We start from the raw sequence: 72,089 nt of genomic DNA, 5'->3' as shown, positions 1-72,089 counted from the left end.
CATCAAGAACAAAGTACGGCGCTGCTACGGACCAGTTCCCATATCAAGTCTTTGTATGTCTTCAGTAGAGTTGTAACTTTGTATTAGTTCTTCAATTGTAATTTCTACTTAGCTTGTTTAGAAGTATTCTATAGGAAACTATTGTAAACCTCAAACCTTTGTGTTTGAGTCTTGGCTAGAGATAGTCGAGTTGTAAAGTCTTTGTAATAGAGTTATTACAAAGTGGCTTGTAATAGAGTATTACAGGTTAGTGAGGGATTAAGAGGTTAATTCCTAGTACATAGGTTGTGTCACGACCCTAAACCCAAACCCGATCGTGATGGCGCCTCTCGTGAAGACAAGGCCAACAGACACAACACCCATTCATTTCAACAATTAAAAGTAATAAAACTTAGGTCATTAACATGATAATAATCCCATAATAAAGGTGAATAATACAATTTGCGGAAACAACACAGTCCGACACCGGGGTGTCACTAGTCATGAGCATATAATTACCGATTAAAAGCAGGAAGAGTCTACATAGTCTATTACAGAACTAAACAAGAGAAAATGAGATAGGGGGAGAAGCACTAGGCTGCGAACGCCGAGCAGATAACTACTGAACTCCGAACTGCCTGAGCTGGAAGCAATCCACACTTGCTAGCGGGACCTGAGGCTCATGTATCTGCACACAAGGTGTAGGAAATAATGTGAGTACTCTGACTCAGTGAGTAATAACAATAAATGAAGACTGAGCGATAAGAAATCATGTAAGACACAATAATATGCTATAGAGAAGCAGTGTAAAACCAAAAAAGGGCAGCGAACAGTGAAATCTTATAAAACATCTTAGTTCAGAATAAGCTTCTTTAAAAAAACACCTTTTTAATAGTTAAACAAGTAAATGAAATGCAGGTAGAAAAGATAAACAGATAAAAATCGGCCCCTCGGGCACAATGTCAACAGAATCAGCCCCTTGGGCAATAACATGGAACAACACCAGCCCCTCGGGCTATATCTCATATAATAATGGGTACCTGCGCTCACTGGGGGTGTACAGACTCCGGGAGCGTCCCCTTACGGCCCAAGCGCAATATCAATCCATCTCGTGGCATAATCGATAGGCTCTCGGCCTCATATCAACAAGCCACCTCGTGGCGTACAATCTCAGGTCCTCGGCCTCATAATCATAAATTAGTGTATCACTGCTGCAACGTGCAACCCGACCCAAAAGTATCCTTACAACACAGGCTCTCGGCCTTACTCAGTCAAAAATCTCTAAAAGCCACTCGGCATAGAAAAATATGATGCTTAGCCCAAAATATCATTTAAAGTATTAAAACAGAGTAAACATGGCTGAGTTATGAAAACAGTAGAATATAGCATGACTGAGTACAGATATAAGAATCAAAACAGTGAGGAAATAGTAGTAAAAATCCCCTAAGGGTCCAAAACAGTTGGCACGAGGCCGAAATATGACATTCACCCCAAAACATGATAATAGCAAACAATTTTCAATCAAATACGCGGTAAACAGTCATTTGGGATGGACTAAGTCACAATCCCTAACAGTGCACGACCTCACGCTCATCATCTAGCATGTACGTCACCTCAATATAGCACAACAATGTGTAATCCGGGGTTTTATACCCTCAGGACAATATTTGCAATCATTACTCACCTCAATCCGGTCCAAACTCTAGCCCGCGACGCCTTTGCCCCTCGAATCGGCCTCAACTCGCGTCGAATCTATTCAAAATTAGAATCACAATGTCAAAATATGCAAAGGGCACGAAGCTCATGCGAAAATAATCAATTTACAACATAAAACCCGAAATTAACCAAAACCCGACCCCTAGGCCCACGTCTTAGAATTTGATAAAATTTACATAAATAGATTCCTTATCTCCCCATGAGTTCATACATATCAAAAGTCCCAAAATCCGACCATAAATGACCTCTCAAATCCTCAAGTCAAGGTATCCAATACCAAACCCTAATCCCTAATATTTTAACTCTTAATTTCCATTAGTCCCAATCCAAATAAGTGAAATAATGCCTTAGGATCAATTATTAGGTTCAAAAATCTTACCTTTAGACGTTATCCCATGAATCCCTCTTCAAAATCTTCCAAAAAGCTCCAAAACCGACTTGAAATGGTGAAGAACAACTCAAAAATCGCGAAGGAATTCTTTTATACCTTCTGGCCCAGGCTTTTCGCACCTACGACCCTTTTACCGCTTCTGCGGTCCCGCTTCTCGGTCTTGACCACCGCACCTGTGGTTTCCACTTAGACGCCCAAAATCTTATCTGCGATCAAATAACCGCACCTGCGCCATCGCAGGTGCGCTCAGCACTCCGCATCTGCGGGTCCTGCCCTTCGCATCTGCGGCGTCGCACCTGCGGTCCCCAATCCGCAGGTACGAAAACAACAAAAGCAGAAAAATTCTGCAGCTTCACCAAAACTCCAAACTCTCCGTCAACCATCCGAAATCACCCCGAGGCCCCGGGGACCTCAAACAAAAGTGCCAACAAGTCCTATACTACTATCCAAACTTATACCAATCTTCAAAACAACTCGAACAACATCGAATCAACCAAAACACATCGGATTCAAGCCTAAGGTTCCCAAAATCTTCCGAATTACGCTTTTGATAAAAAGTCTACCAAACCACGTCCAGATGACCTGAAATTTTGTACACACCTCCCAAATGACACAATGAACCTACTGCAACTTCCGAAATTCCATTCTGACCCCTATATCAAAATCTCACCTATCAACCGAAAAATGCCAAAATTCCAATTTCGCCAATTCAAGCCTAAATCTAATTCGGACCTCCAAAATACATTCCGATCACGCTCCTAAGGCCCAAATCACCTCTCGAAGCTATCCGAACTATCGGAACTCACATTCGAGCCATTTAACACATAATTTAATATCCGATTGACTTTTCTAACTTAAGCTTCTTCAAAAGATACTAAGTGTCTCAAACCTTACCAAAACCTCTCCGAACCTGATCCAACCAACCCGATCATAGATAGAATCGATAAACAAAGCAATAAGAAGTAGAAATGGGGGAAACATAGCGGTAACTCATGAGATGACTGGCTGGGTCATCACAGGTTGTAATCTAAAAGTTTCTCAATAGTGAAGTTGAAATGCTACAAGGGTAGATCGTGGTTTTAGATCCCGTTGAACTGGAAATTTTCCACGTAAAATTCCTCTTGTCATTACTTACTACTGTGTGCATACGTTCTGTTGAACCTGATAGAGAACATGATTTTCTATAGAGTTTGGTGGACCCATATATTCTATCAATTGGTATTAGAGCAGGTTCTTTCTATCAGGTTAACACCTAGAAAGGATCTTCATGGCTACTCCTCCAAACTTCGAAGAAGGCCAATCTACTTACAGACCACCTAGGTTCAACGAACAATATTATGGTTGGTGTAAGACTAGGATGCACGACTTCATCATGGATGAAGATTCTGAGCTATGAGATATCACATGTGACAGACCCTTTGTTCCTACCAAGAGCCTTGGCGACCCAGCTATAGCCACCCCTAAGACGAGGAAGGAATACAATAGCGCTGATCGAAATGCCATAGAAAAGAATATTTGTGCAAAGAAAATTCTTGTTTGTGGCATTGGTCCTGATGAATATAACAGGATATCAGCATGTCCATCAACAAAAGAAATCAGGGAGGCTCTTCAGGTAGCTCAAGAGGGAACAACACATGTGTAGCAATCCAAGATTGATATGCCTACCACTGAATATGAGCTCTTCAGAATGAAAGATGATGAATCCATCCAAGATATGCATACTCGATTCACCTCCATCATCAATGAGCTTCACTCTCTTGGTGAAATTATTCCGAGAAACAAGCTTGTCATGAAAATTCTTAGTGTACTGCCTAGTTCTTGGGAAAGAAAAGTAAACGCCATTGCAGAGGTGAAGGACTTGCAGACACTGACCATGGATGAACCTGTTGGAAACTTGAAAACTTATGAAATGAAGAAGAACAAGGACAATGAAAGAAGAGAGACCAAGAGGGAAAAGAACCTGGTCCTCAAGACGAACATCAATGATTCAACTACTGAGGATGGTGATATGGCTTACTTGACAAGAAGATTCTAGAAGATGGTTCGCATGAATGGAGGTATTCCAAAAAGGGAAGTTCTAGCAAGCCAAAAAATTATGATCTCTGTCATAAATATGGAAAGCCAGGACACTTCATCAAGGATTGCCCTCTCCTAAAGCAAGATTTGTACAATAACAACTTTGACAAAGCAGCCAAGAGGAACCCGATTCCTGATAAACGCTTCAAGAGAAAGTATGACGCTAACAGTGTTGTAAAGCAAACTCTTGCTGCACGGGGAGACTCCTCTAGTGAATCTGAAGAATAAAATGATCATGGTGGTAGTTAAATGATGGCAATGGAAAATGAAGCAATTGAGTATGATTCAATCTTTGCTTTGATGGCTCAATCTGATGACGATGAAGATGACGACAATGTTGAGGTAAATTTTCTGGATGTTCAGAGAAATCTGAAATCTTACTCTCCTAAAAAGCTCATGTCATTAGCAAATGTATTAATTGATGCGTACCATAGTCTTATAAATGATAAAGATGCATTAACTATGGAATTAGGAGAAGCTGAACAAATCAGAGATGACCTAGTAGTCGTTGTAGTTAATTTGAATGAAATAATAGAGAACCTGAAAAATTAAAAGGATGCCTTAGATGAGAAAATTGCCAGTATAGAACATGAAAGAGATGATCTAATGGTTGTTGTGGTTGACTTACAAGAAACCATTGAGTGTGTATGTAAAAAAAAGGAACTTTTACTGAGAGTGTTGCTATCATTGTGTATGAGAGAGATGATCTAGTAGTGGTGGTAGTAGACTTGAAGGAGACAATTGAAGAACTTAAAATGGAAAGTAGGCCTATAAAATTTGAAATCAGAAAGAAAGTTGTGAGTGAGGCACATATTAAGCTTGAAAATGAGTTAAATTTGGTGAAGACCAGTTTGTGTGCTGAGCTTGAGAAAAACAAACAACTTCAGGAAGAACCAGGGAAAATGAAGAGTGATCTTGTAAAATCTCTTAAGTGGAGCTGGTCCACTGATGCTATTACTGCCGTGTATGTTAACAATGGGGGAAACATGCAGGGAATTGGGTTTCAAATGGAGAAGACTCCCTACAACCTTCATAGCAAGTATGTTACTGTACCTGACAATTGGTTGTGTACCCACTGTGGAAACAATGGTTACCTCAAGGAAAACTACAAGGCCACGATATAGTTTCATCAAAAAAATAAAGTCTTTGCTGAGAGAGTAACTACTGCTAGAGGACCTGGTCCCTCATATAAAAAATGCATAATGCCTGCATGGACCAAAATATCCCTCATTCACCCCTTTCCTCATTACAAGGGACCTAAACTAGTTTGGGTTCCTAAGTCTAACTCCTGATTTTCTTGTGCAGGGAACAGTGAAAGGAAGCAGCCTACAAATGGTACATGGATAGTGGCTGCTCAAAGCACATAACTAGAAATACAATTGATTTCCTTTCACTAAAAGCCATGCAATGAGGGAGTGTATCCTTTGGGAATGGAAAAAAGGGATACATTCTAGGAGTTTGAAGGATTGAGAAGTCACTCACTCACTCAATTAAGAACGTGTACTATGTCAATGGCCCGGAGTGCAGTCTTTTGAGTGTTTCTCAAATATGTGACAAGGGAAATAAAGTTGAATTTTTATCGAAGAGAAGCACAGTCACAAATCTTGTGATTGGTAAGGCGGTGCTTGTGACTAAAAGATACAAGAATAATTATGTTGCTGTGTTTTAGTCTCTGCAAAGTGGTGATCTAAGTTGTTTGAAAGTTGTTGATGATAATGCTGAACTATGGAATAGATGGCTGGGATATGCAAGACTTTCATTACTGAATAAACTGGTCCAGAAGGACCTGGTCCTCGGTCTACCCAAATTGGGCTTCAAGGAACATAAAATGTGCGATGCTTGTGCAAAAGGAAAGCATGTCATATCTTCATTCAAGCCCAAAAAGGTAGTCAGCACCTCAAGGCCACTTGATCTTCTTCATATGGATCTATGTGGACCAATGAGGGAGCCAAACAGAAGAGGAAGAAGATATATCATTGTGATTTTGAATGACTACTCTATGTTCACTTGGACTCTATTCCTCAGAACCAAGAATGAGATCTTTCAAGTATTTGTGCAGAACCAAGAATGAGATCTTTCAAGTATTTGTGGCTTTTATCAAGAAGATCCAAGTGAAGATGGAAACAAATGTGGGTTGCATCAGATCAGATCATATGACAGAGTTTGATAATGCTAGATTCGATGAATTCTGTATTGAAAGTGGGATTACTCACCACATCTCAGCTCCAAGAACACCGCAGCAAAATGGAGTTGTGGAAAAGAAGAACATGACTCTTGAAGATATGGCGCCATCAATATTAATTGATAGAGGGATTGCAAATATCTTTACCAAAGTTGCTGAATCATTTGAGGACATTTGGCTGCAAATGTTATGTTCTCAACAATGGCAAGGATCAACTTGGAAAATTTGATGATAAAAGAGATGAAGAAATCTTTCTGGTTTACTCGTCTAAAAAAGGGACATGAATGCTGATCAAGATAGAGAATCCTTATTGATTCTAGGTGATGTTATTAACATAGCAAATGGGAAGGCAGACATGATGAGTCATGTCAAGGAATCCAGTAAAGATAATACAACTACTTCTCTATCCATCAGCGAGAAACCTGGTCCTACGATTAAAACAATAGAAGTTGAAAATAGAGTCGTTGATGCAGACAAGGTATGACACCTGGTTCCTCAACCTGTAGATCGAGCTGTTATAGGAACCAAGTGGGTATCCTAGAACATTGATAAGTCAACAGAAGAACAGTAACGAGTTGCTGAAAAAAGTTTGACATAGAAGCATCAAAAGTCATCGACACTCTCATTGCCACAGCTTCACATCTAGACATGGATGAACCTGGATCTCCTGTAAATCAAACCATGCATAGAGGGATCACTGGATCGCTCCTGTGTCTGACTGCAAGTAGACCATACATTATGTTTAGAGTGGGTTTCTGTGCAAGGTTTCAGTCAAATCCAAAGGAGTCTCATTTGAAAGCTGTTGAAAGAATTTTGAGATATCTTAAAGGAATACAGAGCCTGGTTTTCTACTATCCTTCAGGTGATAATTTGATCTTATTGGGTATGCTGATGCTTATTATGCAGGTTATCTGGTGGATAGGAAAAACAAGTCTGAAATGGCATATTCTCTGGGTTCCTGTCTTATTTCATGGGGTACAAGGAAACAAAATTCAATGGCACTCTCAACAGCTGAAGCAGAATATTTAGCAGTCGCCTCCTGCTGTGCTTAATTACTGTGGATCAAGTAGCAATTGGAAGACCTTGGGGTATACGCTGATTGTGTACCACTCTTGTGCGACAATACAAGTGCACTCAATATGTCCAAAAATCCAATCCAACAAAAGATGGCCAAGTACGTTGATCACTGCATCTTCACCAAAGCCCTGAGAAAAAAACATTCTGAGAAAAATCGCCTAGCACTGGGGTTGATAAAACCCAACTGAGGACCTGGTTCACAATGATTGGTTATGAAAGTCATATACAGGTAAAATTAGCTAAAGTGTTTTCTGTCCAAGTCTAACTCATTTCTATACCATTACAGGTAGACAACATGATGAATACAGAGCAGCTGATACAGTACATACTGGTAAAAAGGGTTAAACTCACTTTCAAGACCTGTTAGGGAACCTGGTTCTCTTGACATAGGTTAGCAGCTTCTTTGTTCTCTCATACACAATTTAAAATGGAAAAAATTAATGCCACATAATCAGCGTGTCAGTCTCTTTTCATTGTGTCTTTTCATCCAAAGTGTCTCACCGTTTCTGAACGATCCAACTCTCTAAGCAAAATTGCCGCTGTTTTAGAATTGGTCCCTTTTCATAAATACGTCTATCAACATCACATCCCTTCACTTCCAAATTCAAAACCTTCTCTTTGTCTTCTCTCTTCTCAATCCACAAATTCTTCAAGTAAAACTTCACCATGTCTGAAAATCAAGTAACCCCTAGTGTACCCGACAGTACTCTCATTTAGTCCATACTAGTTAGAACTCCAGCGATAGACTCCTTCCCCAACACAACCACCAATCCAAACCTTAAAGCAGAGTCTCATCCACACTCTACTCCTCACCTAACCACTCAGATTCTGTTCCTTATCAAAGTCACGAGAAGATGACTCCGAGCAAGTCTGAAAATGCCTGTCCTGCTCCCGTCTCATTGTCATGACCCTAAACCCGGACCCGATTGTGATGGCTCCTCTCGTGAAGACAAGGCCAGCCGACACATTTCCAATTCCATTTTAAGCAATTAAATAATAAGCGTTTAGTCTTAAACATGAGATAAATCCAAAAGTAAGCAGTGACAATACAAACCAACACAGCCCGATACCAAGGTGTCACTAGTCATGAGCATCTATCAATCCTAACACAAGTCTGAAAAGCCTACTAAACTATTATAGAATAACTGATAAAGAGATATAAATGAGATAAAAGGGGAGAAACACGGGACTGCAGACGCCAAACAACTACCTCGTGGACTCCAAAGTCTGCCAGGAGCTCTCAACTCGCGCTAGCAGGATTAGCAACGCCTGAATCTGTACACCGGGTGCAGAGAGTAAAGTGAGTACTCCAACTCAGTGAGTAATAATCATATATAAAAGACTGAGAGATATGAAAACACGTAAGGCACATTACATGCTATAATGAAACAGTAAAAGATGTAACAATAGTGATTCAGTAAAGATATGTAAAATCATATAAGTTCAGTTTAACTTCATGAAATGCCTATTCAACAATTAAACAGGTAAACAACAAATAAATAAGAAAGATACACACATAAAGGTTCACCCCTGAGGCACAATATCAACAAATCCGCCCCTCAGGCAATATCTCAGAACAATACCAGCTCCTCGAGCTATATCTCACATCACAATGGGTACCCACGCTCACTGGGGGTGTGCAGACTCCTGGAGGGGCCCCTTACGGCCCAAACGCAATATCAAGCGATCTCGTGGTATCATCACTAGGCTCTCGGCCTCATATCAACAAGCCATCTCGTGGCGTATAAATCTCAGGCCCTCGGCCTCATAATCCTAATCAGTGTTTCCTAACAATATAGGCCCTCGGCCTTACTCAGTCAGAACCTCACAGCCACTCGGGCAATAGTAAAATATAATGCTCAGCCCAAAATATCATTTAAAACATCATTTAAGTGTTAAAGCAGAGTAAACATGGCTGAGTTATGAAAAACAGTAGAGTATAGCATGACTGAGTTCAAGTATAAAGTCAAAACAGTGAGGAAATATCAATAAAATCCCCTAAGGGTGCAGATAGTTGGCACTAGGCCCAAATATGACAGTCAGCCCAAAATATGACGATAGCAAATAGTTTTCAGTCAAATACGTGGCAAAATAGTCATTCAGGACGGACTAAGTCACAATCCCCAACAGTGCACGACCCCACACTCGTCATCAAGTGTGTGCGTCACCTCAACATAGCACAACAATGTGCAAATCCGGGGTTTCATACCCTCAGGACATCATTTACAATCATTAGTCACCTCAATCCGGTCCAAATCTAGCCCGCAACGCCTTTGCCCCTCGAATCAGCCTCTACTCGCATCGAATCTAACCAAAATTAGAATCATAACGTCAAAATATGCTAAGGGAACGAAGCCCAAGCGAAAATAATTAATTTACAACTTAAATCCCAAAATTACCAAAACCCGACCCCCGGGCCCATATATCGAAATTCAATAAAATTCACATCAATAGATTCCTCATCTCCCTACTAGTTCATACATATCGAAAGTACCAAAATTCGACCACGAATGGTCCCTCAAATCCTCAAGTCTAGGTCTCCAGTACCAGGCCCTAGTTTCCCCAATTTTAACCATTAAGTTCTATTAATTATAGCTCTAATCCATGAAATAATACCATAGGAACGAGTTTTAGGTCCAAAATAGAAGTTCCCTTGAAACCCTTCTTCAAAATCGTCCAAAAAGCTCCAAAGCCGACTTAGAAATGGTGGAATAGCTCAAAAATCGTGAAGGAAACAATTTATATGTTCTAGCCCAGGCATTTTTGCATCTGCAGTCAATCCACCGCATCTGCGGTACCGCTTTTGCGGTCCAAGAGCCGCTTCTTCGGTTTTCACTTATCCTCTAGCTTTCTGCATCTGCAATGCACCAGCCGCACCTGCGCCATCGCAAGTGCGGTTCACCAACCGCTTCTGCGGTTTCTACCTCCCTCACTTTCTTCTGCTTCTGCAGCCTTCCCCTTCGCATCTGCGGTATCGTACCTGCGGTCCCCAATCCGTAGGTGCGGAAATATCAGAAGCAGAAAATTTGCAGCTTCTACAAAAATTCCAAACTCTCCGTCAACCATCCGAAACCACCCCGAGGCCCCCGGGACTTCAAGCAAAAGCACAAACATATCCCATAACCTTATTCAAACTTATACCAATCTTCAAAACACCTCAAACAACATCAGATTAACCAAAACACATCGTATTCAAGTCTAACTTTCCAAATTCTTTCGAATTACGCTTTTGATCAAAAACCCAACCAAACCACGTCCGAATGACCTGAAAGTTTTGCACACACATCCCAAATGACACAACGGAACTACTGTAACTCTCGAAATTCCATTCCAACCCCTATATCAAAATCTCACCTATCAATCGAAAAATGCCAAAAATCCATTTTCGCCAATTCAAGTCTAAATCTACTCCAGACTCTAAAACTCATTCCGATCACGCTCTTAAGTCCCAAATCACCTTCCAAAGCTATCCGAATCCTCGGAACTCACATCCGAGCCCTCTAACACATAAGTCAACATCCAGTTCACTTTTTTTTCCAAAAGAGACTAAGTGTGTCAAACCTTACCAAATCCTTTTCGAACCCGAGCCAACCAACCCGATCACATCTAAAACCGATAGACAAAGCAATAAGAAGCAGAAATGGGGAAAACAGAGCGGTAACTCATGAGACGACTGGCCGGGTCGTCACATCCTCCCCAACTTAAACAAACATTTGTCCTCAAACGAGTTAAGAAACATACTTGAAGCCTCAAATAGGTGAGGATATCTGCTCCGCATCTCCCATTCGGTCTCCCAGGTAGCCTCCTCTATGGGCCGACCCCTCCACTACACTTTCACTGAAGCTATATCCTTTGATCTCAACTTTCGAACCTGATGACCCAAAATAGCTATTGGCTCAACATCATAGGTCAAATCATCATCTAACTGAACCGTGCTGAAATCCAGAAATGAGACGGATCCAGAATATACTTTCGGAGCATAGAAACATGAAATACCGGATGCACACTAGACAAGCTGGGTGGCAAAGCAAGCTCATAAGCCACCTCCCCAATCCTCCGAAGCACCTCAAAAGGTCCAATGAACCGAGGACTCAATTTACCTTTATTTCCAAACCTCATAACACCTTTCATGGGTGAAACCTTCAACAAAACCTTCTCACCAACCATGTAGGACACATCCCAAACCTTCCTGTCAGCATAACTCTTTTGCCTTGACTGCGCTGTGTGAAGCCTCTCCTAAATTACCTTCACCTTTTCTAAAGCATCCTGCACTAAGTCTGTACCCAATAGCCTAGTCTCATCGGGCTCGAACCAACCAATTGGAGACCTATATAGCCTCCCATACAAAGCCTCATATGGAGCCATCTGAATAATCGACTGGTAGCTGTTGCTATAAGCAAACTCTGTAAGCTGTAGAAACTGATCCCTTGATCCTCTGAAATTAATGACACAAGCACACAACATGTCCTCAAATATCTGAATAGTGTGCTCGGATTGCCCGTCTGTCTGAGGGTGAAAAACTGTGCTCAACTCAACCTGTGTACCCAACTCTCACTGCATAGACCTCCAAAACTGCGAAGTAAACTGAGTGCCCCTATCTGAAATGATGGAAACTGGGACACCATGCAAACGAACAATCTCCCAGATATAGATCTGTGCCAACCGCTCTGAAGAATAGGTAGTACACACAGGAATGAAGTGCGCGGACTTGGTAAGATGATCCACAACCACCCAAATAGCATTGAACTTCTTCAAAGTCCGTGGAAGTCCAACTACAAAGTCCATAGGGATCCGCTCCCACTTCCACTCTAGAATATCCATCCGTTATAGCAAGCCACCCGGTCTCTCGTGCTCATATTTTACCTGCTAATAATTGAGACACCGAGCTACAAATCCCACTATATACTTCTTCATTCTTCTCCATCAATAATGCTGTCTCAGATCCTGATACATTTTTACAGCACCCGGATGAATGGAATACCGCGAGCTATGGGCCTCTTCCAGAATCAACTCCTAAAGCCCATCTACATTGGGCACACATATCCGGCCCTGCATCCTCAACACCCCATCATCACCAATGGTCACATTTCTGTCATTATCGTGCTGAACGCTATCCTTGAGGACAAGGAAATGCAGATCATCATACTGACACTCTCTGATGCAATCATATAAGGAAGATCGAGAAACCACACAAGCCAATACCCGACTAGGCTCCGAAATATCCAACCCCATGAACTGATTGGCCAAGGCCTGAACATCAATTGTAAGAGGTCTCTCCTCAACTGGAATATATGCCAAACTCCCTATACTCACCGTCTTTCGGCTCAAGGCATCAACCACCACATTGGCCTTTCCTGGATGTTACAATATAGTAATATCATAATCTTTTAGCAACTCCAACCATCTCCGCTACCTTAAATTAAGATCCTTCTGCTTGAACAAGTGCTGGAGACTACGATGATCAGTAAACACCTCACAAGATACACCATACAAGTAATGCCTCCAAATCTTCAACGCGTGAACTATGGCAGCCAACTTCAAATCATGAACATGGTAGTTCTTCTCATGGGGCTTCAACTGATGAGAAACATAAGCAATAACTCTACCCTTCTACATCAATACACAACCAATACCAACTCTCGAAGCATCACAATACATGGTATATGAACCTGAAGCTGATGGCAAAACTAACACTAGAGTTGTGGTCAAGGCTGTCTTGAGTTTCTGAAAGCTCTCCTCACACTCATCTGACCATACAAATGAAGCACCCTTCTGAGTAAACTTGGTTAAGGGCGACGCGATAGACAAGAATACCTGAACAAACCGGCAGTAATAACCAGCCAGACCAAGAAACTGCGAATCTCTGTGGCTGAGAACGGCCTGGGCCAACTTTGAACCGCCTCTATCTTCTTTGGGTTAACCTGAATACCCTCGCTAGACACCACGTGCCCTAAGAAAGCCACTGAACTGAGCCAAAACTCACACTTGGAGAATTTTGCATAAAGCTTCTCCTCCCTCAATCTCTGCAACACAACTCTCAAATGCTTCCCGTGCTCCTCCTGACTATGCGAATACACTAGAATATCATCAATGAAGACTATGACAAAAGAGTCTAGATAAGGCCGGAACACACTGTTCATCAAATGCATGAATGCTGCTGGGGCATTGGTCAGACCAAAAGACATCACCAAGAACTCATGATGACCATATCGGGTCCTGAAAGCCGTCTTAAGAATATCCGAGTCCCTGATCTTCAATTGGTGATAACCTGGACGGAGATCAATTTTGGAGAACACACTCTCTCTCTGAAGCTGGTCGAATAAATCATCAATGCGAGGCAAAGGATACTTGTTCTTAACTGTTACTTTGTTCAATTGCCTATAATCAATGCACATCCTCATAGTGCCATCCTTCTTCTTCACAAATAGAACCGGCGCACCCCAAGGTGACACACTAGGCCGAATGAACCCCTTATCAAGGAGTTCCTAAGCTACCCCTTTAACTCCTTTAACTCAGCTGGTGCCATACGATACGGCGGAATAGAAATGAGCTGAGTGCCCGACACCTAGTCAATACTAAAATCAATACCCCTGTCCGGTGGCATGCCCGGTAGGTCTGCAGGAAACACATCAGGAAAATCACTCACAATTGGAACAGAATCAATACTAGGAGTCTCTGTACCGACATCCCTCACAAAGGCTAGATACGAAAGACAACCCTTCCCAACCATACGCTGCGCTTTCAAGAATGAGATTACTCTACTGGGAACACTATCATTGAAACCTCGCCTCTCAATCCGTGGCACACCCGGTATAGCCAATGTCACTATCTTAGTATGACAGTCCAAAATAGCACGACATGGAGATAACCAATCCACGACCAAAATAACATCGAAATCCACCATACATAATAGTAAAAGATCCACTCGGGTCTCCAATCCCACAATAGTTACCACACACGACCGATACACATGGTCTACAACAACAGTATCACCCACCGAGGTAGATACATGAACAAGTGAAATAAGATACTCACGGGGTGTACCCAAATAACAAGCAAAATATGATGACACATAAGAAAAGATGGAATCGGGATCAAATAATACAGAGGCATCTCTGTGGCAGACTGAAACAATACCTGTAATGATAGCATCAGAAGCAATAGCATCGGGTCTAGCTGGAAGTGCATAGAAACGGGCCTGACGCCACCTGATCGACCTCCCCCTCTAGGGCGACCCCTAGCTGACTAGCACCCCTAGTTGGCTGGGCGGGTGGTGGTGAAGTAACTAGCGCTGACGCTGATGACTGACCCCTCTGCTAAGATGGACCCGCGAGACAATGAGAACACTGCCTCCACATATGACCCATCTCTCCATACTCATAGCAACTCCCGGGTGCTGGAGAAGGGGTCTGAAGGGAACCCCTAGCACCGGAATGACTAGATGATACACTTGGCATGGAAGAGTCCTGAACTGATGGAGCACGGGACGAACTCTAAGCTGGAAGAGCACTAAGTGATGACTTGCCCTGATGAGAACTGTGAGAACCATGACCCGATGACGCCCAACGATAATCTGGGCGAGCTGGCTGAGCATGCCTGAATGGATGAAAGAGTGTAATGCGACACCCTTCACCAGTGTTACGGTTGAAAATAATATTACGAAATTGCACAAATGGGGATACCAAAGGTTCGGCGTCGAGACCATGTGCAATGGTCACACGAGCTGACAACTAGTAGAGAAAATTTTTCTCGTGCCTACATATTTTTAGAAAATGAAGCAGATAGTGGATGATATCGTTCATTCTTGTGAGAGAGGCCACGAGGAAATGCTTACTAGGCAACCTGTCAAGGGTCGGTCTCGTTCGGGTGAGCAAAGAATCGGAGAAATGGAGCAAGACTTGCTTAATTGCTCATGGTGCTGCTCATTGAGAATGTGAGCAAAGTGACCCATTTCATTATTTTCTTTGTAAAAGAGGCGGGTTGGCTGGCATTATGCAGCTTTGTTACAATAAGTTCGAATGTAAGTGGTGTAGAAACATAATTGATTATGTTCAGGTAATTGTTTTTTCTATAACCTTTTTCTTTTTCTAGAAGTCTTTTGTTTTTATGTACTTATATGGTGTTGAAATTGGTTTGTTTGGTGTAGGTGGAGACTCCATATGCTTGGAAATTGCTAGTGCCGGAGTTGACCGCAATGGGCATTGCACCAAGGATGTTGCCAACTAAGGAACTAAATGAAGAAAGTAGGGCATAAGGTGAAGGAATAGAGAAAAAAATACATGTTCTTATCAGAAATGCCAATTCACAATTTCAGGCATGAGGTGAAGGAATACATAGCATGAGACTAAGGGTAGGCAAAAGTGTTATGTATTTCTCCACCTCATACCTGAAGTGATTTGGCATTTCTGACAAAAACATGCAATTTTTCTCTATTTCTTCACCTCATGCCCTACTTTCTTCATTTAGTTCCTTAGTTGGCAACATACTTGGTGCAATGCCCATTGCGCTCAACTCCTGTACTAGCAATTTTCAGGTATATAGAGTCTCCACCTACACCAAACAAACCAATTTCAACAACATATAACTACATAAAAAGGAAAGAGTTCAAGTAAAAGAAAAGTTACAGATAACACAATTACCTGAACGTACTCAATTCTGTTTCAACACCCCTTACATTTGAACTTATTGTAACGGAGCTGCATAATGCCAACCGGCCCGCATCTTTTACAAAGAAAATAACAGAATGGGTCACTTTGCTCAAACATCGCTCCTCGAGAAAATGAGCAGCACCATGAGCAATTAAGCAGTCCTGTTCCATTTCTCCGATTCTTTGCCTACCCGAATGAGACCCACCCTTGACAGGTTGCCTAGTAAGCATTTCCACGGGGCCTCTCTCACAGAATGAACAATATCATCCACCATCTTCTTCATTTTCTGAAAATATGTAGGCTCGAGAAAAATTTTCTCTACTAGTTGTCGGCCCGTGTGACCATTGCACATGGTCTCCATGCCGAACCTTTGGTATCCCCATTTGTGCAATTCCGTAATAATATTTTCAACCGTTACACTCTTTTGCCTCCCGTGCAGCAACTTTGCCCATTATACACTCCATTAGCTGATCAACAGTCATTCGAGATGGAATAGAATAAGAATTCACAATAACATCAGGAGTGATGCCTTCCAGAGTCCATGGCATATCCTCTTGCGTAAATGTCATGCCAACCACTCCCTTCTGACCATGCCTACGACTAAACTTATTCCCAATATGGGGAATTCGAACTGATCTCACTCTCACTTTTACAAGTCTATGCCCACTAGCACTTTCACTAACCTGATCTACCATTCTAATTTCATCGTGCCGTACTTTGGTACTGCAATCACACCTAGTAAAATGGGTTGTTTGCCCTTGATCTCCAATGATCACATTTGCACCAGAAACTCTAGTTCTATTACCATTTACCATTTCTAGAATCTCATGGCGTACACTGGTACTGCATTCAGGCCTATTAGAAGGGGTAGCTTGCCCTTGATAATCATCGTGAGGGATGGAAATTGTCTTACTAATGATCACCAGAAACTCTAGTTCCAGGAGAGGCAAAACCATCATCATCTAATTTATCATAACCATGACTCATACCAGCGTGTTAGATCTATCAGGACGTCCAAACTCCTCCCTCACTAATCTCCCCATCTTCTTTTCCATATCCTTATAACAATGGTACGATGGCGACTAGAAGAGTCCACAGTCGATTGAGGGTTGATTCAGAATGAAAGGATCACCTTGGTTGAATCCTGAATAGCATGTAATGGCCACAATTGCATTTACGCCCGCAGGTAGTTGCTTGGAATGCAAGTGTTCCATGCATCTAGTGGTGACAAGAGGCTTCTGAGGATAATAGAGCACATGCGATAGTGTCTCCTGTCAACAAAAAAGGAAAGAAATGTCACCTTTATGAATAATACATATATAAACTCAAAAGTAACCGAAACACTACCATCCCTAATGTTACACCATATGCGTCTTAAGGTGATGTATAATGAATATGAGACATTTTAATCATGATTTAAATGAGTTTAAAGTCATAATATGACTATATATGATGTTTGGATAGAAAATATAAAGTTTGGGAAAAATCGAATTTAAGTTGCGGAAAAACCGACTAAGAATTTGCCTTGTAACAGAGCATTTTGAGCAATAAATTTTGTGTTCTATATGGGGTCTTTTTGGGATATATTATATATCAAATTATAGGTCTTGGAATTAGTTTCCAATGCTCTTAGCTGTTAATTGATACGACATCCGAATAAAAAGATATAAATGTTGGAAGATGGGCTCATGCTAGGGTGCCAAACTAAAACCTCTTTGACTTTTCAAGTTGATATATAAAGGTCTTAGGCCATTTTATATTCATTTTTCCATAGAATATGACTTGAGAACATCCATAAACATATCCATCAGCTCTCTTCTAGGGTTTCAAAGGATAATAACATTCCAGGTATGAAATCAAGAAGCGACAATATTAGAATGATCCCTACAACGTAAGTAAGTATCGCTATATCGCCTCTCTTTTCTTTGTTGTTTGAGTTTTGGAAGGTACTTCATAGTTAAGAAAATATTTGCTTTATGTATTTAAGCTTTAAATATCAATGAAGGTTGATAAAGTTTTTCTAATAATTAGAACTCACGTGACGTTGATCGGAAGTTGTGAGTTAGATTTATTTACTTTTAATGGTCTGTTTTATAGTCCACTCGTGCTGGCCTTTTTGCTGATAGTTTATGGAGTTTGTAAGGATAAAAGGGCGTGGAGAAACTCCACATGTGGTAGGGTAATAGGCTCGTCGCTCGTCGGTGCAATTTCTGGCTAATTGATAACTTGTTGATTGCGTGTGTTATGGTATATTTGGGGCTTTTGTTGTATTGAAGGTCCCGAATTGTAGTTGGATTGTTTTTGAGTTGTTTATTGTATTGTGTTTGTATATCGCCTATAATATGCTTGGGGGAGCAATAAAATCAGGTGATATGCTGCCCGTTTTATTTAGAATCGAGTTATCGTTTCAGATACGTGATATACTAGCCCCCTCTAAGTTGTACATGTATTTCTTTGTTATAGGGTTGACGAGCTAGTTGTCATAAGCTTGTTGTTGAGTTGCATTGACAGCTTGAGGTATGTTAAGGTTATCACTTCTTTCCTTTTGGCATGATCCATATGATACAACGAAACAACTTTCATAAATGATTCTGATCTTAGAAGTACTAGAGTTGACTATGTTCTTGATTCCCCATATGTCCTAATATTATATCATCTGTTCATGGGTCTCATGACATTTTGAGAGATCTTATTGACCTACTTCATTATGCATTGCATTCATTTGTACATGTATATTGACCGATAACCAGATGACGTTATATACACGTATATTATATATATGGGGTATGGGGAAAGGTTATGGTGTTATATACGCACCACCACCTGATCAGCTGGTATACGTTTATGATTATTCCCATAGAGGCTGAGATGATATGATGGGATGCCCTCAGGGTCTTGATGATGTCATCTACACATATATCCATGCATGACATGACATTTCTATGCAACATTATAAATGTTTCATGATTCACAAAGCTATTCGGGCTTACAAGTTGAGTCCGTTACTCCATGTTTCATTCATGTCTTTTATATACTGATTTTTATGCCTTACATACTCGGTAAATTATTCGTACTGACGCCCCTATTACCTGGGGGCCGTGTTTCATGCTCGCAGGTGCAGGTAGACAAGCTGACGGTCCCCCTTCTTAGGATCCTTGCTCAGCGAGAGTTGGTGTGCTCCATTTGATCCGGAGCTGCTATTGAGTTTTGGTACGATATTTTTGTATATATATGGATATGACGGGGCCCAATCTCGTCCTTTATATAGTTGTACACTCTGTTAGAGGCTTGTAGATAGTCATATATATTTGGATAGTATGTGGCCTTGTCGGCTCGCCCTACTGTATTTCGTATGTGTGTGTGTGTCTGTATATATATCTGTGTGTGTGTGTGTGTAATATGTCTTTTGGGCATATTTTCCCACGTATGTTGTTCATATGAATCAGTAGTTTATTTTCAGATTTTATGCATGACCTACACTTATTTCATGATTATTGATAATAGGCGAAATCTAGGTGATTTAGCTATTGTTTATGCTTCAGCTTGATTATATTCCAATGACATATTATGGTTAATTGATGAAAAATAGGCTATAATTGTGATATGTATACATTGCAGGATGAGAAGCCTTTATAATGCTCTCAAGAGGATATTGGAATGATTTATGAGCAAGAACAACCCCTCGGAGTTGAGTGCGCGCAAGGACGAGACAAAAAAATGGACGAAATCAAGCTCCAGGTGCGCGAAGAAATGCACGAAGCCGTGCAGGAGTTCGCGCGTAAGAAAGGCCGAGGCAGAATCATGCGCGAAAAAATGCGCGAGCTCACGCGTGTCCGGTCCGAAAAAATGTTATTTAGGGGTAAAATTGGAAATCTGGAGAGAAACCCACTTAACCTATATAAAGTCAAGCTCGCCCAAGGTTAAAAAAAAACAAAAAAAGGTTTTCATAGTTTAGTGCAAAAAATTGAGAGGCAAGAGGCAAGAGGCAAGGAGGAGTTTTGACCATCAAGTTCTTCTTTTCTTCTCTTGTTTTTGCTATTTTGTGATGAAATTGAACTTATTTGTGATGAACACTAGTATGAGTGGCTAAGACCCATTGTTCTAGGGTCATGGGTAAAACATGAATGTTGTTGTTTGAAGTTTAATTCGACAAAGTCGATTTATCATATTGGGTTGTTTATTTAATTCTGTTCTTAATTATTTTGCTGAGTAGCTAACAGTGAATACTATCTACGAATCTTTAGTTGAACTCGAAAGTGGGAAATTTAGATTGCTTATAGAATTAAATAGAGTAAGTTCTTGAACCCGGGCCTCGGGGAATGGATTCGCAATTGGGATAGACATATACCCAATTGCCTTGCTTGGTTGAAATACAGGAATTGTAAATGCGTTCTTGTTAATCTTAATTCCATAGACATATAGGCATTGGGTTGACTTGAATAGGCGAGTAAGAACTCGACAGATTCTTATGAGTAATATCAACCCTGTCAATCATAACACAGATAAATTGATTAGTCATTTTAAGCCAAGAACACAACACGATTGTTAACTATGCCCGTGACTCTGGAATATCCTCTCCTACTGTTTGTTACTCGAAATTGCTATTCGTTTGGTTACTTGGTTTAGTTAGATTAATTCTTTTTAGTTCTTTATAGTTGAAGTAGTAAAACAATTACATCTCTCTTTTATGAACAATCTCTTGGGTAGATAAAGAAATTTGGTTTGAATCAGTCAATAGTTAATCATAAGTCTTCGTGGGAACGACACTCTACTCACTACTCTATTACTTGACGATCACGTGCACTTGCGTGAGTATTTTTGGTTGCAACAAGTTTATGGCACCGTTGCCGGGGACTTAGAAATTAGCTACTTGACTGAATTGAGGTTTTATTATTTATTTATTCGAGTTTTAACTTTCAGTTCTCTTTGTTTGTGCTAATACATGAGTTTCTATTGAATGCGAAGAAGTAGAAGCGCAAACAATCTCCTTCCTCTTGATCCCGAAATTGAACAAACACAGATTGAGGAGGGAGGTGGACGCTAGAACCAGAATTGAAAGAGAATTGGACATCATAGTTCAACCACATCCAATTGAGATGGCAGGTAATGAGGAACGCGTGGTGATTGAAGCCGCAAGGCCCAATCTGGCTAATATGACTCAGGCTATTGTGAAGCCTAACATCACTAGGCACTTTGAGCTGAAACAATACATGGTGCAGCTGATCCATTCCACAGGGCTGTTTGTGGGTTTACCTCATGAAGACCCGCAGAGGTACATTCAGAATTTCTTGGAAATTATAGATACCTACAACTATCCGAACGTTTCCAAGGACTTTGTCAGGCTGACACTTTTCCCCTTTTCACTGATTGGGGAAGTTAAGGAGTGGTTGAATAAAGAGCCAGCAAATTCAATCCGCACTTGGGATGATCTGGCGAGGAAATTCTTAATCAAGTTTTTCCCCACCAAGAAAACAAAGGTGTTGAGGAGTCAAATTCTTGGGTTCGAACAACGAGCTGGCGAGACACTTCGTCAAGCATGGGAAAGGTACAAGAAGATGCTCAGAGACTGTCCTCATCATTGTCATACAGACAAGGTATTGGGTCACACTTTTGTAGATGGGTTAGATGATGCTTCAAAGATGAATCTAGACTCAGCTTGTGGGGGTAGTTACATGGCCAGACCATATAGTGAAATCCAAATTTTGCTGAATAATTTCACTGCTAATGATAATAGCTGGCAAGGTGAGGGTGATTCACTGAAGGACATTAAGCAAAAATTAGCTGGGTTACTTGAACTTGACGAGGTTTCAACCATGAGAGCCGATATTGCAAAGCTACCCAATCAGATGACTAGAATGACAATGCAGCAACCACAACCGATGCAACATGTACACCAAATGGCTATTTGCTGCGAATTATGTGGTGACAATCATATGAGTGACATGTGCCCCACAAATCCACAATCCATCTATTATGTGGGGCAATAGAACAGAGGTCCACCGAATCAGCATGCACAATATGGGAATTCTTACAATCCGAATTGGAGGAATCATCCCAACTTCTCATGGGGTGGAAATCAGCAGAATCAGAATCAGCATAGACCCCAAAGGGGTTTCAATCAGCCTCAAAAGCCACCCCAACAAATGGAAGAGAGCACCGACGAATTGTTAAAAAAGTTGTTGATTGACAATCAGCAGATCAAGACTGACAATCAGCAGCTCAGGACTGACTTCAGAAATCTTGAGAGGCAGTTGGGGCAGTAAGCTACTAATCAAAACACTAGACCTGCAGGCGCTCTCCCCAGTGACATAGAGAAGAATCCACAAGTGAATGCCGTTACACGTAGAAACGGGAGAGAGCTTGAGGAAGTGCCAAAGAAAAGGAAAGATAAGCCTGTACTTGAGGGATACTTGATCCCTAAAGTGACAAACGAACCAAAGAAGACCGCTAAAATTCCAGAGCCAGTAGAGGCCCCAAGGCCACCACCACCTTTCCCCCAGAGATTGCAAAAGAAATGATGATTTCATGTTTAGCAAATTCCTCTCCATGTTGAGCCAGGTTCAATTGAATATTCCACTGGTTGATGTGCTTCGCGAAATTCCAAAATATGCTAAGTACATAAAAGACATAGTGGCTCATAAGAGGATATTGGCTGAGTTTGAGACAGTTGCACTTACTGAGGAGTGCACTTCTAGGGTCCAAAATAAGCTTCCTCAAAAGCTTAAGGATCCTGGAATCTTTACGATTCCTGTGCGTATTGGAAATGTTGATGTGGTTCGTGCTCTTTGAGATTTGGGGGCAAACATATATCTGATGCCCCTATCTTTGTTCAAACAATTGGGTCTGGGAGCTCCAAGGCCAACTGCTGTGATGTTGTAACTGGCTGACAGGTCAATAACACACCCTGAGGGGGTGATTGAAGATGTGTTGCTGCCGATTGGGAAATTTATCTTCCCTGCTGACTTCATTATCCTCGATTATGAGGCTGATGAACTGGTCCCAATCATATTGGGGCGACCTCTCTTGGATACTGGTGACGCAATTATCAAGGTGAGAGAGGGAAAGATGATCTTGAGGGTAGAAGATGATGAAGCGATTTTCAATGTCTACAAAGAAATCCAACTTCCCCGTCACTATGAGGAGCTTTCCATGATATCGGTTGTAGAGGCTGATGAACAAATTTATGATCCAAGTGTTTTTCTAGACGATTCTCTAGAGAAAGCACTTATGCTGTTTGATAGCCTGGGCAATGATGAGGAGGTCGAGGAGATGATGCACATCCTTGACACATCTTGTGCATACATGCAGGGGATACACCCCTTTGAACTCTTGAACAGGCCAGAGGGACCTCCTCCAAAGCCGTCAATTGAGAAAGCCCCAAAATTGGAGCTTAAACCTCTCCCATCTCACCTGCAATATGCTTATTTGGGTGACTCTGACACCCTACCTGTTATTATTTCTTCTGACTTGTATAAATTGCAGGAAGAAAAGTTGCTGAGAGTGCTACGGGAGCACAAGCGCGCACTGGGGTGGACGATGTATGATAGTAAGGGCATTAGTCCAGCCTTATGCATGCACAAAATCCTCATGGAGGATGGACATAAGCCCAATGTTGAGCAACATCGCCACCTCAATCCTATCATGAAAGAGGTGGTAAGAAAAGAAGTGATTAAGTGGCTTGATGCAGGTATTGTATTTCCTATCTCAGACAGCAAATGGGTAAGCCCAGTCCAATGTGTACCCAAGAAAGGGGGGATGACTGTGGTAGTTAATAAAAATAATGATCTAACCCCAACAAGAACTGTCACCAGGTGGAGAATTTGCATTGACTATAGAAAATTGAACAATGCCACCCAGAAGGACCACTTTCCCCTCCCCTTTATTGACAAAATGCTCGATAGATTAGCTGGCCAGGAGTACTACTGCTTCCTGGATGGTTACTCGGGGTATAATCAGATTGCTATAGCCCAACAGGACCAAGAAAAGACCACCTTTACGTGTCCTTATGGCACGTATGCGTTCAAGAGAATGCCCTTTGGTCTTTGTAATGCACTGCGACTTTTCAAAGGTGTATGATGGCCATCTTTACTGACATGGTTGAGAGGTTTGTGGAAGTATTCATGGACGACTTTTCTGTTTTCGGATGTTCTTTTGATAACTGCTTAATGAACCTCGATAAAGTACTTGCTAGGTGTGAAGAAACTAACTTGGTGCTAAACTGGGAAAAGTGCCATTTCATGGTACGTGAAGGTATAGTTTTAGGGCACAAGGTGTCCAAAGACGGTTTGCAGGTGGATAAGGCAAAGGTGGAAGCGATTAAAAAATTGCCTCCACCGATATCTGTCAAAGGCATCCGCAGTTTCTTGGACCATGCAGGTTTTTATCGTCGTTTTATTAAAGATTTCTCGAAAATTTCCTCTCCCTTGTGCAGGTTGCTTGAGAAGGATGTAGTCTTCAAATTCGATGATGTTTGTTTGAAGGCATTCGAAGAGCTGAAAGGAAGGTTGGTGACTGCACCTATCATAATTGCTCCAGACTGGGAGCAGCCATTTGAGTTGATGTGCAATGCTAGCGACTTGGCTGTTGGGGCTGTCTTGGGACAGAGGAGAAACAAGATCTTCCACTCCATCTACTATGCAAGCAAAACTATGAATCCAGCTTAGATGAACTACACCGTCACTGAAAAAGAGTTGCTTGTAGTAGTGTGGGCGTTTGACAAGTTCAAGTCATATCTTGTGGGGACCAAAGTCATCGTCTACACACATCATTCAGCCATCAGGTACTTGTTTGAGAAAAGGGACGCCAAGCCGAGACTGATTCGGTGGGTCCTACTGCTACAAGAGTTTGATTTAGAGATCCGAGACCGCAAAGGAATAGAGAATCAAGTGGCTGATCACTTGTCCAGATTAGAAAATCGGAATCATGTGGCTGAAGGGGATGCAATCAAAGAAACATTCCCTGATGAGCAGTTGTTGACAATCACCTCAAGCACAACCCCGTGGTATGCATATTATGTGAACTTCATTGCAAGTGGGGTGACACCACCAGAATTCACACCAGGCAATAGAAGAAGGTTCATGCATGATGTAAGGCTCTACATGTGGGATGAGCCATTCTTATACAGGCTCTGTGCAGATCAGTTGGTGCGGAGATGTGTTCCTGCGGAGGAGATGAGCGCCATACTTCATAGTTGTCACGCCTCATCATACGGAGGTCATCACGGTGGAGACCGGACAGCTCAGAAAGTGCTACAATCAGGTTTTTACTAGCCAAAATTGTTTACGGATGCACACGCCTTTGTTAAAATGTGTGATAGGTGCCAAAGAACCGGGACGATCACTAAGAAGCACGAGATGCCGCTGCAAAACATCCTGGTAGTGGAGCTTTTCGATGTTTAGGGAATTGACTTCATGGGACCTTTTCCATACTCGAACGGTTATAGATACATCTTGGTGGCAGTTGATTATGTGTCTAAGTGGGTGGAGGCCATTGCTCTTCCCTCTAATGATGCAAAGGTGGTGGTAAGCTTTGTCAAGAAGCATATCTTCACACACTTTGGAACTCCCAGAGTGTTGATCAGCGATGGAGGTACGCATTTCTGCAACAAACTGTTAAACAATGTCCTTGCAAAGTACGAGGTCAAGCATAAGGTCTCCACTGCCTATCACCCACAGACGAGTGGTCAAGTGGAGGTTTCAAACAAAGAGGTCAAGCAAATTCTTGAGAAAACAGTGAGTGCAAATAGAAATGATTGGGCCGGGAAGTTAGACAACGCATTGTGGGCGTATCGAACAATATACAAAACTCCCATAGGTGATTCTCCTTATAGATTGGTTTATGGGAAGGCATGTCACTTGTTTGTCGAACTTGAGCACAAGGCCTATTGGGCAATAAAGAAGCTGAACATGGATGGGGACTTAATTGGAGAGAAGAGGTTGCTGCAACTCGATGAGCTCGAGGAGTTTTGATTACATGCATGTGAGAATGCCAAATTGTATAAAGAGAAGACTAAGAGGTGGCATGACAAGCACATTCAACATCGAGAGTTCGAGCCAGGGCAAGAAGTTCTGTTGTTCAATTCGAGGTTGAAGCTTTTTCTCGGAAAGCTTAAATCTCGTTGGTCAGGGCCTTTAGTTGTGGTAAGCGTGAAGCCTCATGGAGCCGTGGAGTTGAGAGATATGAGTTCAACTGGCACTTTCTTGGTGAACGGTCAACGGATAAAACATTACTGGGGTGGTGACTTTGCACGACACAAGACCTCAGTGGACTTGAAGGATGCTTGAGAACATGTTGAGTCGTGCCGCGATGTTAAATCAGGCGCTGGATGGGAGGCAACCCATTGAAATGTTGTAACCGTCGTGCCACGACGTTAAATAAGGCGCTGGTTGGGTGACAACCCAACGATAGTAGTAGTGTTTGACTTTGAGCTTTAACTTACTAACAAATGCAGGCGACGAAGGGCGAGTGAAAGGACCATCAACCAAGAGCAAAACAGATGGAAAAAAATGCAAAAATAAATGCCCAGGAGCGCGACTTCGCGCACAAGTTCGAGCGACTTCGCGCACAAGTTCGCGCGAATTCGCGCACAAGTTCGCGCGACTTCGCGCACAAGTTCGCCCGACTTCACGCACAAGTTCGCGCGCCTGAGTGAACCATTCTGCCTGGAACAAAACAGCAACGCGCGAAGACTACGCGAGCTCGCGCACCTGACGGAACTCTTCCGGCGTTTTGTATTTTTTTTAGTTTTAGTTTTTCTTTTTCTTTTTTTCTTTTTTAGTTTAATTGGTTATTTTTTAGAAACAATTACCCCCCTTCTAATAAACAATACCCGTTCCTCTCCCCATTCTCACCCAAAAATGCCCAACTCCTTCACCAAATTGCAGCACCCCTGCCCCCATCCCCCTCTTACGATTTTCTTCCCAAACTCACTAGCATCTTCCCCATTCTCCTTCACAAGGTAAGAGCCCTAGTTGTAGTTTTCTTTCTTTTTCTCTTTCTATTTTCAGATTTTTTTTTTCTTTTTGTATGTTGTATCTTATGCCATTAGTGTAGATGTGTTTGGTGATTTGGTGTTCAAACTTGGTGAAATATGTTGTGGAGTTAGTTTGTTGCAAGTGTGCGGTGGGTAGTACTTGTTTTGGGTTATGGATAATATTTGTGGGAGGCCCTTGTTGCAAGACACTTAGAAAAGAGTTGTGAGAGCCTAATGCCCACAAGGTGTTTGTGGAAAGGCCTCAATAATCATGATTATGTAGTTGTGACCAATTTTGCGTGTGAAGTCTGAGTAACAACATTAAGTCACACTATTTTTGTTGGGCTGAGCTAATGTGTCCACGTTTTGCAGGTATTATGGCACCATCGAGAAAGCGCCAAGCCACGAGTCCATCCTCAAGCCACCAAAGGGCGGCCCCTGCACGTCCCTATGACAGGAACAAATTTGTCTCCCCTGAGGCTCAGACCCGTTTTACAGAGAAGGTTGCCAAGAAGCCAATTCCGGAGAGGGGCATTGACATCAAAAAGGTCAAGGAACGATGCCCCCACATATACAATGAGTTGATGGAGCAGGGTTTGCAGGCCTTCATTGACGAGCCAGGGGAGGCTAATGTAATGGTTGTATGCGAATTCTATGCTAATCTACCAGAGCATGTCAACCATGTAGTCACGGTGCGCCGCAAGGCGGTGGATGCCTCCATTGAGGCGATACGCATAGTATATCAATTGCCCGACCCTCTGCCTGGGAATACTGACTTTTATGAATATGGGCGAAATCCAACCGATGCCAAGTGGGAGTGCTTCTTTGATGAAATTTGCGTACCAGGAAAAATGGTAGAGTGGCTGGAACATGGAGAGAAGTTCCACTCCTCCGTCTTAACTCCAGAGGCGAAGAGCTGGCTGTATTTGATTAACAGTTGCCTTATTCCCTCAAAAATACTATGGAGGTGAATGGACCCAGGGCTACATTGATTTGGTGTTTCATCAAGGGTCTTCCCTTCGACATGGCCAAAGTGATCCACGATGAGATGTTTATCCGGTGCCCCCAATGCCTGTATGGGTTCTTTTTTCCATCTTTGGTGACTAAGCTTTGCAGGAAAGTGCAGGTGCATGAAAATACTCGTGTGGACGGGCTGGTAAGAAAAAGCCACAAGATCCGACCTGGCAAGAACGCGACGGGGTCAGCCCCAGCAGTAGCGGCAGGTGGAGAGGATGAGAGTGATTCTGATGCATCGGAGGAGGAAGAGGATGAGCAAATGGATGTGGAGGGCGAAGCGCAAGCCCATGCGCCCAGTGCAACAGCTGTAGCACTATCACGAGCAGCGTCCTCTTCAGGAACTGCCAAAGTGTCCCGACACACCACATTGGATAAGGAGGTGGCTGATCTACGCACCTCCATGACTGATTTAGGCACTCGTGTGGACGCGATAGCTGACCGACAAGTCAAGTCGGAAAAGAAGTTCATGGGTTGGATGCGAGCTTTGGGGCGTGCGTGCAACGTGAACCCCGAAACCGTTTCCGATCAAGAGTGAAGCTTCAGGGAAGTCTCTTTACCTCACTGCTCTTTTAAATTTTAAGCCATGGGGACATGTCTTCTTTTTTAAGTGTGGGGTGGGGATTCCTTTATGTTGTATGTAGTTGTACAAATTGCCGGGTTGTTTTGTTTGTTTCATGTTGACTTGATAGTTTTTGTTAAGCAGGAGTAGTTTTTTTTGTTAATTTAGATAAATGGCTCGGCCCGACGACGGATCCCTTTCGACGGGGTTCTTGAGGGACTGAGTTGAGAAAAAAAAACTGAAAAGATTGTAGGCTCTTCCTGATGACGAATCTTTTAAACGATTTTCTTGAGGGAAGTGAGTCTAGAGAAAACAACAAAAAGATTTTTTATTTTTTTCTTAGGTGGTGTAGCAATTCCCCCTTGGTTTTTCTTTAAACTGCAGTTCTTTTACAAGGGTTTAGCTTGAACCGGGCATAAGTAGTTTTTATTGTTGTTTTCTTTTTGATTTGTAGATTAGGGTAATGGGCTACGAGCTATAAAATTGAAAGAGAACCCATAACGTTGACACACCTGAACACAATAGATCTTAGAGTGTAACGCTTAGTCATAATTGTTGAATCTCACTGAAAGTGCCTTAATTTGTATGTTTGTTACTGAATTGAATGCTCGTAATGGAGCGTCTTGATGAGCTGATCTGAATGAGTCATATGCCATGTGTGGTGAGTATTTGTGTAGTCCATGTATTGTACTTGTGTCTAGAACTTGCTCGGTATGTGAGTTGAAGCGAAATTTTAGGTGATGCTCGGTTTGAAAAAATGATGTTAGGCTTTCTTTGACCTTTTTGAGCTTAATTGCTTATCACAAATAAACTTTGTCCCTAGTTAACCCTTTTGAGCCTTTAGACTTTTGTTTGGCACCCGCATTACAAGCTTATACCCTTTTGTTCTTAATTGATATTTTTTTGATCCTTTTACCTCTTAAAGCACTTTAATTGTGAGAGGAGCTCTAAAAGAAGTAAGAAGGAAATAAGTGTGGGGTGACTTTTGAGTGGAACCAATAAAAGGATGAAAGGTGCACTTATGTTGTAAACGAATGCACCACTAGCAGAAATTGAGTGACAAGAAGAATAAACTTTATCAAAAAAGAAGAAGAGATGATTACATTGTGTCTTGTTCCAACTAGTGGGAATGAATTAATAGAGTGCTTAAAGAAGAAGGGAGTATTTGTGGGATGATATTGTGTGTGAATGAGAAGTGGGTTGAAGAATGTGCGCTAAAAATTGCTCATGTGATGTGTTAAAGTGCTTAGGGGTTGATTCACTATTCCTAAATACATCCTACTCGTCCCTTAGCCCACATTACAACCATGAAAAAGTCCTAATTGATTTTGGATCGAGCTAGCTTACATTAGTAGAGATTTACATTAAGGGCAAGCTTATGGTACCAATTGCATGCATGTGACCTCTTTTGTGAGAGTGAGTGATTTCCTTGATATATGTGAGTATATGAATTGAATGTGGTGGATTGAACTCAGTTTTTCTTGATGTAATTGTGAGGGCATATGGTTCGTGACGGAAAAGCAAGTCTTGACTTCTATGTAGAGTACTTTGAGGAAGTGTGAATATTGCATGGCACTTGAGAGTCGACTTTGAGGCTAGGATTGTTCACTGCTAGGCATAATACATGTACATTGTTCTAGGTGTAATGCGTTAAGGGAAATGGTTGAGTGAAGGATTCTCTAGAGAGTATAGTTGATTGCTCGAGGACTAGCAATGAATTAAGTGTGAGGTGTTGATAATAGGCGAAATCTAGGTGATTTAGCTATTGTTTATGCTTCCGCTTGATTATATTCCAATGACATATTATGGTTAATTGATGAAAAATAGGCTCTAATTGTGATATGTATACATTGCAGGATGAGGAGCCTATATGATGCTCTCAAGAGGATATTGGAATGATTTATGAGCAAGAACAACCCCTCGGAGTTGAGTGCGCCCAAGGACGAGATGAAAAAATTGACAAAATCAAGCTCCTGGTGCGCGAAGAAACGCGCGAAGCCGCGCAAGAGTTCTTGCATAATAAAGGCCGAGGCAGAATCATGCGCGAAGAAACGCGCGAAGTTATGCGCGAGCTCGCGCGTGTCTGGTCTGGAAAATGTTATTTAGGGGTAAAATTGGAAATCTGGAGAGAATCCCACTTAACCTATATAAAGTCAAGCTCGCCCAAGGTTAAAAAAAACAAAAAAAAAAGGTTTTCATGGTTTAGTGCAAGAAATAGAGAGGCAAGAGGCAAGGAGGAGTTTTGACCATCAAGTTCTTCTTTTCTTCTCTTGTTTTTGCTATTTTGAGATGAAATTGAACTTATTTGTGATGAACACTAGTATGAGTGGCTAAAGACCCATTGTTCTAGGGTCATGGGTAAAACATGAATGTTGTAGTTTGAAGTTTAATTCAACAAAGTCGATTTATCATATTGGGTTGTTTATTTAATTCTGTTCTTAATTATTTTGTTGAGTAGCTAACAGTGAAATATTATCTACGAATCTTTAGTTGAACTCGAAAGTGGGAACTTTAGATTGCTTATAGAATTAAATAGAGCAAGTTCTTGAACCCGGGCCTCGGGGAACGAATTCGCAATTGGGATAGACATATACCTAATTGCCTTGCTTGGTTGAAATACAGGAATTGTAAATGCGTTCTTGTTAATTTTAATTCCATAGACATATAAGTATTGAGTTGACTTGAATAGGCGAGTAAGAACTCGATAGATTCTTATGAGTAATATCAACCCTGTCAATCAATAACCCAGATAAATTGATTAGTCATTTTAAGCCAAGAACACAACACGATTGTTAACTATGCCCGTGACTCTGGAATATCCTCTCCTACTGTTTGTTACTCGAAATTGCTATTCGTTTGGTTACTTGGTTTAGTTAGATTAATTCTTTATAGTTGAAGTAGTAAAACAATTACATCTCTCTTTTGTGAACAATCTCTTGGGTAGATAAAGAAATTGGGTTTGAATCAGTCAACAGTTAATCATAAGTCTTCGTGGGAACCACACTCTACTCACTACTCTATTACTTGACGATCACATGCACTTGCGTGAGTGTTTTTGGTCACAACAATTATATCTTAGACATATGCTTAGGGATGTTCGATAGATAGAACGCGGGCACTCGTCACGGCCCATCGGTTTGGGTTGCGACACGTGATTGGTAATTGACGGCGTAAATTTCCAAAGCTTGCTTACTCAGAGCACATGTTTTAGCTTTACGAGGAGACTAAAAGAAGAAGAAAAAACTAAAGCATCATAAAGTTAGAAGACTAACCAGTTGACTACAGAATTGACATTCAAAACATAATTCACTTGGTTATGATTAGGAAACAGAATAATTGATGCACAGACGCCCAATATGAGAGATGGGTGAATCTCCCAATGTGTATAAGGAGCATTTCCACGTGCCTTGCGTGCTTTTACAAGATCCTTAAGAACATTAATATAAGCATTCAACATTCGTGGAATCGTAAAGTGCATTAGAAAATGTTATTTACATTTATAAACATGCCAATCATCATGTTTTCTTTCTCTTCCGCGTCGAGCTCAATATAGCCTTTGTCTGCCAGACCCCCCAGCCACCTTCAGAGGATTCCTGGAAACAAATATTGATCACAAATAAGTAATTGAGGCAAGAAAAGTACAAAACTTCAAGTACAGAAAAAGTTGATATTCTTTTCTTGATAATCAAATAGAAAGTAATATCAGACAAGAACAAGAAGAGGGGTGGGGGTGGGGGTGGGGGACTATTAGCAAACCATTTGTTTCAATGCTTCAATATCTCTCTTCTTAATTAAAAGCCTCCGATTTTCCACAACGAACAACAGACGACTACAACGGCCAGAGTCTGTAGAAATCCGAATTTCTCTCTATCCGACATGATAAAATATCCCAAGCCTAATAGTTTGATCTTCCTGCATATGATAAAGAAACGGATGGAAAATATTCTCATAATAACAAACAAACAGTTACTATCACTTTTAGCATAATTTTCTTACCATCTTCTCGTAGTGAAAATGCTTATTTGACTGTTACATACTATTGGATAGATGATAACTTTTGTATGAAAAAATATATTATTGATTTTAAAAATGATAAAGATCAAAGTCATACTTGTGCATTTATAAGTAATACTATTTATGAAGTTGCTATGTTTTACAATCTTTCAGAAAAGATTTGTGTATGTCATTTGATAATGCTTCTAACAACAATGCTGCTATTATAATATTAAAATTTCATCTATACTCACCACTTCCTGAAATTTCATATTAAGTGTGCATGTCATATTTATAATTTAATTGTGAAGAGTGACCTTGAATTATTTAGAGATGAGATCACTTTAGTTAGAAGAGCTGTTAGTGTAATTAAAGGAAATAATAGAAGTGCTAGATTAAATGCATTTAAGGAAAAATATATACAATATGGACTAAAATCAAGACTCATGCTTGAAGAAATAGTTATTAGGTGGAATTATACTTATTTATTCTTAATATATTGTTAAAAATATAAAATGCCTATAATTGAAGTTGTGTTATGATGAATATCACATTATGGTGGATGTCTACTCTTCTTCCATGATCTTTAGCTAAAATGCTTAATGACATATTCAATGACATAATTTGTATGTTCAATGACATATTCCATGACATATTTTCTTCACTTTTTATGCCTATATAAAGGCCTTGTAATAGATAGGAAAAATACACAATTGAAGAAGAAATAAGAATCTCTCTTCCTCTCTTTCTCTCTATATCTCTTAGTTTGTTTTTGCTTGTTCTATATTGTTATTTTGGGTTATATTTCATAACACGTTATCAGCACGAAGCTCTAATTTTATTCTTAACTCCAGCTAAGTTGAGCCATATTTTATTGAGGTATGTATCATTATAATCATTTTATTTATGGCAGTACATATATCATATGCTTAATTCTTACAACCTAAATTTTTCTTTGCAATTTTTGATAATTTACATCATTCATGTTGTTGTTCCCTTTTTCATATTTTTGTTTATCATGTTGTTTTTCACACCTGACACAATACCATTAAAAAAAATGTATGCATATGTATGTAGTGTATACATTATCTAGTCACTGCAACTAATAAAACGTTAAATTCTATATATATATATATATATATATATATATATATATATATATATATATCAATAATATAAAGTGAAATGAAATAATATATAGTTTCTATTTTATGGCATGAATAAAATGAAATAGTAGATTGCTAACATGATATAGCTTTATTTTCATTTGTTTTACCTTAATCGATTTGTTTCATTAATTGTTTATTATTATAATTATTTCTCTAACTTATTCATCTTTTATGATAGTTTTCACTATGTCAAATTTATCAAAACTTGAATTTGTGGCACTTGACATCACCGGGAAGAACTATTTATCATGGGTCCTTGATGCTGAAATTCACCTCGACGCTAAAGGTCTTGGAAATACGATTATACAAGGAAATGAAGCATCAAATCAGGATAAAGCGAAAGCCATGATTTTCCTTCGCCATCATTTACATGAAGGGTTAAAAACTGAATATTTAACAGTAAAAGATCCACTTGAATTATGGATTAATTTGAAGGATCGATATGACCACCTAAAACTTACGGTATTACCAAAAGCTCGGTATGAGTGGATACATTTAAGGTTGCAAGACTTTAAAACTGTAAGTGAGTATAATTCTGCTATCTTTAAAGTAAGTTCTCTATTAAAATTATGTGGAGACACTATCACAGATGAGGACTTATTGGAAAAAACATTTTCTACTTTTCACGCTTCAAATGTGGTGCTACAACAACAATACCGTGAAAAAGGTTTTAAGAAATATTCTGAGTTAATCACATGCCTACTTGTGGCTGAGCAGAATAATACTCTATTAATGAAAAATCATGAAGCCCGTCCTACTGGGTCAGCTCCATTTCCGGAAGTGAATGCTATAGCAACATATGATAAGTTTGAAAGAAAACAAAATAATTACCGTGGTCGTGGACATGGTCATAAACGTGGACGTGGCAGGGGCGAAACAATTATCGTCATTATGGTGGAAATAAATTGGAGAACAATAAGGGTTCTCAAATTAATCATTCAAAAGGTAAAGCTAGTATGTGTCACCGATGTGGTATGAGAGGTCATTGGGCGCGCATTTGTCGTACGCCAGAACATTTTGTCAAACTTTATCAAGCCTCCCTCAAGAAAAAAGAAAATAATGTGGAGGCACACTTGACCTTTCAAAATAATAATGATGAAGCAGGTCCCTCAAATAAATATGATTCTAAGGCACATCCTGCATATAAAGATGATGATTTTGAAGGCCTAACAAATATTACTCATTTAGAAGTTGGAGACTTCTTTGAGGATATTGACTGAAGAATGAATCATCTTACTGGGGAATGAAGTTATAAAAGTTGTTATGTTTATGTTTGCAACTAGTTTATTTTTTCTTGAGTGTATTTTCCTAATGCATCATGTATTGCTAGTTTCTATATTTCTAATGTATTTCTTAATGTTTTTTTTGCTTGTCTTTCATATTTCTTATGATGTATTATTTGTCTTTTTTATGAAGAATATGAAAATTCCACAGTCTTCAGTTGGACTCAAGATTAATAAAGATGATATATGTCTTCTGGATAGTGCTACAACACACACTATTTTAAAAGATAAGAGATATTTCTCTTATTTGGTAATGAAAGAAGCGAATGTTAATACAATATCCGGTAGTACAAGATTAATTGAAGGTTCTGGAAGAGCCAATTTATTACTACCAGGAGGAACAAATTTGGCTATTGATGAAGCACTATATTGTAGTAAATCTCAAAGAAACTTATTAAGTTTCAAAGATATTCGCCAAAATGGCTATCATATTGAGACTACAAATGATGAAAAGATTGAATATCTTTATATTACTACAATAACGTCCGGTAAGAAATATGTGCTTGAAATGTTACCCGCTTTTTCCTCCGGCTTATACTACACAAGTATTAGCAGGATTGAAATACATGCCGTAGTAAACAAGAAGTTTACTAATCAAGATAATTTTATTATTTGGCATGACCGGTTGGGCCATCCTGGTTCTAATATGATGCGTAAAATAATTGAGAATTCACATGGACATGCAATGAAGAATCAGAAAATTCTTCAATTTAAGGAATTCTCTTGTGCTGCATGTTCTCAAGGAAAATTAATTATTAGACCATCAACTATTAAAGTTAGGATGAAATCCCCTGCATTTCTGGAACGTATACAAGGTGATATATGTGGGCCCATTCACCCTCCATGTGCACCATTAAAATATTATATGGTTTTGATAGATGCATCTACAAGATGGTCACATGTGTGCTTACTATCAACTCGCAATATGGCATTTGCGAGATTGTTGGCTCAAATAATAAAGCTAAGAGCACAGTTTCCAGATTATGCAATTAAGACAATCCGTCTTGATAATGCTGGTGAGTTTACATCCCAAGCCTTTAATGATTATTGTATTTCAACTGGGATAACCATTGAGCATCCGGTTGCTCATGTTCATACACAAAATGGTCTAGCAGAATCATTGATCAAACGCCTCCAATTAATTGCTAGACCAATGCTTATGAGAACAAAACTTCCCATTTCAGTATGGGGTCATGCTATTTTGCACGCAGCATCACTTGTGCGGATAAGGCCCACAAGTTATCATAAAGTCTCCCCATTGCAATTGGCTTTTGGTCAGGAGCCAAATATTTCCCATCTTAGGATCTTTGGTTGTGCGATATATGTTCCAATTGCTCCACCACAACGCACAAAGATGGGTCCTCAAAGAAGGTTGGGGATATATGTTGGATATGAATCTCCTTCAATTATAAAATATCTAGAGCCGATGACTGGAGATTTATTTACGGCAAGATTTTCTGATTGTCATTTTGATGAATCAGTATATCCAACATTAGGGGGAGAAAATAAGCAGCTGAAAAAGAATATAGATTGGAATGCATTATCACTGTCTCATTTAGATACTCGAACAAATCAATGTGAACAAGAGGTTCAAAAGATTATTCATTTGCAAAATATTGCAAATCAATTGCCAGATGCATTCACTGACCTACCAAGGGTGACCAAGTCACATATTCCAGCTGCTAATGCACCAATTCGAGTTGATATCCCGGCAGGACAATTAGTTACTGGTAGACCAATCGGTTCTAAAGATAAAAATCCTCGAAGAAGAAAAGGAGCAAATGATCAAAGTGAACATAACACGGAGGTAGTGGCTCAAGAAGAGCCCCAAGACGTAACAAATGATAAGACCTTAGGGGAGGTCCAGGTACCTGAAAATAATGAAAATGAAGAGATATCAATAAGTTACGTCTCAACCGGGAAAAGATGGAACCGAAATAATGTTGTTATCGATAACATTTTTGCTTATAATGTTGCTGTTGAAATAATGCAACAAGATGAGGATCTTGAACCAAAATCTGTCAATGAATGTAGACAGAGAAATGATTGGCCAAAATGGAAAGACGCTATCCAGGCAGAGTTAACTTCACTTGGAAAACGTGAAGTCTTCGGACCCATAGTTCGAACACCTGAAGGCATAAAGCCAGTAGGGTATAAATGGGTTTTTGTGCGAAAACGAAATGATAAAAATGAAGTCGTTAGATATAAAGCACGACTTGTGGCACAAGGGTTTTCCCAAAGGCCTGGAATTGATTATATGGAGACATATTCTCCTGTAGTGGATGCTATCACCTTCAGGTATCTCATAAATATGGCAGTGCAAGAAAAACTTGATATGCATCTAATGGATGTTGTTACAGCCTATTTGTATGGATCATTAGACAACGAAATTTTTATGAAAGTACCTGAGGGATTTAAAGTGCCAGAAGCATATAAAAGTTTTCGAGAAACTTGTTCAATAAAGCTTCAGAAATCTTTATACGGATTGAAACAATCAGGTCGTATGTGGTACAATCGCCTGAGTGAATACCTGTTGAAAGAAGGGTACAAGAATGATCCAATTTGTCCTTGTGTCTTTATAAAAAGGTCTGGATCTGAATTTGTTATAATCGCTGTGTATGTTGATGATTTAAATATCATTGGAACTCCTGAGGAGCTTCCAAAAACAGTAGACTGTTTGAAGAAAGAATTTGAAATGAAAGATCTTGGAAGGACAAAATTTTGTCTTGGTCTACAAATTGAGTATATGAAAGATGGAATATTTGTCCATCAATCAACATATACCGAAAAGATTTTAAAGCGATTCTATATGGATAAAGCACATCCATTGAGTACCCCAATGGTTGTGAGATCACTTGATATAAAGAAAGATCCATTCCGACCTCATGAAAATGATGAAGAGCTTCTTGGTGCCGAAGTACCATATCTTAGTGCAATTGGGGCATTAATGTATCTTGCCAATAATTCCCGACCAGATATAGCTTTCTCAGTAAGTTTATTGGCAAGATTTAGTACTTCGCCAACACAAAGACACTGGAATGGTATTAAACATATATTCAGATACCTCCAAGGGACCATTGATATGGGTTTATTTTATTCAAACGAATCCAAGCCATCATTGATTGGTTATGCAGATGCAGGATATTTGTCTGATCCACACAAAGGTCGATCTCAGACAGGCTATTTATTTACAAGTGGAGGTACAGCCATATCATGGCGTTCGACAAAACAAACTATGGTTGCTACTTCTTCAAATCATGCAGAGATAATAGCCATTCACGAAGCAAGTCGAGAATGCGTTTGGTTAAGATCTATAACTCAACACATTCAGCAAACATGTGGTTTTTCTTCGAAAGAGAATATTCCAACAATATTGTATGAAGACAATGCTGCATGCATAGCTCAATTGAAAGGAGGATATATCAAAGGAGATAGAACAAAACACATTTCACCAAAATTCTTTTTCACTCATGATCTTCAGAAGAATGGTGAAATAGATGTACAACAAGTTCGTTCAAGTGATAATTTGGCTGATCTGTTCACTAAGGCATTACCAACCTCAATATTTGAAAAGCTGATATATAAGATTGGAATGCGTCGTCTTCGAGACATTAAGTGATTTTTCATCAGGGGGAGTAACTACACGCTGCACTCTTTTCCTTAGCCAAGGTTTTGTCCCACTGGGTTTTCCTGGTAAGGTTTTTAATGAGGCAACAAGCAATGCATATCATAAATAATTATGTACATCCCAATATTTTTTAGAGAGTTTTTAACAAGGCACATTATCTATGGACATCCAAGGGGGAGTGTTATGATGAATATCACATTATGGTGGATGTCTACTCTTCTTCCATGATCTTTAGCTAAAATGCTTAATGACATATTCAATGACATAATTTGTATGTTCAATGACATATTCCATGACATATTTTCTTCACTTTTTATGCCTATATAAAGGCCTTGTAATAGATAGGAAAAATACACAATTGAAGAAGAAATAAGAATCTCTCTTCCTCTCTTTCTCTCTATATCTCTTAGTTTGTTTTTGCTTGTTCTATATTGTTATTTTGGGTTATATTTCATAACAAGTTGCTAATTTTCATTGTACCAATCTTAATCGTTTGTTAACATCTAGAACTTGGGATGCCATTAAAAATATTGTAAACTTTTATAATTTTTTTTATATAGCTACAGTTGAGTTTTTTGGAGCTTATTTTCCTACTATTGCAAATGGTTTAGTTCATATTGCTGAAATGTCTCTTTTACTCCATAATTTGAAGAAGAAAGAAGGATATACTTCTGTTGTTGAATCTATGCTAGATAAATTTAAGAAATATTTCTACCCAATTTCCCCTATTTACCTAACTGGTGCTATTTTAAACACTTCTATCAAAATGGCCACTTGTTGCCAATTAATCACTGCTTTATATGTTTATATGGATATTGGACCAACTGAAATCCCTGATATTGAAACTTATATTTCTGATCTACACAAACATTTACAAATTTAATATATTTATTATGCTAAAATTGTTGATGCTTTTACTCCTGTAGATGCAAATATTCCTTCAAGTTAGTTTCAACATCTGGGACCGGTGCTTTGGAGGATAATGATGGTGTTAAAGATTATTTGATTTGATCTACACTAGGAGAACATCAACAAACTAATAGCAATAATATTGATGAACTCCAATTCTACTTGCAAAAGTCACTGAGACTCACACAAAATAATTTTTACCGCTGGGTTGGTGGAGGAGCAACTCAAATCAATTTCCTGTTCTTTCGGCCATGGATCGAGACATGCTAAATATGCCGATTTCAACGGTCGAATTAGAGAGCGCCTTTAGTCAAGCAAGGCAGCAACTAGGAGATACCCGTCATTCATTGGGCAGCAACGCTTTGAAAATTTTAGTGTGCTTCAGAGATTAAATAAGATCAGAATGGCGAAATCAAGGGCGTGAAGAGGTAGATGATACGGAGGACCAAGAAATTGGAGATATAATGATTTATGGTTCTGATCAGGCAATGCCGGAAACCAAGAACCTCATGTTGACATGGATGAACTTACAAAAATGATGCAAATCATATGATTTACTCTTTCTTATTTTTTATAATTGTTGTAAAATTTTAATTTGCAAGTTTAAAAATAAAAAAATTTAAAACAGAACTTGCAAATTAATTTGAAATATTATTTATTATTCAATGAAAATATAAAACAAAAGCCTTCGGAGTTGATCCTTACATATTGCCTATTGATCTTATTAAATAATTTTTTGTGGACACTTACTTTAAAATTTTAAAATTCAAATTTCAAATTTAAAACATTAAAGTTTAATTCTAAGCCTTAAAAGTTTGCAAACATTTAAGTATCAATAACATTGAATAAGAAAAACAAAATATGCTAAAGAAAAAATAAGTAACCCGGCCCGATCCGGACCCGTTAAGCCCAAACCCAGACGGATCCCAACTAGATCGGAATTTCTCAGCCCATTTATCCATCCCACTAACCAGCTCGGAACAATAACCGAACGGGCTATTTTTTTCGCGCCCAGCCCAGACCAGCCCGTCAGGTTAACGCCTAAATTTGAAACTGATTTATCTATACGCTTTATCTAATAAGAGCAATTACAGTGAGAATATAATTATTTTCTTTTTTATCCCTAATTGAATTTAGCAAACCTAATTGTAAAAAAAATCATATCCCAGTGATAATCGAGGTTATATCATTTAAGGAAGCTCTACAATTATTGAATAAGAATGGTTAAGGTCTCATAACTTCAGTAAAAATATCCAAGATATGTGAAACTTAGTTTGAAAAAAAAGTAGAAGCATCATAGTGAGAGATTCTCTTATGTATTCCTAAGGATTTACCAAGACTACCTCTAATATGAGAAATAGACTTTAATATTGATTTGACACCTGACACGTAAACCATATCATATGGCACCAACAAAGTTGAGAGAGCTAACTTACTGGATACAGGTATTAAAATATCGAGGGTTGCACCATTGGGTACACCAATATTGTTTGAAAAAAATAAGGGGATAAGTCCTTCAGAATGTGCATCAACTACAAATAATTAAATCAGATAACAATGCATTACCAATATCCATTGTCTTGTATAGATAACTTGTTTAATCAGTTACAAAGAACCATTTTTTTGGTCTGGTAATCATCAGATTACGATAAGAAAGGAAGATATTTTGATGTTTGCCTCTAACACTTGGTACAAACATTATGAGTTACTTTTGATGTCCTTTAGATTGGCCAATGCTCCAACTGCATTAATGATGTATATAATTAATATGGTGTTCAAATTTATTTCTGGAAAAAAAAATCATAGTTTTTACTTGCTATATTTTGGTACATTCTCGTAGCCAGGAAGAGCACGAGAATCACTTGAAAAATATGTTAAAGATGCTGCAGGAAAATCAACTGTTTACCAAGTTCTTCAATTGTGAATTTTAGTTAGACTCGGTGGTATTCACAGGACACATGGTATCTAAGAATGAAAAGTTGGTAGATTCTAAGAAGATAGAAGCAATTTATAAATGGCCGAGACCCATTTCTCCTACAGATATTGACTTTTCTTTTGTTTGACATGCTACTGTAGGCATTTGTGTAGGATTTCTTAAGAATAGCAGCACCACTCACCAAGTTAACATACAAAATCACTAAACTTCAGCGGATGGAGGAATGTACAACGAGATTCCTGAAGCCAAGACACGTTTGACAATCATACCAATGTTAGCCTTGTTCCAGTAGGCTCTAGAGGATTCACGATGTTCTGTGATACTTCGAGGGTAGGATTAAGATGTTTTCTCATGCACAATAGTCATGTGAAATTGAAGAAGCTCAAGGAAATTGAAGAAGCTCAAGTCATATTATGCCACTTATGATTTGGAGATGGATATAATGGTATTTTCTTTTAAGATTTAGAGACACTATTTATACGAAGAAATCTAAGAGATTTATACATACCACAAGAGCATGAAATACATTTAAAACTAACAAAGATATAAATATTTAACAATGTTGATGGAGGGAACTAATGAAGATATAATTGTACTATGTTATATTGTTCGGGAAATATAAATATTATGGCTTATGCAAAAAAAAAAACATGGCTAATTTGGCACATATAGTTCCTGTAAAGATACTTCTGGACAAAGATATGCATAAACTAGAGGATACACGTATTAGATTTAATGTGAAAAAAATTCAAAGACATTATTGGCTATTGGTCAAGCCTGATGTAGAGTGCATAAAGGCTAGTCAATACGAGGATGAGCGATTGTTCAAGTACCGAGATTAATTTCTAGATGGTATTCTCCAATTAGGTAATCAATTATGTGTAGCAAACATATATGGGTTGAGACATGCTATTCATGATGGAGCTGATACACTGTATATATCATGTCTATAAGATGAACCATGACTAGAAAAAATTGGATTGATTGGAAAAGAAAGAAGGAAAAAAAATTCGTTAACTTTGTGTCTAACTATTTGACATGTCAGCATGTTAAGGCAAGAAATTGCGAGTCACAGGCCTAGAACAACAATTCAAGATTCTGAAATAGAAATAAAATTGAATTAATATATTATATGACTAAATTACCCAAACCATTAGAGGTATGATTATATGTGAAATATTTGTAAATTACCTTATAGAGTAGGCACATTTCTTCATAGTCTAAACCTCTTATAGTGAGGTAAAATATACACAGATCTACCTGAACAGAAAATTATCTGACTCAATAAAGCTTTATTGTCCACCATCTCATAGATGATTATAATTTACTTCACTATTTGAAAACCTTCTCAAGAAATGTTGGGTACACGAGTAGATCATAGTATCAATTTTTATCGCAGACAAACACAAAGTCCGAATATACTATACAAATCTTAAAGGATATGTTGAGAGATTGCATTATTGAGTTTGGAGGTTGTTGGAATGCCTATCTATCTTTAGCTGAATTTCCCTACAATAATAACATTAAGTCCAACATTCAGATGCCATGGCACCATACAAAGCATTGTATGGTAAGAGATGTTGTTCTCTTATCGGATGGTTTGAAGCTGTTGAGAATAACTTATGGGGACCTGGCCTAGTACAAGAAGCTATTGACAGTGTTTAATTAACCAGGATCACAGCTCAAAACAAACAAAAGTCTTACACAAATAAGAGAAGAAGAGATTTAGCATTCACAATTGGGGATAACGTGATCCTAGGGGTCTCCCCTATGAAAGGTGTGAGACAGTTTGGGAAAAGAGGTAAGTTGATGTCACGACCCAAATCTCCCTCCGTAAGAGGTCGTGATGGAACCTACTCTTAGGGACTAGGTAAGCCTAATATTCATTGAAATATTATACAGTATTTAACCAACATCTGATAATAAGGAATAGAAATATCTATGCAATTTACAAATCCCAAAACTGGTAGTACAAGTTATAAGCTCTACAGAGTTTGCTAGAATCTTTAAAGACAACTGTTTTGAAATAAGGATAAATAGCGTAAAAATAACATCAGAAGGTGATTCCGAAGCCTGCGAACACAGTAGCAGGTTTATCTTGAGTCTCCACAGTAAAATCTGCACAGCCAGTTATCGAGCGACTGACTTCGAAATACCTATATTTGCACAAAAATATGCAGAAGTGTAGTATGAGTACACCACAGCGGTACCCAACAAGTATCAAGACTAACCTCAGTGGAATAGTGATGAGGAACAGTCAAGACACCTACTGGACTAAATAGCCTGAGCAAGTATAAGTGCAAAACTAATAGAATACGTCATCTCTTTAAAGCTACGCATAATGACAACGATAATATAGTACTTGCAATAAGAAATAGAAACAACAATTTGCAGCAGAACACAACAAGTAATAACACAGTAGAGTAAGCTGAACACGGTCTAAATCCAATGAACACAATTAAAAGAAGGGCAGTTGCAACTAGATGAAAATAACCACTTTCACATCAGGTTTTATCCAATAATCTCAATGAGGTACTGAATCTCAAAATATTTATAATTCATGGGTCCCAATTTGCGAACCCTAAAGACTTGACATCTTGTACCTTCATTATAACCAATAATTGCACGGACGATGCACGTGCTAATAGAACCCTTCTCATGTAGAGGCAAATAGAAGAGGGTGTATAGAAACGATCAATAACATCAAAATCCATTTTCTTAAATAGTTAGGGGTGATTAACTACGTGTATGCTTGTGCCAGTGTTCTATCACAGTTCAGGCCAACTAATAAGAATAGAAACAATGAATGACACATAAGAAACGACCACTACGAAATAAACACAGTTTGACTCACACAGGGTAGGCACACCACAACAATGCCCCTAGGCCATCACACGTTATCGCAATCAATCCCTGACATAGCCCACCTTGTCTCGCCACGTGCGCCATAATAAAGTAAATTCCCACCTTGTCTCGTCATACATGCATAATAATATTCCCACCTTGTCTTGCCACATGCGCAACCCACATATATTGCCCGCCTTGTCACATCGCATGTGCAAATATCAATAATAACAATAGCACATCAGAAACCTCATGCAATACCATAACATCCGCATGGTAGAAACCTTGTGCATCACAATAACAACCGTACGACAGAAACCTCATGCATCACAATAACAACCACACGACAGAAATCTCGTGCATCACAATAATAAGTACAACAACAACAATGACAATAACACAAGAGTACGACAAATAAATAAACGCAAAAATTCTAGAACTCAAAGAAACGGAATAAAAGAACTCACAAGGAAAGACACAATAGAAAATAGCGATGCCACCTAGCAAAAGCTCAACAAGGAAGAGATACTGTGTAGCAATGACCTCCACATAAGTGAAATTCAACAACAAGGGAGATATCACGAGTCGATAATTCAAAACAAGGATAAAACAACTATGATAAAGGATAACTAACTTTATTTGAGACTTAGCACTCACGAAAGAGGCGCAACAATTACAATTAAAGATAAGCAACGAAAAGGATAATCATGGCCTCAATTAAGGATAAACAATTACAAAAGAGATAATAATAATTTTAAATAAAGATAAGCAGTTAGGATAGGATAGCATGGCAATTGAAGAGACAACAACTTCAGTTAAGGCACACAAGAGACAAATAGGCAATACGAGTGGAACATGAAGCAATTAATTCCTAATAAAATACGTAGAGGTGAAAATATTAGATGGGAAAGCTTTACATAATAAAATAACTTCATATCTAACGAACATAAGAACCTACAAGCCCTAAAGTGTCAATTTTTCACAAATAAGCCCGCGTACATATTCGTCACCTCACGTACACGGACTTTATATGGTCCAATTACCATACAAGACTTAAATCCTAAGGAGTAGTTCCCCCACACAAGGTTAGGCAAGATACTTACCTCAAAGAAGATAGACCGGTACTATAAAATAAACTTCTCGGGTGAAATAATCTCCGGACGATTCAACTCTATCCAAAATAACTTCAAAGCACAAATAAAACTCATAAGAAACTATTCCGGATAATAACACCTCAATCTTTATCAAAATCTAAAAATCAACCCAAAAGTAGACCCCCGGGTCCGCACCTCGGAACCCGATAAATTTCACAAAACCCAAACACCCATTCTGATACGAGTTCAACCATACCAAAATTATCAAATTCCGATACAAATTTATCCCTCAAATCATTGTTTTTTACATTTTGAAAGTTTCTTCAAAATCCCCATTTTTCCTCAACTAAAAACACTAATTTAATGATAAAATCATCGAATATAATAAATAGGTGAAGAACACTTATCCAATCGATTTGTTTGAAAAACCCACAAAAAATCGCTCAAAACCGAGCTCTAGAACTACAAAAATGTTTAAAATGGCTAACCCTCGGAATAGAATACTTTTATATTCTACCTAGGTATTTGTACATCGCGATCGCGGAAGAACCGATGTGATCACGAAGAAGATATCTTCAACTGCTAGAGAAAGCACTATGCGATCACAGACAAAGAAATGCGATCGCGTAAGGTGAAATAAAACTGCCTTAGGGAAAGGCACTATGCGGATGCGGAGAACAAAGAGGTACAAGTCCGTGATACGAAGAGGAAATGGTCACCAGCGCCCTGCTCCTAGTTTTTACTACGCGAACACGGAGAGGTAGCAGCGAACACGAAGAAGGGAAAAGGCAGACTTGCACAATCGTGGATGGAGTCATGCGAAAGCGAAGAACAAATAATTCATCCCCCAAAATTACACTACGCGATACACGGATGCGAACTCGATTAAGGAAACCAGACACCAGCAGTTGAGCAGTCCAAGCATAGAAGAAAATGGCCCATAGCCCATCCGAAATACACCCGAGGCCCCCGGGACCCCGTCTACACACACAACAAATTTCATAACCTAACACGGACTTGCTCGAGGTCTCAAATCACATTAAACATCAATGAAACTACGAATCACACCATGGATCGAACTTATGAACTTTCAAATCTTCAAACTTCTAAAATGCGCGCCAAAACCTATCAAATCGACCCGAAATACATCATATTTTTGCAGGCAAGTCCGAAATGACATAATGGAGTTGTTCCAACTCTCTGAATCGCATTACGACCACTGTTGGTCAAACCTCTCAATCTTCCAAACCTCAACTTTTCCAATTTTCGCCGAAATGCTTCGAATTACCCTACGAACCTCCAAATCCAAATCCGGATGCGCGCCTAAGTTCAAAATCACTATACAAAGCTATTGAAATCATCGAAACCCCATTCCGTACACAAAAGTCAAATTTCGGTGAACTCTTACCTCTTAAGCTTCCAAAACTAGAATCCTTCTTCCAACTTGACTCCGAATTATCCGGTAACTGAACTCGACCATGAACGCAAGTCATAACACATATTACGAAGCTGCTCAAGACCTTATGCTATCGAACGGGACTTTAATTCTCAAAACTATCGGTCAGGTCGTTACATCCTCCCCCTCTTAAACAAACGTTCATCCTTGAACGTGCCAAGAATTGTTTCGAAGTCATCAATTCACTGAATGCATTCATCCAACATACACCCGCAGGTGACCCCACATCACCCCAATCCACATAAGCATGACGACACCATCTCAACTGTAATTTATCCCTTCCACCAATACCAATAAGCCTTAGAGTCAAGCTTTTCACCATCCATTCACCTCCTAAAGGCCCGATTCTTTCATCCACACCCGATATCAATCTCAACTAGCCACAAAAACTTATGCCTACACCCACCAGGTACAACCACACAATGTGACACACCACACATAGGCCCATAATAACATTTCTGATCACAATAGCTGCCCGTAGTCAAATCTAGAACTGACAATTAACCTCATATCTGTTAGAACCGTATTTCAACCCTCCACAACACTAACAATGATACAAGAAACATGAAGACCTCATAACTATTCGCCCGAATCAGAAAGTCCCATCTAACGCCACAAACCACGCAAACTAAAACACAAATAAGCACAACACAAAAATGACTAAATAACTAAGGCGGAACACATAAGAGAAAAATATCAAACAAGCATGATAGGCACAACTCTCTATCAGTACCATTCTAAGTATCAATTTACAAGGAACAATCAAAGTATATGAACAAATTACAAGGATCTCATCCGATATAACTTCCAGCGCGGTACGCAACCCGACTCAAACATATCAAATCACATGAAATCGTGCGGGTCTCACCCTCAACTTTGAATAACAAGTAGAATGCACATCATACCAATTGAAACCTTCCACTAGTTCAATTCTATCATCAAAATTACAACAAGAACTGGCTCCAACACTGGTGGAGCATCTAAATCACAAATCATAACCCAATTACTCAGGAATAACATCAAAACCTACCATTAATAGATAACAGGAATTCACTTCTAGTCTCGTCATCTCTCAATAATGAATAAAAAAAATGATAGACACGGGATACCACTCATAGTATCTCCCATTAAGGGCAAACACATATGCAGAATACTAAATCAAAAAACTCACCTACATGTGAAGCAAAATAGGAGGACTCATCCTAATAAGAAGAACCGAAACAAAAATACGAATGGTGCTCCTCTGTAACAAATCAAAAGCATACCTGTATGACATCATCTGGCACATCGACCTCACACCTACCTTATGAAACACATCAACGTGCCAGGCCTCCCCCTTTTAGGAGCCCTCTACTCACCTAAATACCCTGCTGTGAAACATCTGTCCGGAGTTTGGGACAATCTCTTACCATATGGCTGGTATCTCCACATTCAAAGCAACCTCTCTGCTGATGTAGTTGTGCAAAGTGTGTGGTAAGGGTGCCCTGAGACCCATGAGTACCTAAAATATCGTGCGAAACCTAAAGTGCAACCATGCCGTACCCTGCCTCCAAAATAAAGACCAGTGGATCTCTCCGATCTGCGAGGCCTCCTAGTCTCCCTGTCCTCTCTCTCATGAGCTCATTTTCCATCTCTCTCCTTGCCCTGCCTGTCCCCTCTCTCCTGGTTCCACATGCCCTCCAATCGGCGAGTGATCCCTACCACTTGCTAAAACAAAATATCAGAATCTAACTCCCCGAGCTATGCTGAACCAAATGTCATGCCTGAGCCCCTCAATGAACCTAGGACTCGCTCCCTAATTGTAGCGACCAAAGCAGGTGCATGTCTAGCCAAATCACTAAATCTGATGGCATACTCTAATACTGACATACTGCCCTGGCACAGTTGTTCAAACTCTCTCAGGAACAACTCTAAAAATTGAGCCCATGTAAGTGAAGCTGCCTCGATCGGGCTACCCAACTCATACACCCACCACCACTGATAAGCCACTCTCCTAAACTGGAACGTAATAAAAGCAATCCCACTCACCTCCACAATACCCATAGTACGGAGAATGTGGTGGCATTCCTCTAGAAAACCTTGAGCACTCTCTGCAGCCAAACCATTGAAAGTAGAAGGGTCATACTTCTTGAACCTTGCAAGTCTAAGCTGTTCTTCCTCAGATGTTGCTGCCCTAGCCATGGGTTGAACCGGAACCACAGGCTATGTTGCCATGACACCTGGAACCTGGCCAACAGGAACTCGCTGCTCTAAAGTATGGACAACAAGAGTTTGAGCTCCTCCCCCGATTTGTGAAGTAAATGGTGCAACCGGAATCAATAACGCCCGAGCCAACGTACCAAACATGCTCAGGAACTGTGCTAATGTCTCCTAAAGTCCGGGGGTAATAGTAGGTGCCTCCGATACCTGTCCCCCAATTGGAGCTACCGGTGTCTCCTCAACTGCTGCTCTGGTAAGGGCCCTAGCTGTGGCATATGCTCATCTTCGGCCTCTGCCTCTGCCCCTAGCAACACTTGCTCTGAGGGCATCATCATCAGTAACTGCAACTCGTGTTCTCACTATCTGCGAGAGAATGAAATTATAAAAGCTCAAACTCCGAGACCAATAAGCTCGCACGATAGGAATGAAAGAAGTAAAACTATCTTAATAGTTCTGTAGCATCTCGAATATAAGTACATACGTCTCCGTACCGATCCACAAGACTCTATGAAACTCGCTTATGACTCGTAGCACCTAAGAACCTAGAGCTCTAGTACCAACTTGTCATGACCCAAATCTCCTTCGTAAGAGGTCGTGATGGCACCTAGTCTTAGGGACTAGGTAGGCCTAACATTCATAGAAATATTAATAGTATTTAACCAACATCTGACAATAAGGAATAGAAATCTCTATACAGGTTACAAATCCTAAAATCGATAGTACAAGGCATAAGTTCTACAGAGTTGTTAGAATTTCTTAATATAACTGTTTCAAAATAAGGATAAACAGTGTAAAAACAACATCACAAGGTGACTTCAAAGCCTGCAAACACAGTAGTAGGTTTACCTTGAGTCTCCACAACAAAATCCACATAACTAGCTAACAAGCGACTGACTTCGAAATACCCAGATCAGCACAAAAATGTGCAGAAGTGTAGTATAAGTACACCACAGAGTAGTGACGAGGAACAGTCAAGACGCCTACAAGACTAAATAACCTGAGCAAGTATAAGTGTAGAACTAACAAAATACATTATCTTTGCAACGCATAATGACAACGATAATATGGTACTTGCAATAAGAAATAGAAACAACAATTGGCAACATACCACAACAAGTAATAACACAGTAGAGTAAGCTGAACACAGTCCAAATCTGATGAACACAATTAAAAGAATAGAAGGTAGCAACCAGATGAAAATAACCACTTTCACATCAAGTTTTATCCAATAATCTCCATGAGGTACGAACCTCAAAATACTAATAATTCACAGGTCCCAATTTGTGAACCCTAAACACTTGGCATCTTGTGCCTTCATTATAACCAATAACTGCACGAATGACGCACGTGCTAATAGAACCTTTCTCACATAGAGGAAAATAGAAGAGGGTGTACAAAAATGATCAATAACATTAGGATCCATTTTCTTAAATCGTTAAGGGTGATTAACTACGTGTATGCTTGTGCCAGTGTTCTATCACAACTCAGGCCAACTAATAAGAATAAAAACTACGAATGACACATAAGAGATGACCAAAATGAAATGAACACGGTTTGACTCACACACTTTAGGCACACCACTACACAAATAACAAAAATAAAATAAATCTTCTCTTCCAGCCCAAGGGAGGATAATCTCTTTTGGCATCTCAATCCTCACGGTTTATGCCAATTCTGCCTAAAAATCTCTTCAGGTGATCAAGGGGGCTCCCTTTTTCAGTAGATGAGATTAGGAGATAAGGTATTGAAAAAGGGGGAGTGAGGGGGAGGGGGAAGGAAGAATGGAAAGCCCTCACTTTATTGATGGGACATTTTGATCCCCTTTTCCTCTCATCCTCCCCCGGTTCTGGTTCAGGAAAGGGTCAACGTAAGGATCTTAACAATGCCCTCAGGCCATCACAAGTTATCACAATCAATCCTCGACATTTCCTACCTTGTCTTTCCACATGCGCCATAATAAAGTAAATGCCTGCCTTGTCTTGCCACCATTGAATAATAATGTTTCTACCTTGTCTCGCTACATGCGCAACTCACATATATAGCCTGCCTTGTTACTCCGTATATGCAAATATCCATAATAACAATAGTACGATAGAAACCTCGTGCAACACCATAACATCTGCACAACAGAAACCTCATGCATCACAATAACAGCCGTACGACAGAAACTCATGCATCACAATAACAATCGTATGACAGAAACCTCGTGCATCACAAGAATAAGTACAATACCAATAATGACAATAACATAAGAGTACGGTAAATAAATCAATTCAGTAATTCCAGAACTCAAAGAAACGGAAGAAAAGAACTCATAAGGAAAGACACAACAGAAAATAACGATGCCACCTAGAAAAAGCTCAATGAGGAAGAGATACTATGTAGCAATGACCTCCACATAAGTGCAATTCAACAATAAGGGAGATATCACGAGTCGATAATTCCAAATAAGGATAAGGCAACTATGATAAAGGATAACTAACTTCATTTGAGACTTAGCACTCACGAAAGAGGCGCAACAATTACAATTAAGGATAAGCAACAAAAAGGATAATCATGGCCTCAATTAAGGATAAACAATTACAGAAGAGATAATAATAATTTCAAATAAAGATAAGCAGTTAGGAAAAGATAGAATGGCAATCAAAGAGGCAACAACTTCAGTTAAGGCGCACAAGAGTCAAATAGGCAATAAGAGTAGAACATGAAGCAATTAAGTCCAAATAAAATATGTAGAGGTGAAACTAGTAAATGGGAAAGGTTAACATAATAAAACAACTTCATATCTAACAAACATAAGAACCTACGAGCGCTAAAAGGTTAATTTTCCACAATTAAGCCCGTGTACATACTCGTCACATCACGTATACGGACATTTCATGGTACAACTAGCATATAACACTCAAATTCTAAGGGTAGTTCCCCTACACAAGGTTAGGCAAGTTACTTACCTCAATGAAGTGTAACGACCCCACCGGTCATTTTGCTTCATAGAACTCTGTTCCCCTAAATAATACTTTCCATATGTTCTTTTGCTATTTTATGAATTGCGGGGATGGTTAGTTCGGGATTTGAAAGGGTTCGGGTGGAAATCAGAATAATTGGTTCCTTAAGGTTGACTTAAAAGGTTAAGTTTGACTTCGATCAACATTTTTAGTATACAACCTCAGAATCGAGATTTGACGGTTCCAATAGCTTCATATGATGATTTTGGACTTGGGTGTATGTTCAGATTTGGTTTTGGACGACCCGAGAGCGTTTTGGCGCCTAATAGTGAAAGTTGGCATTTTAAGCAAATTCCATAAGTTTGGGTTGAAATGGTTTTTTATATTCTATACGTCTGTTTGGTATTCCGAGCCTGGGAATAGCTCCATATGGTGATTTTAGACTTAGGAGTGCGTCCAGAAATGAATTCAGAGGTCCGTAGGTCGTTTCGAGGTCATTTGGCAAAAGTTAGAAATTTGAAGTTTTTGGAATGTTTGACCGAGGGTGGACTTTTTGATGTTGGGTTTGGATTCCAGTTCTAAAAGTTGGAGTAGGTCAGTAATGTCATTTAAGGCTTGACACAAGATTTGGCATCATTCCGAGTTGATTTAATAGGAATCGGATGTGCGGAAGGTTTTTTAGAAGTTTTTGAGTTCATGAGTTAATCCATGCGTTTTGGCATATGATTTGTGATTTTTGATGTTATTTCAATGTTCTGATCGCACGAGTAAGTTTGTGTGATATTTTTAGACTTGTGTGGTTGGTTGGTGTGGAGCCCCGAGAGCTCGGGTGAGTTTCGGACGTTTGGAAGGATGAGAAAACACTCCAATTTTCTGGTGATTATTGCTTGTGTTGCAGGTCTCGCAAATGAGAGAAATTGTTCACATTTATGAGCCTTGCATTTGCGAAGAAGCTCGACCTGGGGCAGTGTTCGCATTTGCGATACTTGAGCCGCATTTGTGACCTTAGCAGTGTTCTCATTCACGACAGTTTTGTCGCATTTGCGACCTTAGCAGCTGAAGCCCAGGGTCTGCATTTGCGAGAGATTTGTCGCATTAGCGAACCTAGTGTTGCAAATGCGATATCAGAGACCTATGCCCAGCTCATTTAATGCGGGACTTAGACCATTTATCTCATTTTCCTTCATCCCTTGGCCATTTTTGGAGCTTTTGGAAGAGAGTTTTCACCTAGCACTTTGAGGTAAGTAACTTCTACACAACATAAGTTAAATACTTAGATTTTGGGTAGATTAACATGTAAAAATTAATGCAAATCAAGGGTTTAGATGAAAACCTAGGTTTTTGATAAAAAAAAAAGAGATTTGACCACAATATTGGTTATAGAATTTACTAAAAATCATATATTTGAGTTCATGGGGGATTTGGGTAAACATTTTCTTCAAAAATTTCCAGAATCTAGGCGCGTGGACTTGGAGAGTAAATTTTAAGAATCTTACATTTAGGGTTGGGTAACCTCTTAAATGGTCGAAATACAAATATTTGAGTATGTATTGATTAGTTTATATACTATTTGATTAGTTTTGGGTTGATTCAGCACCAAATTGAGGGTTTGGGCACTATCTTGAATGGGGAAGTAGGCTTTGAGGCGAGGTAAGTCTCTTTTCTAACCTTGTAAGAGGGAATTAACCTTGTAGGTGAATTATAACTAACATGTGCTCCTATGTGTGGGGGATACGTATGACGAGAGTCCGTACGTAGCAACTAATTATGCTATTGTCTGGGTAATCTAGGACCCATAACATGCTATACTTGAAATGTTTGTACCCCTACTTGTTGATTTAATTGCTTAAGTCATATTGGGAAGTTGATAAAAACATTGTAGAAGGTTAAATTCACTTACTTGAAGTTGTGAAATGGAACACTTGACTATAAATGAGAATTTGTGTTTTATTTGAATGTTTTCTATTTGTGGAGCTGGCCGAACGCCTCGGTAGTAGATAGATGCATCTATGGTTCGTGCCGTTTGACCCTTGGTAGTGCACAGTTTAAATATTATGTTGGATCGGGACGTAGGACCTCAACATAATTGTGCATGATAATATTTGAAACTATTCATGATTGATATTGCTTAAATGCCTTGAAATACAAGCTGTTAAGTAATAAAACTAAACTTGGGATTTAATATTTGTGAAAGAAGAATTTATTATATCTTGTTATTGAGCTTTCAGTATTATTCATGAAATCCATGCTTAGTATGTAATTTTAATTTATCATTGTTAGCCCATAGCAAGTGTCAAAGTCGACCTCTCGTTACTACTTCTTCAAGGTTAGACTAGATACTTACTAGGTACATATTGTTTATGTACTCATGCTACACTTCGACACTTAATTGTGCAAGATCTGAGGCAAGTACATCTGGTTATCGATATGGTACGCATATTTGATCCCCGCTACGAGACTACATAGTGAGCTGCCCTTCCGAGCCGTACTGCAGTAGTCAGAGTCTTCCTTTTATTATATTTTTCTGTCTATTTAATTTCAGACAGTAGACTACTATTCTTTTGTATATTCTACTAGAATGCTCATATATTTGTGACACCAGGTCTTGGCACACACTAGTAAATTTATGATTTTGGGTTGTATTTATATGGTTTTGATTTTATTTAGCTGCTTTCATTTTGGTTACTTTAAAAATCCGTTATTCATTAAATCCTTTAAATTAATGAAAGTTGGTTGTTTGAAAAACTTATTAAAAAATGAAAATCACTAGATTGTTCGCTGTTGGCTTGCCTAGCAATGGTGCTGGGCGCCATCACGACCTAAACTAGAATGGGTCATGACAACATTGTATCAGAGCACTAGGTTCACATAGGTCTCACAAGTTATGGGCAGACCTAATAGAGTCTTGAAGATCAGTGTAGAGACGTCTGTACTTATTTTCGAGAGGCTAAAGGGTGTTAAAAAACTACTCTTTATTCATCTTCTATCATGTAATTGATGGTATGCTAAGTTTCTTTCTCTCATTCTCTTAGAGATGGTGAGAACGCACACGACTTACGTTCCAGACACGGGAGAAGCTGCTCCCCCTATTGCTAGAGGTCGAGGACGGGGGAGGGCATCAGCCTGAGGTAGGGGACGAGGACATCCCAGAGTTGGCCCAGTTGCACCTCTAGAAGATCTTGTGGAGAATCACATTATTGAGGAACAGGGCGAGGTGCCCGCAGCAGAGCCAGCCTTGGTGGATTTCATGTCAGCCCCAGGCTTTCAGGAGGTCATGAGCCATATTCTGCATTTCATGGATACTATGACCCAGCCTGGTTTATTTCCAGCAGATCCAGCCACATCTCAAGAGGGAAGGGGAGCACAGAACCCTACTGCCCAGGCTCCAGGGCATGCAATTGTCGTATATCTGACCCTGGGTGCACTTCCCACGGGCGGAGCCCAGCTAGTTGCAGCAGCTGCACTTGAGCCTATACCAGCTGCACCGACGAGCCTTAGAAGCTATTGGATAGATGGACTAGGCTACACCCTCTTGTCTTTGGAGGTGAGAGACATGATGATCCCAAGACTTCATCGATGGGTGCAGGGACAGACTGCATAACATGAGGATACTGGAGTGCCATAGGGTGGATTTCACTATTTTCCAGTTGGAGAGCAGGGCCCGTAGGTGGTGGCAGTCTTATCTTCTTGGCAGACCAGTAGGTTCTCCTCCCATGACTTGGGACCAGCTCACACGCCTATTCTTGGACAAGTATATCCCACCCTCTTAGAGGGAAGAGTTGCAGTTTCATTTTGAGTAGCTCCAGCAGGGTCATATGTCTGTGACCAATTATAAGGCAAGATTCTCTTATTTTTCTATCCATGCACTTATGATACTTTCCTACTGATGCAGAGAGAGTGAAGAGATTTGTTGCGGGGTTGCACTTAGGTATTCAGGCAACTATGGCCTGGGAGGTTTAGATGGGGACCTCTTATTAGCTAGTAGTAGAGATAGCTTGGAGGATTGAGGGTTACCATTTGAGGGGTAGAGAACAGATGCAGAGGGACAAGAGGGTCCGTTATTCTGGGGAGTTTAGAGGTGCCCCGACTAGGGCCGAGGTTAGTTTGGGAGGGGTCAGCCTAGCAGGCCCATATATCCAGCACCACCACTTTTTCGGGGTGCTCCAGTGCGACCCTATTTTAGCGCCATTCCAGAGAGTTCATACAGCCCACCAGCCATTCAGGGCTCTTATAGCGGGTAGTCGAGTTATTAGGGTTCTTCCAATGCTTACTTCAGTGCCATGCTAGGGAGTTCGTACTGCCCACCAGCTATTCAGGGTTCTTCTAGTAGGTATTCAGGCCATCAGGGTTAGACTTTAGGGCAACCGATCACTGTACCGAGATGTTGTTTCGAGTGTGGAGATCTCAGTCATATGCGAATATTCTGCCCCAGGCTTAGGGCAAGGCAGTGTAGCAGGGCCAGCACCCCATGATTACAGCACTAGCTGTCTAGTCGCCTAGAGACGGAGGGCAGACATGTAGGGGCCTCCCTAGAGGTGGAGTCCAGGAAGGGGGAGTTCAGCCAGCTACTGTTCAGTTAGGCAGAGGCCAGCCAGCCGACGCTCCAGCCAGGTTCTATGCCTTTCTGGCTAGACCAGATTTAGTGGCCTCAGATAACGTGATCACAAGTATTATTTCTATTCGCGGTAGGGATGCTTCGATATTATTTGATCTAGGGTCTACCTATTCATACGTGTCACCTCTGTTTGCTTATTTCTTGGATATTCCTCGTGAGTCCTTGCGTACTCCAGTTTATGTGTCCACTTTTATGGGTGATTCTTTTATTGTGGATCAGATCTACTGGTCCTGTGTGGTCACATTATGTGGTTACAAGACTAGATCAAACCTTCTGTTGCTTGATATGACTGACTTTGAGGTTATCCTATGCATGTACTGGTTATCCCCATATCACGCCATCCTTGATTGCCATGCCAAGACTATTACTTTAGTGATGTCAGATTTGTCGAGAATAGAGTGGAAGGGTTCATCTGTCAATACATCTAGTCGGGTCATCTCTTTTCTAAAGGCTCGTCATATAGTTAAGAAGGGTTGTTTGGCTTACCTAGCTTATGCTCGGGATACTACCACAGAGTCTCCGACAATTGATTTAATGCCAATAGTCCGGGAGTTTGCCAATGTGTTTTTTTCCTAACCTTCCAGGTATATCTATCCTACCGTATCGTATGGCTCCGAAAGAGTTGAAGGATTAGCTTAAGGAGTTGTTAGAAAAGGGGTTCGTCAGACCAAATATATCACCTTAGGGTGCACCAATGTTATTTGTGAAGAAGAAAGATGGGATTATGTGGATATGCATTGATTACCTCCAGTTGAACAAGGTCACCATCAAGAACAAGTACCTGTTGCCGTGTATTGATGATTTGTTTGACCAGTTGCAGGGTGCTATGCTGTTCTATAATATTGACTTGACATTAGGGTACCATCAATTGAAGATGCGGGACTCAAATGTTCCGAAGACTGCTTTCCGTACTAGGTATGGCCATTATAAGTTTCTAGTGATGTCCTTTGGCTTGACTAATGCCCCGACGGCGTTTATGGATTTTATGAACAGGGTGTTCAGGCCTTATATTGATTTGTTTGTCATTGTCTTCATCAATGATATCTTGATCTACTCGCGTAGTATGGAGGAGCATGAGCAGCATTTGTGAGTGGTGCTTCAGACCTTGCGGGAACAGAAGTTATATGCTAAGTTCTCCAAGTGTGAATTTTGGCTAGATTCTGTGGCATTCTTGGGGCATGTTGTATCAGGAAAGGGTATTAAGGTGGATCCCAAGAAGATTGAGGCAATTCAGAGTTGGCCTCGTCCCACTTTGGCGATTGAGATCAGGAGTTTCCTGGGGTTAGCAGGTTATTATTGCCAGTTTGTGGAGGCTTCTCATCCATTGCAACTTTTTTATCTAGATTGACCCCGAAGGGTGCTTCATTTCGTTGGGCCGATGATCGTGAGGTGAGCTTTCAGAAGCTCAAGATAGCTTTGACTACAACACCGATTCTAGTATTGCCTTCCTATTCAGAGATGTATACGGTGTATTGCGATGCTTTACGCATCGGTTTGGGATGTGTATTGATGCAGGGGAGGTGAGTTATTGCATATGCTTCATGTCAGCTGAAGATCCATGAGAAGAATTACCATATGCATGATCTAGAGTTAGCCTCTATTGTTCATGCTCTTAAGATTTGGAGGCATTATCTTTATGGGGTGTCATATGAGGTTTACACTGATCATTGCAACTTACAACATTTGTTAAAGCAGAGAGATCTCAATTTGAGGCAGTGCAGATGGCTTGAGTTAGTGAAGGACTATGATATCACCATTTTTATCATCCGGGCAAAGCAAATATAGTCACGGAAGCCTTTAGCAGAAAGGTAGAGAGTATGGGTAGCTTAGCATTCATTACAACAGAGGAGAGGCCACTAGCTTTGGACATTCAGTCCTTGGCTAACAGACTTATAAGGTTGGACATTTCAGAGCCCAGCCGAGTTCTTGCATGCATTGTTGCTCGGTCTTCACTGTTGGAGTAGATCAAGGCTTGACTGTTTTATGATCCGCATTTGATGGTCCTCAGAGAGACGATACTATAGGGTGGTGCCAAGGAGCTTTCTATCGGCAAAGATGGTGTTCTACGACTCCAGAGACGTCTATATGTTCTTAATGTCGATGGTTGGAGAGGGAGGATTCTAGAGAAGGCATACAGTTCTCGATATTCCATTCATCTAGGCGCTACGAAGATATATCGTGACCTAAGGCAGCATTATTGGTGGCGGCAGATGAAGAAAGACATAGTTGAGTATGTATCTAGGTGCCTAAATTGCCAGCAGGTTAAGTATGAGCACTAGAGTCCAGGTGGCCTACTCCAGCAGATGACTATACCGGAGTGGAAGTGGGAGTGCATTACTATGGACTTCGTAGTTGGGTTGCCGCGGACTTTATAGAAGTTTGATGCAGTGTGGGTCATTATCGACAGGTTGACCAAGTCAGCATATTTCATTTCGGTTGTGACTACGTATACGTTAGAGAGGTTGGCCCAAATTTATATTTAGGAGATAGTTCGGTTGCATGGTGTGCCTGTTCCATCATATCAGATAGAGGCTTTCAGTTTACTTCACATTTCTGGAGTGCCGTGTAGAGTGAGTTGGGAACCTGTGTAGAGCTCATCACAACATTTCATCTATACACCGACGAGCAGTCGAAACAGACAGTTTAGATCCTGGAGGACATGCTCAGAGCATGTGTGATTTACTTTGGAGGGCAATGAGATCGATTCTTACCTCTGGCCAAGTTTGCTTACAATAACAATTAACAGTCTAGCATCGAGATGGCTCCGTTTGAGGATTTATATGGTCATCACTGTCGTTCCCCCATCAGGTGGTTTGAGCCCGGCGAGGCTAAGTTATATGGTACTGATTTGGTTAAAGAAGCTTTGGAAAAGGGAGAGTTGTTCAGGAGCGACTTTGCACAACAAAATCTAGAAGGAAGAGCTACACGGATCAGAAGGCGCGTTATTTATCATTTATGGTGGGCAATAAGGTTCTCTTGAAAGTCTTACCGATGAAGGGAGACATGAGATTTGGGAAGAAGGGCAAGTTGAGCCCAAGGTTTATACGCCCATTTGAGGTGTTGAAACGAGTTGGGGTGGTTGCTTATGAGCTTGCGTTACCTCCCAGCCTGTCAGGAGTTCATCCGATTTTTCACGTGTCTATGCTCCGGAGGTATCACACCAACCTATCACATGTGTTAGACTTCAGCACTATTCATTTAGATGAGAGCCTGGGTTATGAGGAGGAGCCAATTGCCAATGTTGCTTTGCTAATTGAGATCCAAGAGGATTTCTGCGGTAAAGGTTCAGTTGAGGGGCCAACTAGTCGAGGAGGTGATCTGGGAGTCCGAGGAGGACCTGCAGAGCAGATATCCATACTTATTAAACACTCCAGGTATGATTCTAAACCGTTCGAGGACGAACATTTGTTTAAGAGGTGGCAAATGTAACAAGCCAACTGGTCATTTTTCTTTCTAGAACCCCATTCCCCTAAATAAGACTTCCCTTATGTGCTTTTGCTGTTTTATGACTTGCGAGGATGGTTAGTTCAGGATTTGGAAGGGTTCAGGTGGAAATCTGAACACTTGGTTCCTTAAGGTTGGCTTAAAAGGCTAAGTTTGACTTCGGTAATATTTTTAGTAAATGACCTCGGAATCTGGATTTGACGGTTCCAATAGGTTTGTATGATGAGTTTGGACTTGGGCGTATGTTCGGATCGAATTTCGGATGACTGGGAGCATTTCAGCGCGTAATAGTGAAAGTTGACATTTTGAGCAAATTCCATAAGTTTGGGATGAAATGGTTTTTTACTTTCTAGATGTCCATTTGGGATTTCAAGTAGTGGAATAGCTTCGTGTTGTGATTGTGCTCTTAGGAGCGCGTCCGGAAGTGGATTCGGAGGTCCGTAGGTCGTTTTGGGGTCATTTGGCGAAAGTAAGAAATTTGAAGTTTTTGGAAAATTTGACCGAGGGTGGACTTTTTGATATCGGGTTCGGATTCCAGTTCTAGAAGTTATAATAGGTCCTTAATGTCATTTAAGGTTTGCACGCAAAATTTGGTGTCATTCCGAGTTGATTTGATAGGAATCAGACGTGCGGAAGTGTTTTTAGAAGTTTTTGAGTTCATGAGTTAATCCATGCATTTTGGCATCCAATTCGTGGTTTTTGATGTTATTTCGGTGTTTCGATTACGTGATCAAGTTTATATGATGTTATTAGACTTGTGTGGGTGGTTGGTGTGGATCCCCGAGGGCTCGGGTGAGTTTCGGACGTTCAAAAAGATGAGAAAACAACCGTTTTCTTGTGTTTATTGTTGGTAGTGCAGGTCTCGCAAATGTGAGAAATTGTTCGCATTTGCGAGCCTCACATTTGCGAAGAAGCTCGACCTGGGGCAGTGTTCGCATTTCCGACACTTGATCCGCATTTGCGACCTCACCAGTGTTCGCATTTGCGACAGTTTCGTCACATTTACAACCTTAGCAGCTGAAGCCCAGGTTCTGCAGCTGTGGGAGATTTGTCGCATTGCAAACCTGGTGTCGCAAATGCGACATCAGAGACCTGTGCCCTGCTCATTTAATGCGGGACTTAGAGCATTTTTCTCATTTTCCTTCATCCCTTGGGCGATTTTTGGAGTTTTTGGAAGAGGATTTTCACCTAGCACTTTGACATAAGTAATTTTTACATACCATGAGTTAAATACATAGATTATGGGTAGATTAACATGAAAAAATTAATGAAAATCAAGGGTTTAGATGAAAACCTAGGGTTTTGATGAAAACCTAGGGTGTTGATAAAAAATGAGATTTGACCACGAAATTGGTTATTGAACTTGGTAAATATCATATATTTGAGTTCATAGGGTTATGGGTAATAATTTTCTTTGAAAATTTCCGGAATTCGGGCACGTGGGTATGGGAGTAAAATTTAAGAATCTTACATTTAGGGTTGGGTAACCTCGTAAATGGTCAAAATACGAACATTTGAGTATGTATTGATTAGTTTATATACTATTTGATTAGTTTTGGGTTGATTCGGCACCAAATTGAGGGATTGGGCACTATCTTGAACCGGGAAGTAGGATTTGAGGCGAGGTAAGTCTCTTTCCTAACCCTGTAAGAGGGAATTAACCCCATAGGTGAATTATAACTAATATGTGGTCCTATGTGTGGGGTCTACGTACGTACGGGGTGACGACAGTCCATACGTAGCTACTAATTATGCTATTGTCCGGGTAGTGCTATACTTTAAATGTTTGTACCCTACTTGTTGATTTAATTGCTTAAGTCATATTGGAAGTTGATAAAAGCATTGTAGAAGGTTAAATTCACTTACTTGAAGTTGTGAAATGGAACACTTGACTACAAATGAGAATTTGTATTTTATTTGAATGTTTTCTATTTGTGGAGCGGGCCAAACGCCTCGGTAGCAGATAAATGCATCTATGGTTCATGCCGTTCAACGCTCGGCAGTGAACAGTTTAAATATTATGTTGGATCGGGCCGTACGACTTCAGTATAATTGTGCATTATAGTCTTTGAAACTATTCATGATTGATATTGCTTAAATGCTTTGAAATACAAACTGTTAAATGATAAAACTAAACTTGGTATTTAATATTTGTGAAAGAAGAATTTATTATTTCCTGCTATTGAGCTTTTAGTATTATTCATGAAATCCATGCTTAGTATAAAATTTTAATATATCATTGTTAGCCCATAGTAAGTGTCAAAGTCGACCTCTCGTCACTACTTCTTCAAGGCTAGACTAGATACTTATTAGGTACATATTGTTTCTGTACTCATGCTATACTTCTGCACTTAATCGTGCAGGATCTGAGGCGGGTACATCTGGTTACCAGTCCGACGTGCATATTTGATCCCCTCTACGAGACTACACGGTGAGCTGCCTTCCGAGCCGTACTACATCAACCGAAGTCTTTCTTTTATTATATTTTTCTGTCTATTTTATTTTGGACAGTAAACTAATATTCTTTTGTACATTCTACTAGAATGCTCATACACTTGTGACATCGGGTCTTGGCATACACTGATAGTCTTATGATTTTGGGTTGTATTTTTACGGTTATGATTTCATTTAGCTGCTTTCGTTTTGATTACTTTAAAAATCCGTTATTCATTAAATTCTTTAATTTAATGAAAGTTACTTGTTTGAAAAAATTATTAAAAAATGGAAATCACTAGATTGTTCACTGTTGGCTTGCCTAACAATGGTGCTGGGCGCCATCACGGCCTAAACTAGAATTGGGTCATGACAAGAAGATAGACTGATACTCTAAACTGAACTTCTCGAGTGAAATAATCTCCGGACGGTTCAAATCTAGCCAAAATAATTTCAAAGCACAAATAAAACTCATAAGAAACTAATTCGTATAATAAAACCTTAATCTTTATCAAAATCTAAATATCAACCCACGGGCCCGCAACTCAGAACCCAATAAATTTCATAGAACCCGAACACCTATTCCGATATGAGTTCAACCATACCAAAATTATCAAATTTTGATACAAATTCATCCCTCAAATCATCATTTTTACATTTTGAATGTGTTCTTCAAAATCCCCATTTTTCTTCAACTCAAAACTCTAATTTACTGATAAAAATAAAGATAAAATATGGAATATAATAAATTCTAGGTGAAGAACACTACCCAATCAATTTGCTTGAAAAACCCACAAAGAATCGCTTAAAATCGAGCTCTAGAACTCCAAAAATGTTAAAAATAGCTAACCCTCAGAATAAAGTACTTTTATATTCTGCCGAGGTATTTGTACATTGCGATCGCGGAAGAACTGATGCGATCGCGAAGAATAAATCTTCAACTGCCAGAGAAAACACTACGTGATCGCGGACAAAGAATGCTATTGTGTTAGGTGAAATAACACTGCCTCAGGGAAAGGCACTATGCGGACGCAGAGAGATGGACGCGAAAGCGGAGAACAAAAAGGCACAAGTCCGCGATCGCGAGCTATTCTATTTGAATGTGAAGAGGAAATGGTCACCAACGCCCAACTCCTAGTTTCTACTACGCAAACGCGAAGAAGGGAAAAGGCAGACTTGTGCGATCGCGGATGGAGTCATGCGAACGCGAAGAACAAATAATTCATCCCCCAAAATTACACTACCCGATAGCGGGTACACGGACGCGAACGTGATTAAGGAAACTAGACACCAGCAGTTCAACAATCCAAGCATAGAAGGAAATGGCTCGTAGCCCATCTGAAACACACGTGAGGCCTCCGGGACCCCGTCTAAACACACCAACAAGTTCCATAACCTAAAACTGACTCGCTCGAGGTCTCAGATCACATCAAATAACATTGAAACTACGAATTGCACCATGAATCAAACTTATGAACTTTCAAATTTTCCAACTTCTAAAACTCGCACCGAAACCTATCAAAGTAACCCGGAATGTCGTCAAATTTTTGCAGGTAAGTCCTAAATGGCATAACGAAGTTGTTCTAACTCTCTGAATCACATTCCGAACCTGGTATCACAAAAGTAAACTCTTGGTCAAACCTCTTAACCTTCCAAACCTCAACTTTTCTAACTTTCACCGAAATGCTTCGAATTACCCTACGGACCTCCAAAACCAAATTCAGACGCATGCCTAAGTATAAATCACCATACAAAGCTGTTGAAATCATCAAAATCCCATTCTGGAGTCATTTACATAAAAGTCAAATTCTGGTCAACTCTTAATCCTTAAGATTCCAAAGCTAGAATCCTTCTTTCAACTAAACTTCGAATCATCCGGTAACTGAACTCGACCACACTATTATGAAACTGCTCAAGACCTTATGCCGCCGAACGAGACTTTAATTCTCAAAACAATTAGCCGGGTTGTTACAGTTGAGCCCAAGGGTACGAGATACATGAACGAGTGGGAGCTGTGGCATATCCTTTTGCGCCTCCTCTTGAGTTATCATTTATTCATCCAATGTTTCATGTCTCTATGCTTAGAAAATATATATCGGACTACTCTCAAGTGCTTGAGCACCGACTATACAGTTTGATGAGAAGTTATCTTACAAGAAGGAGTCGATGACTATTCTTAATATGCAAGTAAGAAAGATATGGTTAAGAGAAATTGTGTTCGGGAAAGTCGAATAGAGAAACCATATAGTTGATGAAGATTCAAGGGAAATTGAAGATGTTATGCGATTAAAATATCTTCATTTATTTCAGTCTACAGATATGTACTTAAGTTAAATCTGGGGGCCAGATTTTCATAAGGTGGGAAATATGTAATAACCCATATTTAAGTGAGGAAGTGTTAATCATTTAGCCAAAAAAAGAAAAAAGAAAAATAAAAAGAAGATTATAATTAAAAAAATGGGCTAAGCCCACTGGAAAGGGGTGCACAAGGAGAACAAAATGGATTTGGGGGAAGGGAAAGCAGCGCATAGGCCACTGCAACAGAAGCTATAGCAACAAAAAAAATGCAATGAAAGGAAAAAAAAAGAAAGATAAGACGAAGAAAAAGACCGGAACAAACTTTGAGGAATTTTAAATACGTACTGGTTCTTAGGGGTAATACTCGAACTTCTCGTCTGAGTCATTTTCTTCTGGTAATTTTTTTTTATCTCGTTTATGTATTTGAAGGATTTCACAGGGTATGAAAAATTTAATACTAGTGAGAATTATTGTGGGCAAATAATGCAATTGCTTACTATAGGATAGATTCACTTGAAAAAAATAAGATATCAATGTATTTTTAATTAAACTAGTCTCACTATATGCATGATCTTTGTTAGGTATGAATGAAGTTATGGTACAATGATTGAGTTTTGGTGTTTGACTGCATTGTAATGGACAATATTGAATATAAATTTTCTTGGAGAACTAATTTAGTTCATAAAGGACATATGAGTCGGGAAAGAGGAATTTGCAGAGAGTTATTTCATTAGAGCCATACGTAGTGAAAGCTGATAGTTTAAGTGAAATCAAGATGTGATTTATTATAATTGTCACTGACCCAAACCGATGGGCTGCGACGGGCACTCGGTATCTTACTCAACCGAGTACCAACGTAATGTATCTTTCTTATTACATCATCATATACACGTGACATACGGGCCTAATAAGCCAACATAATTATTTATAAACTCAAAACATAGGCCGACAAGGCCGTATAATCTTTCACATACACGACATATGTCTACAAGCCTCTAAGATTACATAAATATCATAAAGGTCGGGACAGAGTCCCGCCATACCAAACAATACACGTCTAAATCATACCAACCAAACAAGCAACTCCAAAGCAAATGGAGTGCACCGGCATCTTCCGCTGAGCTGATAACCTACTTGGAGGGCTCTCGACCTGTCTATCGGGACCTGCGGGCATGAAACGCAGCGTCCCCAGGTAAAGGGACATCAGTATGAATAATGTACAGAGTATGTAAGGCACATAAATAAATACATAATAGACATGGAAGAAATATAGAGTACATGACTCAACCTGTAAGTCTGAATAACTTTGTAAATCACGAAATAATTATAGTATCATGCATATGCATATGAATGTCATGTTGTGCATAGGTACATGTTTCATAACATTATCAGCCTCTGAGGGCATCCCATCATAACATCTTGGCCACTGTGGGCAAAATCATCAACGTATACCAGCTAATCAGGTGGTGGTGCGTATATAACGCCATAAACTTTTCCATATCCCATATACATATACATACATATATATATACATATACATACATATATATATATATACATATATATATATATATATATATATACATATATACATATATAATTTTATCTAGTCACGGGTCAATATACAAGAATGCAATACATGAAAAGTACGTTAATAAATTCTTTCGGAATGTCATAAGACCATTTTGCCTTTGAGTAATATTATAAAGTAAACTCTTTTCAACTTTCGTATTTTTCTGAGACCCATGAACAAATGATAAAATTTTATGACACATGGAAATTCAAGAATATATATATATCTAATACTTCTATAAATAGAGTCATTCATGGAATTTGTGCATTTGCACGTTTCATTCGTATCGTATGGATCATGCCAAAAGAAAGAAGGGAAATCCATAACATACTTTGAGTAGGAAAAACTCCGTATAATATTCCGTTGGAAACCTTCGTGGATTGAACTTAGAACCTAAAAAAATCGGATTAAACGACAACTTGCTTTGTTTAACATGAAAATGGTTCTTCTTTCAACGTTCTTGGCAGATTTGTGTTGGGCTTTTTTTTACAAAGAATTCCCAAGAAGCAATTTCGTTTGAAATGAAATGCCTCTACTTAACGTTCTTGGATTTTTAATTTTAAGCCAAAGGCAGATTGGTTTGGCTTTTTTACAAAGAATTCTAATCTTATCCAAAGTCTTGTTAAGACTTAATTCATGGTATAATAGACATCTGGCAAGGTGACGTAAGAGTCATCTTTTGCCTATTGTGGCTTTATACCACATGGAAGGGTGGGTAAAGATTATAAATCTTTATCCACTTTTTAGTTAACTGGGTAATGTCCTATTACCCGATAATTAATTAATTACCTGCATAATTTAAAAATTGTCTCGAATTACTTAAAATACTATTGTCTTTTAATACACCTTATACACCTTACTATCATGGCTATGAGGTACCTTGTATGGTACTAGTTCATAAATACCAGGTATTTTAGCTCGGGCCGTATTTTATCTCAAAATGCCAAACTTCAACGAAATTCATTTTCTTCGACTTTCTTCCCCTCACACCTTCACGAATTTAATAATCACTTGTGAAATAACATAATCCTTATAATCTCCAAATAATCTTTTACTTGGACTGATGTCAATTACCTTACAACAGATTCCACGTACAATACTTCAGGGTGCAACATCATCGTAACTTAATACTGTGAATCGTGACATCACTGTAATATAATATTACAAGGAATAACATCCTCATAATATAATACTGCAGGCCATAACATCATCAACGTAATATTGCGGGGCGTAACATCATTCCCCTCTTTGGAACATTCGTCCTCGAATGTTGACTAATGCTCTTATCATTTTCATACTTATATCTTCCGAATACTTTAGAACTTCCCTTGCAATCTAGACGACTGTTTTGTGAATAAGTCCAAAGTCTAGGGCACTCCCCCTTTAGGTCTCCTCCTCACCCCACAACCTGTAATCGAAATTCTTCTAATCTCGTAACTGTTTCTACCTTTCATCATGCAGCCTGTACGATTTTGACCTTGTAAGTGTGCTAATCTCTAGGCTTCATATGTAGAGCTTGATAAGATGTCCCTTTGGGAATCTATGAGTATACTAAAGTCCTTTGCTCGATACTTTGTTGAATTCATGAATATTTATCTCATCGTATATGTCTGTTTAGCCATCCGTATGAATTTACTGCCATAACTCTTACTTTAATTTATCGTTGCTGAGGTCTGCTACCAAATCCCAGCTTACTCTCATTGTTTATTCCATATGTATAAATTTAAGTCCTTTAATGCTTCCTCATTACTGCTCATCTTAAGAATGATAGCCTAATATCATCTCATACTTTGTGACTTTTGTCCAGCCATTATTGATTCACCTCAATATTGATCTACAATATACCACTGATAACTTGAAACTTCTTACGCAATACTTTGCCACTAGGGCTTATATTACATCAAGGAATATTCGAAGTAATTTTCCTGGTCCACTTAGCGGCAATACTGTACTGCAATAACTGTATTCTATAGCATCCCAAGGTGATTCTCTTACGTGGGTATTTTAATCCCGTAGAATTCATGAATCCCTTTTCTTTTACCCTTTTTTTCCAAATCATTACTCAATCGAAGGCCCAAACGTCATCCTTTATCTATCACAATTACACCCTTATTCTACTATCAGGGCAGCATTCCATCTCTTCTAAATGCTACTTATGAAGAGTAACTCCTTTGAGTCCATTCAGGCTATACTGAGCTTACTATAACATAGAGAAGCCATTAGTTCCCTTATTTTCATGGGCCTAATCCTGAGGATAAATCCATTCTCGTCACCTCCTCACAGCCCTTTCTTACCGTATTCCTGTCTTCCTAAAACCTTGTCGCTTTACCATACTTTAGCTCGCGACCTATACATATCTATTTATACTACTCGTAATCTTCCTTCAATTTGCTTAAATTTTCTTGTGTTATTTTAGAACATCAAGCGAGACATCACATCATCTCTAACTTTTCTTTACTTTCTTAATTAGACCTCTCGATACCTAGAATCATTGACTAGAAGATATGCCACTGATGATGCTGCTATCCTTCTTAGATATTGAATCCTCGCGCTTCTGGCCCTTTTATCTGAAGTATGGACTATTTACGATTTTCTGCCTTTGAGTATCTCGTACGTTGTTCACTTTTACGTTACTTACCTCAAAATCTCGCATCATATCTTCTATCTCTCTTATGACCTCCCTTCCACCTAGGTGTAATTCACATCCATAACTTGAAGCTCTATTATAATACTTGCACCTCTGGTGCATAAACAATCCTGTGGGAGTTTCATACTGACTTCTTATGAGACTGGTACCCTTCTAACTGGCTTTATCGTAGAGCTGTTATAGAACATAGTTGTTGTGCTATCTCTCTTGCACCTCTAATATTAAGAGTGATTCTATTATGTTCTCAATCATGATTCCTATAACTTCTGGGTACAATAATCAGATTCCTGATTTACTTTGTTGATGTAACTCTTTAGTTTCCTTCTTCTTCTGATCGACCTTTATGCTGGCTTAAGTTATCTTCCAATCTGCGGTTCATGGTATTAGTTATTACTTTATTCCTCCAAGGACGCTATGGAATATCCATGACACAATATTCTAATAATTCATTTCTTTGTCTATGACCTGGCTCAATTCTTTCTTTTAACTTATATCGGAATCTTTTACGGATGTATAATTGTCAACATATATGATGCATGTATAAAAATCCAAACTCTTAAATGCATTCATAATGTCATCAACTCGGGATCATTGATCAAATAATTCTTTTCGTTCCTTCTCAGCTTTCTTTTAACGTAAGCTATTACCTTTCCTGATATTTTTCCCCCTTATTGCATGCATACTTAACTTATCTTAGCTCCCACGCATGCTGGAATTTTCGTACAACTCATATGATCTTCGAATATTTCTTTTGATTTTTATTTCCCGTTCACTAGCCACGGTAGATTCCTCTTTCTTATGGAGGACGTACAATGTTGTTGTGAAACTATTGTTGCAAGACCATTTCCTCTTTAGGTCACTGTACTTAGGTTGAAGCCTTCTTCCTCATTTCCTCAGCTAGTCTTTCACTGTAGTACTTAGGGAGGATCCTCTGACTCTTGTAAAGATGCTAGCTTATTTTATCGTATTCCCGATATAATTTTTAATGTTCATGCTCACTTGTACCTATCCTTAGTTACTTACCTCCATACTCATCTGCCTGTACGGCTAATTCTAAACTGAAGTTTTGACTGTCTTTCCAGTGGAACTATCTTTTATTTCCATAACACTCAGACGGTACCTTTAACTACCCCAACTCCTATTTGAATATTTCTCAAGTATTACAATGTCATAACTGTGGGGCTAAATTCATATATTGAGTTTTACTACCTTTATCTTGCACGACCTGCTGTCTTGTCTGTATCCTCTTGACTAGCCATTATTAGGCTCTTCCTGAATCAACTACTAACTACTCGTTGGCCCATCCTTATGTCAATATTCCGCGAGATCTTTCTTGGGTTATTTCCTTGGTCTTAACTTACGTCTCGCACTGACTTCTAATTATCAATAACATCTCAGACAGGAACCCTTACTTCTTCTTCTTGACGTCGTATTTGCATAATGTTCTGGAATCGTAGCATATCTATAGCATTTGGATAAGTGCAATCTCATCCCTTTCTCATTTTTATTGCATTCTTACTTTTATCATTTTATATTCCTCCCCTTTAGGGGAGTACTAAGAGTTGGAGCTATGACGACCTGCCTATAGATGTTTCACCTTTTCATCTTTGGCATCCATTCACATTATAGATGACCCTTACTTGTCTTGCGGCAATCTTTCCGTACCAAGGATAGCAAAATTCCTTACTCACGAGGGTGAAACTTAGTATAATTGGTACATATAGTCCCTTAGGCTGAACTTTGCTCACATTGCTTGCTGTAGGGAAGCGACTTCCTGAATTACCATTCTCTGAATTTCTCATGAATCTTCTTTTGTCGTCCATTCTATTATTGGCGAAACAAAATCTGAAATTCTTATGATGGCGACTATCATCAGTCACTTAGTCCCTAATTCATGTTTAGTTTATCTTGTTCACCAATCTATACTGGTTCTATTACTCTGGGGTCTAACTTTTCCTCTTGGTAATCATGCTAGAGTTGCGAACTTATCTCTCAAAATAAGGACATGATTGTATGGCCTATACTCTTTTATTGTCCTAAGGCCTATCACTTCTTGTTTCTTCCTTCACTTGACTATACATTTTGTGATATTGTCATCTTTTGATCTACCGTTGTCATCCATGTATCACATCTTACTCATAATGCTTCATTAACTCTTTTCTTATTTTCCGCTAACATTTATGCCGATCACTTTATTCTGAAAACTTGAACAAGAAATTCTTTTGCTTTTAGCTTCCCCTTGCTTCATCCAATGGCTCTTCATGTTGCTTAACGTTCTCGCTTTACTAGGGACGCGAGCCACACTAAGGTAATATTTATCCATTTAAGGCTTATAGTGCATGTCTTTGTTGAATTCACGAATATCTAGCTGCACTATTTCATATTGCACCATCTGGGTGTCTCATAAAGAGAACTATTAGCATATTTGCAATATCCTTCAGAAACATCAACTGACGCAAACAATTCATTTACCAATTTTGGGTTACCCTAACCCCAGCCGGATCTTGATATCCCGTTCTTATCTAAACTATACATGTTAGCCCTCATAGGGCATAACTGGAATGGGTATGACCAATTGTACATATCTCTGTTACTGCTGAATATAACTCAAAAAAGCTTATGTTCCCCTGCCTGAATTATAAACACTGTTAACCTTCATTAACTGGGCGCCTCGTAACCTTGTTCATCTTGCTTCTTTTGCTTGTTGAAACTTCCATTTATCTTCTTAATCTCTCATTGCCTTTCACCATTAAGATGGATATGCATTCTTACCTTAAGTCTTCTTATCAGGAAGCTTACATATTTCAGTACACCCATGATCTGCTAAAGACCTCACATTTACTTATCGTAAGCATCATACAAAAATCCAATTCCTCTGACTCAGCTCTTCCACAACTATCTCTCTTTTCAACCTTCTTTCGGATGTAGGTATCGTCTTATTACGAATAAAATAGAATTTCAGAATTTGAATTCTTATAAGTGAGCTCTACCATACGATCTAGAGTA

General features: G+C 39.5%; 1 long non-coding RNA gene and 1 pseudogene across 1 annotated transcript; one reads left to right on the top strand and one right to left on the bottom strand.

Annotated features, from left to right (window-relative positions):
- Positions 1-15,863: 15,863 nt before the first annotated feature.
- Positions 15,864-32,900, bottom strand: LOC104219018 (DNA-directed RNA polymerase II subunit RPB2-like; annotated as a pseudogene).
- A 417-nt stretch (positions 32,901-33,317) lies between these two features.
- LOC138874549 (uncharacterized) lies at positions 33,318-34,414 on the top strand. The gene is made up of 2 exons (XR_011401551.1): positions 33,318-33,489; positions 33,958-34,414. It is a non-coding gene; the product is annotated as an uncharacterized lncRNA (long non-coding RNA).
- Positions 34,415-72,089: the final 37,675 nt, after the last annotated feature.

This window comes from Nicotiana sylvestris, chromosome 8 (assembly GCF_000393655.2).
Source record: "Nicotiana sylvestris chromosome 8, ASM39365v2, whole genome shotgun sequence".
NCBI classification, from domain to species: domain Eukaryota; kingdom Viridiplantae; phylum Streptophyta; class Magnoliopsida; order Solanales; family Solanaceae; genus Nicotiana; species Nicotiana sylvestris.
Note: the sequence above shows the minus strand (reverse complement) of the source record. Positions and strands in the feature narration are given on the sequence as shown.